The sequence below is a fragment of the Melospiza georgiana genome, chromosome 25 (assembly GCF_028018845.1).
Source record: "Melospiza georgiana isolate bMelGeo1 chromosome 25, bMelGeo1.pri, whole genome shotgun sequence".
NCBI lineage: Eukaryota > Metazoa > Chordata > Aves > Passeriformes > Passerellidae > Melospiza > Melospiza georgiana.
In genome coordinates, this window is record NC_080454.1 from 8,141,361 (window position 1) to 8,204,157 (window position 62,797).

Genomic DNA, 62,797 nt, shown 5'->3' on the forward strand with positions numbered 1-62,797 from the left:
ATAATGCCATCCTTGCACTTCCAGATGGGTAACGCACTAAATCTTTTACACAGATTCACCAAGGATGGAATGAGGACTTTGATAAATTTGTAGACAGATTGCATGAAGCTACTTATGCTCATCCTGATTTGGATTCAGACAGAAAGGTAAAATTGTTCCATCTGTTTGTTTTTGACAATGCTAATGATAAAACTCGGCAGATTTTGGGAACATTAAAGAAGGGACCTGATGTTACAGAAAAGCTGGAACTTATGGCTACAACTACAGAGAGACAAAAAGCAGCCCATGCAGCTGCTGCAGTACAGGATGTGGTAAAACCACTGCTTTCTACACTGCAAAACAGCTGAAGGAAAGAACATTAAGTGCTTTGAATGTGGTAAAATCAGACATGTTGGGAGTCAGTGTTGCTCTACAACTATGAAAAAATTTTGTTCTATCTGCAAAAACGATAACCACAATACTAAAGAATGTTGGTTCCAGGGAAACGGGTCTGGGAGTGCCTTCTCTCCAGGCATCACAAAACAAGTACGGAGAGCTGCCTGGGTAGCTCAGTCTCCCATGGAGGAGGAGGAGGGCTTTGCTCACTCACATCATCAACTCTGGAAGTGCCGGAGTGGACGTGGAAACTGCAGTAGACGTTACCAGCACGGTGATGCCGAATTTTGCCCCAAAAGGCGAGAATAACTGCTTAAGAGACTCAGCTTAAGTCAGATAAGCAGGAGATATTTTATTACGACGCGTCGGAGAAATCACAAAATGGATTTCTGAGTTTCCCGTAACAAAAGCAAGCTTTTATGCAGTTTTGGATATAAGATTGCATCAGATCATATACATCATCATATCTTTGCGTGAATATTCATAAGGGGCGTGGTGTAGGCGGAGCGTGGGCGGGGACACCTCTTTTGAGGATCATCTTGGTGGTCGTTCTGGTTGCCTTCATCATGGGCTGGGGTCTCCTGATGAGTCTTCCTCTTTACACTTTTGAACTTCTTTCCTAATTTGGTCAATTCCCGGTGTACTTGGCTTGGTCTCTATGGCTTGGCAAGGTTCTTAGGGTCAGTTTGACATTGTTGGCTCTGAACATGCTTAGCCCATCAGTTCCCCTATACCTATCTCTCTTTCCTGTCATTGTGTTTCATACTTTAGCTGATTTATTGCTTTATGTGTTTCCTAATGCTATGCTTTCTTCAAATGCCTCACATTCTATGTTTAAACTCATTATTTCTTGAAGGCTATCTGTTTTGGGGCTTCAATGGACTCTGCTGTGCACCTGATAGACACCAATGTAAAAGGACCCTTGGGGATGGGCTGGGTGCTTTTCTGTTAGGGAGATCATCTGCCAGTAAAGAGGGATTGGATGTAATTCCTGGGGTTATCAATGCAGACAATCAGGGGGTTGTTAAAATTATGATTAGAACGTTTTCCCCTCCTGTATCTATTTCCAAAAGGTTCATGAATTGCTCAGCTTGTTCCTTTTAAGTCTTGTAACCCCTGTCAGGCTACAAGGAACAGGGAACAGGAAGCTTTGGTTCCACAGGTAAACCAGAAGTATATTGGGCCATGGACATCACAAGAGGTAAACCAGGCAAACAGGTAACCCTGGCACATCCTGATGGTGATTCTGTTAATAAGAAACTCAAAACTGACACTGGAGCAGATGTAACCATCATTTCAAACACAATATGGCCAAAAAATTGGGCATTGGTTGATCCGGCTTTAGGCATTGCAGGTATTGGAGGGACTCAGGCAACTCAGATGAGCAGGGAAATAATTACTTTTACTTTCCCAGATGGAGTGAATGTATCTACAAGGCCTTATGTCATGCAGACTCCTGGTACTTCACTAGGTTTGTTTAGTAAAGATCTGCTAAGCCAGTTAAAAGCTCCCATTGTTCCACAGCCTTTTTAGCAGCGGCCAAAGGAGGGCAGCCAATCCTCAAAATCAGCTGGGCCACGGATAAACCTGGGTGGATTGATCAGGGGCCGCTGTCAGAGGAAAAGCTGCCCATAATCCAACAATTAGTGCAGGAACAGCTTGAGGAAGGGCACACAAAGCCATCCATTAGCCCTTGGAACACCCCAATTTTTTCCATCTCGATAAAGAGTGGGAAATGGAGGTTGCTACGTGACTTAGGTGCTGTTAATGCAGTGATGCTAAGTGTGGGTGCCTTGCAACCTGGATTTCCATCTCCCACTATGATACCTGAGTCATGGAATCTATTGATCACTGATCTCAAAGATTGTTTTTGCACCGTTCCCTTGCATCCACATGACACGAGTCATTTTGCCTTTTCTGTTCCATCTGTCAATAAGGCAGAACCCTACAAAAAGTATGAATGAGTTTGTTTGCCCCAAAACATTGAAAATTCCCCTATCATGAGCCAAATTTATGTCATTGGGTGTAGAACCTGTTTGGCAGCAATTCCCTGAGCATATCGTCTATCACTACATGGATGATACGTTATGCAATAACTGCTTTCACATACTAAACATTATTACCCCGAGAGTACCATTAGCTAAATTTTTAGGGCGTACCTCAGGAGGATATCAGAGTTTGCTCCAGGATGTATCTTTGATAGAGGTATATGAGCAAACATTGTTACTGTGGGTGCAGTATAGCCTTGCTTTAATTGCTCTAGTAAACCAAATTGTACTAGAGAGCAAGATAACAGCTACTGAATGTGGTGTGGTGATTTCTTTGAGCACCTTGTCACTACTAAGGTGTTGCATGACCCACCTGAATGGCTGATGGGGGTTGTGATCTGGGCTGGCTTGCCCTCTGGCAACAAGCCCCAGCAGCAAAATCACACAGAAACACCCTTGGTGCTTGGGTCTCACCCGTGCGGGTCTCTCGGGTGCTGCCTGACGGCTTGGTGGTCTGTTGTCTATCTCTGGAAGGGGGATGTACGCGTCACGAGGACGCCCTACGAGCATGTCCTGTAAACAGAAACTCACAACTCTCATCAGTCTCATTCTGCTCACTATGGAGGTCCGGCTTAATTGACTTAAGTGGACACCACCTGATTTGCCGTCCTTTTTGACAGCCGCATACCCTCGCCCCGTGAGCATCAACCTCCAGCCCCGTTCCCACTCTCCTAGCTCGTTTCTAATCACAGCCTGCGGGCCCTCTGTTGCCTTCTATATCAAGGCAGGCGACCTGGTTCTGAGGTACAGCTCGACAGCCCACCCTCCAGGGCCGTTCGGGCCAATGACATACACAGACACCAATGTGGTGGACGGTCTAAAGGCATTTATTACTTCTTCTCCTGGGGTCTTATAGTCTTAGGGGTCTCTACGTCAAAAGGGGTTTGTCCTTCTTACCTATGGTTAGTAGGGAATGGAAAAGTACTGGGTAAGGAGTGGAAAGTTACTGGCTTCAGTGGGGCAACATTCCTATTGTTAGTGGGGCCACATTCCTATGTTAGTTTCTTATCTATGAGTAACTGAGGGTCTTATCTACGGGGAACCGAGGGTCCTGGCTTTCCGTGACATCGCGAAATCTTCTGCAGCGCCTCTTCCCTAGCTACCACATCTCCCCCCCCCCTTTTCACAAATGAATGAGGTAGTCATATACATAGGTACTGAAATGAGGTATAAAGTTGTAGCTTGACAAGGGAAAGGGGTTTTGGGAAACCTGAGTAAGCTTTTGCCAGACAAGTTTGGAAAATCTTGTGACTGGCAGTGTTCTTTGGTTGAATTCCCTGGTTGAATTCACAGCAATTGTCGTTGCCCTATGAACAGGATGTTGGTCCGTTCCAGGCGGCTCTGAATGAATGAGACCAGCTTGTTCAGCAGGCATGGTCCGAAGGTGACTGTTAGAAACAGCATTGCCAATGGACCTATCAGGGCAGAAATCAGAGTGGTTAGCCAAGGTGATTGATTGAACCAGGACTCGTACCAGCCCTGTTGAGCTTCCCTGTCTTTCTGCCTCTGAGCCAGTCTGTTCCGGAGTTCTGTCATGGAGTCTCTCACGACTCCCATGTGGTCTGCATAGAAGCAGCACTCCTCTTTCAAGGCGGCACACAGGCCCCCTTGCTGCATGAACAGGAGGTCCAGGCCTCGCCGGTTCTGCAAGACCACTTCTGAGAGTGAGGAGACTGACTTCTCTAGATAGGAGATGGATTTCTCAATCCTCTGCAGGTCCTCGTCAATCGTTGCCTGCAGTTGGGACAGTCCTTGGTGTTGGGTCGCTAAGGCTGAGACACCCGTGGCCGTTCCTGCTGCTCCCAGGCTGAGCAGCATTGCAATAGTTATACCTGTCATTATTTCTCTTTTGTGGATCTGGCTGGGTCCCTCAAGAAGATGGTACATCTCTTCGTCTGAGTGGTACAAGACCCTAGGAACAATCAGAACTTGGACACAGAAGTCGTTAGAGTCATCGAATTTGGGAAGGAACACACACGGACTCACTCCGAATCGTTGGCAAACCCACATCCCAGACACGGATGGGACTGCCCACTTATTGTTTTTCCTGTTAGGCCTGACAATTTTGGTGCAGATGTTGCCTTTCTGCCTAGCTAGGGCTGCATTGCCAAAGCATCTGCCTCGGCCTGTGACTTGACTCAGGGTGATTCCTTTGCGAGGGGTATCCCATCTGCACTGGTGAGGGGCGTCGGCTGAGGAATAACTGAAGGGAGTGTTTAAAGCGACTCCTTCGTAAAAGGGGGGTTTGACATCGTAGCAAAGTCAGCAGGATTCAGTTAGGTTAGGGTTAGTTTCGTTCAGGGATACAAAGATAGCCTCTAACATACGAAGGATTGGGTCTGAGTCTGACTCGGTTAAGCGACTCATCTGAAAGGTTTCCGCTTGACCGGTCGGGACATTGCTGACCCCTGTGGGTAAGGTTTTGGGGTAGGTTATTTTTCTCCCTTTTGACACGCTTTTAATCACTTTGTTGGGTCCGACTGCTCGGGGTGCCGACGGTTGGAGCCTGATAATTTGCACGTTCACCCTCTCTTTTGACCCTTGAAGGACCACTGTCCACATCTTGCCTGTGGCCCAGCTAGGGTGATCTGGCTGCAAGACCGTCATGTTGTAATCAGTGCATGTCTGAAAGCTAGGGATTTTAAGTTGGTTTCGATGGGAGTTTTTGTGAAAGAAGAAGGGTATTTTGCAGCCGATGGGTGCCCAGGTGAACTGTAAGAATTTGTCAGGCTCTTGAGGATCCCACCCAGGCCCCGACGGTCTGGCATCTGTAACTATGGTTTCGCAGCCCCAGTGCCCACAATGTCCCCACCCTGGGCGATTGCAGTAGCTTTTCCCAGGGTTTGAAACTGGGCACCAGTAGGATAGGTACGAGTGTGTGACGTGTGGGGAATAGGGGTTTACCCTTGGCTGTCCTGGAAACAGGTCGGTGATGCGGAGCACGAGGGATGGGGTGTTCGGTGTGGTGATTTCTTTGAGCACCTTGTCACTACTAAGGTGTCGCATGACCCACCTGAATGGCTGATGGGGGTTGTGATCTGGGCTGGCTTGCCCTCTGGCGACAAGCCCCAACAGCAAAATCACACAGAAACACCCTTGGTGCTTGGGTCTCACCCGTGCGGGTCTCTCAGGTGCCGCCTGGCGGCTTGGTTGTCTGTCACTTTAGTCTGGAACCCGGATGTACGCATCATGAGGACGTCCCACGAGCAGGTCCTGTAAACAAAGACTCGCAATTCTCGTCAGTCTCATTCTGCTCGCTATGAAGGTCCGGTTTAATCGACTTAAGTGGACACCACCTGATTTTGCCGTCCTTTTTGACAGCTGCGTACCCTCTCCCCGTGAGCATCAGCCTCCAGCCACATTCCCATTCGCCTAGCTTGTTTCTAGCTACCACCTGTGGGCCCTCTTCTAGCGTTCGAGTGGCCCAGTGTTTTTGAACGGAACTATTTGTTTCATCTCCCCTAGGGAATTGATTCAGTGCCAGCAAAGCGGTTGCCAGCATACGTGCCTGATCTCCTGGGGGAATGGCATTGGCAAAGCCCTCTGCTTTTGCCAACACTTCTATCTTGGTTTTCAGGGTCTGGTTTGCTCTCTCAACTATGGCCTGCCCAGTACTGTTATATGGGATGCCTTGCACTAACGTGATGCCCCATTTCGCAGCGAATTCCTGTACTTGTTTGGAGGTGAAATTGGAGCCGTTGTCCGTTTTGATCTGCTTGGGGATACCAAGCCAAGCCATGGCTGTTAGCCAGTGCTGAATTGTGTTTTTGGAGTTGGTTTTGGGGTGCTGTGTGGCTATGATCGTTCCGCTATAAGTGTCCACTGTCACTGCAAGCCATGCTCGGGGCTTCATCAGTTGACATAAGGTGAAGTCTGACTGCCAGATTTCTGAGGGCTTGAGACCTCTTGGGTTGACCCCGTAGGTCCAAAGGGGTGACTTCTGGCAGTAAGGGCAGGTGGCTACCACGTGTTTCGCGTCCGCTGTCGAGATTTCGCATCTCTTCGCCAGTGCTTTGGCTCTGATGTGGAGCGACTCATGCAGTTGACGAGCTTCCTGCAACGTCCATACGCCTTTTGCTGGGGCGTCCGCTTTGTCGTTGCCAATCTGGAAGTAACCCTTGACTGGGTCATGGCTGTTGATGTGGATGACTGACACGGTGCCCAGTCGCGAGGAGAGTGCTTCCTCCAGCATTAGAGCTGCTGCTGATGTTGACACTCCTGGTCCTGCCATGGCTAGGCAGAGCCTTGCCACGAATATTGAGTCTGTTACGATGTTGAGGTGTTCGTCTTGGAAGAGTCCGCACGCCAAAACCACTGCTGCTGCCTCCAGCTGTTGCACTGACAGTGTGGGGTCACACGCTTTGACGCAGAGCCATTGCTCTCCTGCCTGCCACACTGCTGCTGCAGTTGAAGTTGTGGAGGAAGCGTCTGTGAAGACCGTTGGTCCTGGCTGCGGTCTGTCCTTGACCTTCGGTGGCACGTCCATGTTGACTACGGTCAGCAGCTTAGTCCAGGGTGGCTTGGAGGAGTAGGAGATTTCTCCTCCAAAGCCGGAGAGAGCAAGGGCCAGGTACTCCGATATTGTGGCTGACTCCGAGGTCGGCTGCTTGCGAAACGGAAGGTGGATGCTTGTCGGCTCGGTTCCTAGGTATTTCAAGGCGAGTCTCCTGCCTTTCATGGTGAGGCTGGCGATGCATTCAATTCCTGGGGAAAATGCACGAGTGGGTCTTCCGAGGACCACCCATTGGATCGGCCGGGTCTTTTCAGCGAGTCCTTGGGCCAGTGCTCCCACTCCCCCCTTCGGTGTAAAGTGGACGGACAGGTCCAGTGGCATGGCTGGGTTCCACTTGGCAAGCGTGCCAGTGGACATCTGGTTTTCGATGAAGTCGAGGGAGCTCGTTGCCTGCGACGTCAGCTCCCTGGGATCCCAGGGGTTCTTCCCTTTCAGGAGGTCATACAGATGGTCTATGACCTCGGGAGGAATCAGAACGATGTTGTGAAGCCACTGCAGCGATCCCACCAGGCGTTGCACGTCGTGGAGCGTCTCAAATTCTCGGTTAATCTTCATCTTGGGGGGTGTCACGTAGGAGCTTGTGATTCCTACTCCCAGGAAGGTCACGCAGGGTCCTCTCTTGATCTTTGCGCTCGCGATCTCGAAGCCGTTGGCCTGAAGAGTTTCCGTGATTGTGGTCACCAGGTCATCCACTTGGCTTGTCGATGGTGCTGCGACCTGGATGTTGTCCATGTACTGGATGATGGTTGCGGTGGGATTGGAGTGTCGGACTGACATCAGTGCTTTGTCCACAGTGATTTGGCATACGGTCGGGCTGTCGACCAGGCCTTGGGGAAGCACTCTCCATTGGAAGCGAAGGTTGGGCCGCTCGCCGTTTTGAAACGCCACGGAAAAGGCGAATTGTTCTCTGTCCTCAGGGTACAGGGGTATTGAAAAGAAACAGTCCTTGATATCCAGTACTGTGCACGGCTGCCCTGCGGGGATGGCTGAGTTCGCGGGTAGCAGTGTCTGGACTGGACCCATGGGTCGGATCATCTTGTTCACTTCTCTCAGGTCGTGGACGAGGCGATAATCTTCTCCAGACCTTTTGGGGATCACAAATACAGGGGTGTTCCATTGGCTGGTGGAGGGTTCTATGTGACCCTTTTGCAGTTCGCGGTCGACCAGTTTCAGCAATGTTGCCATTCGAGGCTCTGTCAGGGGCCACTGCTCGACCCATACAGGGTCTGATGACTTCCAAATCAATTTGATTGGCAGCGGGGGGTGCACGGCAGTGGCCCTCAGGATAAATTTGTAATCCGGAATCCTAGCAGGGAAAGAACATCCCTTCCCAACAGCGGCGGAGAATTTTGCAGAATGTAGGGGTAGATTGCTACTGTCTGTTCTGGTCCCTCTTTCGTGTGAAGTGTTATAGCTACCAGCTGGGTGCTTTTCCACGCCCAGGACTGCCCTCCCACTCTGTTCACTGGAGGGACTTCTTTGAATTGCCAATGTCCGGGCCACTGTGATTGGGGAATGATCGTGCAGTCTGATCCCGTGTCTGCCCAGAACTGAAACCCTATGACGTGGGGATCCTAACTGCCGTAAAGATGGCATGTCCCCCACACCATCAGGGGCTCCTTCCCTATTCTTATGGCCAAGGCCACCCAGGGATCCCACGCTGGGGTGCCCCCTGCTGGTCCTGTGGCACCGGCGCAGCTTGTGGCGGTGGGGGGTGCGAAAGCATTACTGGTGGTGTTGTGCAGTTCTGGCACTGCGTTGTAGGTGGGGATGTAAAATTGACTGCTCCCTGTGGGGGCATGGGGTAGGAGGGTCCCCTGCCCCACTGGGGGTTGCTGTAGCTGGGCCACTGCACATTCCAGGTGGGAGGGGGCTGAACACGGCCTGGCCACCCCCCCCCTCTGCCGTTTCCCTGAAGCTTGGATCTGCATTCCTTAGCTAAATGCCCCTTCTTCCCACATGCCCAGCACGGTCCCCTAAATTCTCCTTGACGTGGTGGAGCAGCTGCTGATCGGCGCCTTGGTTGTGGGCAGTTTACTGCCAAGTGGCCTGCCTGGCCACACTTAAGGCATGCCATCACACTGGTTATTGCAGTGTGGACTGCTGCTTGGATGGGAGCAAGGTGTTCCTCCTTTGCCACGTGTCTGATCATGTCAGCTATGTTAGCTCCAGGTGGCAGTGATCTTAAGATGTCCTTGGTGGCTGAGTTGCATTGCTGGCGTAGGCAGTCTGCCAGCACGGGACCCTTCGCCTCTGAGGGTAATGCAGAGGAATCTAATGCGGCCTGAAGTTTGTTCACAAACTGAGTGAAGCTCTCACTCTCATCCTGTTTTATGAGAGACCACGGAGATGGTTTGGCTACCACTTTAGAAGCGTCACGGATGGCTTCTCGGGCAGCACGGGTTGTTGTCATGACCTCATGGGCACGCAAGCCCTCAGCCTGTTGCTGGGGGGTGATCATAGTGGGGTCTGTGCCCATTAGCCTCTGTATGCTGGAGCTGTGCAGTGGGGGGTCTGCCCCTGTTACCAAGGCTAGCTGTTTGATGCAATTATCCTCCCATTCTTGTTTAAAAACGATCATCCCTGCACCATCAAATATCATTCTACATGTCTGCTTAATATCAAAGGGAAGCATATCGTCCCCACCAAAAAGGCCGTCAATGAGTGTGCAAACCATGGCAGAATTAATTCCCTTATCCGCAATCGCTTTAACAATTGCCTGCACATCTTTCGGATTGACCGGTGAATAGGTCCTTTGGTTTCCGCCTGTCCCCCCCACGCGGACAGGGAACACTAGCTTAGCTGAAGGGTGTACTCGGCGCAGGCTATCTTTATTTTTCGCCAGTCTGTAAGTGGGGTTTGGTCTTTCTCTGATGACCCCTTCACCCGTGCGGGAGCGCTGCGACTAGAGACCTTATATGCTGCTGCTCTCCCTCTGTTAAGGCTAGTATCCGAACCGGAGCTCCACGACTCCCTCTCAGACTCGTCCCGGCTCGAGTCTGAGTCGGAGTCGGATGTGGAATGGCCGAGCACTTCCGGGCTGCTCTGCATTTTTCTCAGGCCCCGCCCCCTCCTGCGGGGTGCGGACCGTTCCCTCCCCCTGGGGTCCCCCCGCCTCCTGCTGAGGGAGGTCCTTGCCTTATACGGGCTTAATTTGAATAGAGCGCTCTGATTGGTCTCACCCTTCACCGCGGGGACCGCCCCCCCTCCCCGCTCTCCCGCGCATGCGATGTTAGGCGCGCTGACTCCATTTCCGCCCTTTTCCCCCTCTTCTCTTCCACCCTGACCATGCGGTCGGTCGCCATTTTCGAGCCCATACAGTGGCGGAGAGATCGTATCGATCCGGACGGTTTCTGACCGTCCCGCCGCTTCCCGCGCCTCCTCTGCCAGCCCCCCCCAAAAACACTGCGCCCGTTGCTCTGCCTCCTGCGTCGGGTCGGCGATCGGCGGGGGGGAGATGGGTAGAGGGGCCGCGGTTTTGTTGAGGGGCTCCAAGGGGGGGCTGGGATCTGGCGGGCCCCACGGGGAGGTTGGGGGGTCTCCCAGGGGTTCTGGGCTGGGATTCGGGGGGAGGTGGGACGCGCCTAGCCCCCGCACATCTCCGTCTGCAATCTGATCACTTTCCGGGGTGGTCTGTGTCGCTGCCCCCACCCCTAGCTGCGGAGTAGCTATTAAGCAGCTTCTGGCAGCTTTCCAGGTTTCTTGCTCTTCTCGAGCTTTTTGCAGAGCCCGGATGACTCTGCCCCACGATTTTAGGGCTTTCCCCGAGCCTGAACACATGGTATCCTCGGCCAGGGTTTTCGTACAATTATCCCACACCTCCATGTGTAAAATATCCACGGGCCTCTCTATAGCCCCCAGCTTAATCAATCTCGGCAATGCAAGAGTCGTATCTTTAAGCTTACCATCAATTCCCCATCGTGTGCACACTTCACTTACGACCTTTGTTATAACTTCCATGATTCGAGGGCGTCCCCTCCGCTGTAATCGGACCCGCTGCTACAGCCGCCATCCTCTGTCCAGGCGATCCCCGTTCCCCGGGCACTGGTTCGATCTCGGGTTTCCGGCACCACTTGTCGCCCTTTGATGCAAGGCGAGGTGACCTGGTTCCGAGGAAACGGCACGGCGACCCAAACTCTCCAGGGTCACTTGGGCCAAGAACACACACAGACACCAGTATGGTGGACGGTTCAAGACCTTTATTGTACCGTCTTGTCGGGTTTTATACCGGGAAAGCTTTTTCCCTACGTCAGGGGGTCTTACTTTACTGTAATTGGTTAGTAAGGAGTAGAAAGTTACTAATGTTAGGGGGGACTACATTCTTGGGTGATCCCTTATCACTAGGAGTTAGGGGGAGAGGAATTCTACTGCTTTCCGTGACATCGCGAGATTTTCCGAGCGCCTGACCCTATCTACTACAACAGTCAAGGCTGACCACAAAGAGAACCTTCTTCTGGAAAACCTTCAGGAAACATGGTAGACAAGAGCAGCATACCTGCAGAGCTGGCCAGAGCAAGCTGGACATTTGAAAAAGGTACTGTTCGCTTTTCTATCCCTGAGGGTTCAGCCGCGAGAAAATTATGGCTGTTTATATGGGGGAGATACCCCTTGAAGTACATGGTTCGTTTTACTCCTTCAGAGGAGAACCTTATTGCCCTCTGGCAACAGTGGTGTAGAGAAGACGGGTTTTTTTTGGAAAAAACAGATCTCTATGAGTTCTTTCGATGGGCAAAGCTTTTTGGGTTCTTTACTGATGTCCTGTACACTTTGGATGTTTTTGTTTGGGAGTGCATGGACTCGATTATCCAGTGCGTCTACAGTCAGGGAGGTCTTTTGCCTTCATCTACCCAGCATTTATAAAGCTCTTCCCAGTTCTGAAACACAGAGCAGCCGCCTTTCAATGGATTTCTAACTGCTATGGGCAGGGTCCGTTTCCACCGTCCCCGGGAGAAGGCCCCGTGGGGGATGAGATTGGGCTTCCCAGTCCCCCCTACTTCGTGGCGGGGGGGCTGAAACTTTGTCGCGGGAAGAAGTTTTTTTTACTCTTTCTCCCGAGGAGCCTGCGCAGATGGGATTTTCTCCTCCCCCCCCTTCTCTCTCTCCGGGGGGATGGGATGAGGCGGTGCTGCCACAGCCGGCCTCTCAGACTCCGCCTTCAGACATGACATGGGGGCGGCACCGGTCTCTGAGGTTTCTCCGCCTCTGCCAGCTCCGTCAATCCAAGCGATCCCGTCTCCGCCTCTCCAGGCAGTCCCGCCCACGGTTTCACAGGCCTCCCCGCCCCTGCCAGCGCCTGTGTCGGAGACTGCACAGACAGCACTTCCGGTCCCCGCTGAGTTGCTAGGCAATGACGATGATGCGTCTCCAGCTTCCGGCTCAGCGGAGGACAAGATTCCTTCGGCCCCTCCGCCGCTTCCATCGGCCTCCTCACCGCCTCGGGCCGAGACAGTCCCTGTTCAGGATGGTGTGGAAGACGGCCCCGAACCCGCGGGAACCTCGAGGCAGCCTGCAGCTGATGTTACACTCAGCGTGGTTCCCTCCCCGGTTCCGGCTTCCACCCTGCTGCTTCCACTGGCCGTTCCAGCGGCTCTGCCGTTGTCGGAGGCTCTGTCCTCCGTGTCGGTGTCAGAGACTGCCTTGGAACCGGCGGCTTGTTCGAGCCCGGACCATCCCAGACCGGCTGCCCCAGCAGCGGCCCCGGAGGCTGGTCTCTCCTTTCGTGGAGCGGGGGCTGCCAGCCAGCTGACTGCTGCGGCAGTCTGGCTGCCGGTTTTTAAGATCAACATTCTCGGCAGGCTGGGGGGTGGTTTTTCGGGGATGGTCCCATGGCAGCTCCCATCTCTGCCGCCTCTCTTGCGTCCTAGTGGCATGGGGGGGCAGGTGCATCCCGAGAGCCCTGCCTCTGATCCCCAGCCCGGAGGGGATGGGGATGATGAAGCCATGGGGCGGATGAGAGACAAACCCAATGCAGTGCAGAGAGAGAGGGCACAGCTGGAGGAGGCCATAGCTGGTTTGCTGTGGGGAACAAACATTTCCAGACCCCAGATTGCTGGGGAAGGCTTCTATTTGCTCACTGCTGGCATGCCTCAGTGGTTTTGGGGAAAGGAAGCGTCTCACTACCCGTGCTGCCATTGTGCTGGCAGCAGGGTTCAGCAGGCCTGTGGATATGCAGAGCCTGTGTCATGGGTTTGGCCTGGGCTGTTGGGCTCAGGAAGTTCCTGGGCCGGGTCCACTGCGTGGCCTCCTTATGTTTTTGGGAATTCTGGTTTGTCCTACCGGTCCTGGTCCACCTTTGTGAGCCAGTTTTGGGGTTCAGGGCCTTTTCCTTCTCTGGCACTGCTCTGCTCGGCTGCTGCTCTTTTGTTTTTTGATCAAAAAAAAAAAATTAAATTAAATAAAAAAGATTGAAAATAGCGGGCAGCAGCTCTGAAACACTGAAGCATTGAAGGGTCAGAAAAGGACATTCCAAGGTTGTTCAAATTGTTTGAAATTGTTTAAAATTGTGTTATGACTGTCAATGGTTTTTTGATAACTATTGATGGAACTCTTTTGCAGAAGTTTGTTTTCAGGACCAAAAAGGACTCTCAGATATTCCAAGGGAAACAACTTCGGCTCTTGGACTGTTCCTGAAACTCAGCTGCATGGACTTAAATTTTCTTTGCATTGGTTTTTTTGCGTTTTCTTATATTGTAGGATTGTTTTAGTGATCTGTTAGTATTCTATATTTTACAGGTAAAGAAATTTCCTGTTCATTCCACATCAGCATTTTTCTTTTATTTTATACAATTTATTTTATACAATTTAGAATGTAAACAATTATTATCAGATGCTGTGGAATGCAACAGGGACACCTTGATTGGCTCATGCTTCTTGTTTATAATTAAGGGCCAATCACAGGAGCAAGCCGGGGACTGAGTCCTTGGACACAACTTTGTTATAGATTTCTTTCTATCTATTCTTAGCTTAGCCCAGGCTGATTTATATGGAGAATATTATTTATTTATTTATTTATTTATTCATTTATAGGCTGTATGGTGCACTCACGAACTGATAGCTTATATTGCACCAACCAGCAGCTACAAGGAATCACCGATAATCAAATCAGTATCAAATACCGTATCAAATTGCCGCAGATCAATAACAATGTAAAAGGCAATAAAAAACTGCAAAAGACAACACAAAAGTGCAGAAGCCAGTAGAGAATTGCAGAGGCCAATTATTAAATTATCATTTATGACCTGGCTCTGCTGCAGAGTGGAAAGCTGGAAGCTCTTGAGGGGACTCATTCACCCGTATCTCCTGTCCCTGAGTGTCCCTGAGTGTCCCCAGTGACATCACTCCAGGAATTCCTATCAAGATTTGGGGCAATTTCAATGAAAATTCCCAGAGAAGTCCCCAGATCTATCTCAAATACTGCACAGGCAGGGCACAGGTGACAGCAGCCATGTCCCAAATGATGTCACTGCCGCTATGACATCACAGCAGTGACATCACTGTCCCGAAGCAGCCTCGGGATGTCCTCGATGGCTTTTTGGCACCGCTTGGCCACCGCACGGCTGGCAGGGCCATCGCGGCCACCACGACCATCATAGGGACTCAAGAGGAGGTCGTGGATGTCCCCAAGTGTCCCCAGCAGGTGATGCTTGAACAGGCAGGTGCTGGCCTCCCACAGCTGCTCAAACTTGGCCACCGCAGCCACAAAGTCCTTGGGCACATCAGAGGATGTGTCATTTGTCCCCTCCAGGGCAGCCTCGATGGCCCCGAGCTGGCACTCCATGTAACTGATAAACTCAGTGGCTCTGTCACACGCATCCACCAAGCGCTGCAGTGGCTCCAGGGCCACCTCTGCCCAATGTCTCTTCCTGGTGGTTGCCCTTGCCCGCCTGGTGGCCACCACAGCCTCTCCCATGGCCTCACTGGTGGCCACCACCACCTGGGCACCATGCGCAGCCCCCGCCGAGGCCTCCTCATCCCTGTCCAGGGCCACCATCAGCTGCTGTGCTGTGGCCGCAGGATTGTATCCAGCTGTCCCCCTGCGGGTGGCCTTGTCCTGCTGGTCCCTGGCCCAGGCGAGGGCTGCATCCTCGCAGGCGTCACGGAGCTTGGTGATCTCCTTGATCAGCTGTTTCCATCTCTCCTCACGTGCAGCCACCAACTTCTGCCAGGCGCTGCCCACGGCTCTCACATTGGCCCAGGTGGCCCCCGGGGTGGCCCTGAGGGTGGCCAGGGCCTGGGCCAGGGAGGGGACACCAGGGTCGCCCATGGAGTTGTCACGGGGATCTTCCAGACCCTTACGGAGGCTCCAGGTGAAGATCCTCAGGGCCGCGTGCAGCAACTTTGGGGGCACACAGCGCCGCACGCCCCGGCGTGGCCCGGTCACGGTGGCTGTCACCTCACCCAGGGTGGCCACCACAGACACCAAAGCCTCCAGCAGCTGGGGAGGGGACACCTGGGGAGGGGACAGGGGAGGTGTCAGTGACCTGGTGGCCCCTGTGCCCTCCCGGTGCCCCCTCTGTCCCCTTCCTGGAGGGCTCTGCTGTCTCCTCTGTCTCTTTGTCACCCCCATGTCCCGTCTGCCACCTCCTGCCACCCTCCCTGTTTTCCACTCTGCCACCCAGTACCGCCACACTCGTAGCCCCTGTCACACTCTGCTGTCCATCCTGACACCGCCCGCCAGCTCCTGTGTCCCCTCCACCCCAGTCATTCCCATCCCCCTCACCTCCCTGCCCCCATTTCCCCTCCCCCTCTCTGTCACCTTCTGCCTTGCTGCCACTCCCTCCTGTCCCCTTTGTGACCTTCTGCCCCCTCCCACCACCCGCCATGTCCCCCACATCCCCCATTGCCCCCTCCCGTTCACTTCCCCCAGTGTCCCCTTTATCTCCACCCGTCGTACCTCTTGGAGCTCCATGCTCATTGGGGACACCTCAGGGACGCTCTGGGGACTCTCTGGTGTTTGAAGGAGCCTTGGGATGTCCTCGCTGGCTCTTTGGCACCGCTCGGCCACCTCACAGACACTGGGGCTGGTGGGACCACCACTGAACAACAACTTGATGGGGTCTGGAACTGCCCCCAGCAGGTGATCCTTGGCCAGGCGGGCGTTGGCCTCCCACAGCTGCTCGGCCTCGGCCACCTTGGCCACCAAGTCCTCAGGGATATCACAGGACCCCTTATTTATCCACTTCAGGACAGTCTTGATGTCCCCAACCCTGCGCTGCAGCTCCCGGGGGAACGCGGTGGCTTCGTCACACGCAGCCACCAAGCGCTCCAGCAGCCCCAGGGCCACCTCCAGCCGCTGTCTCACCATGGTGGCCCTTGTTGCCTCTCTGACAGCCACCCTGGCCTCTCTCCTCACTTGGGCTTCATGCCCGGCCACCACCTCAGCCCCCTCCTGCCTGCCCCGGGCCTGACCCAGCTCCGCCATGTTTTCCTGAGCTGTCCCATCACGGGCAGCCTCGTCCTGCAGCTCCCTGGCCCGGGCGGAGGCGTTGGTGGCCCTGTTGGCCACCTCAATTACCACCTCCCCGCAGGTTTTGTGGAGCTTGGTGGCCTCCCTAGCCAGCTTGGCCCAGCTGTTCACAAGCACAGACACCGACCGCTGCCACTTGCTGGCTGTCATTGTCACATCATCCCAGGTGGTCCATCTGGTGCTGACATAGGCAGCCAGGGCCTGGCTCAGGGAGGTGAGAGGGTCACCATCATCATAGGTGACATTGCGGCGCCACCAGGTGCCCTCAGTGTAGTACAGGGTGACCCAGAGGCTCTCAGTGAAGTCCACCACGTCCAAGTACAGGTTCGCTGTGGACACGGGCAGCATCTCCTCGTCCCACCTGGGCAGGGTGGCCAGCAGCTCACGCAGGATGGCCACCATGGTGACCTGTGGCTGCAGCAGGGCCGGGGACAGCTGGGGAGGGGACAGGGGAGGTGTCAGAGACCTGGTGGCAATTGTGGCCTCCTGGGGTGGCCCCCTGCCCCCGGGGGGTCCCCTTTGTCCCCTCCGTCCCTTTGTCAGCCTCTTGTTCCCTCTTGTTCCCTGCCCCTCCCCTCAGAGCCTCTCATGCCCCTCTGCTGTCGCCTCTGACATCCCCCAACACAGACCATGTCGGCCCCATCCCCCACTGCCTTATCTCCACATTTGCCCTCCACCTCTCTGTCACCTCCCCCTTCCTGCCACTTCCTCTTGTACCTCCCATCCCCCACTGCCCCTTTCACCGCCCTTTGTGCCCCCTGCCTTCCGAGTTTCCCCTCTGTCCCCTCTCATCCCCCCCTCCCCCCGCATCGCACCTCTTGGAACTCCATGGTCACTGAGGGCACCTTCGGGACACCTTGGGGATGCTCTGGGGGTCGAAGGAGCCTTGGGATGTCCTCGATGGCTCTTTGGCACTGCTCGGCCACCCCACACGCACTGGGGCTGACGGATTCACCATTGATATAGAACCTGTATATATAGTCATACGTCCCCTCCAGGTGATCCTTGGCCAGGCGGGCATTGGCCTCCCACAGCCTCTCAGCCACGGCCACCTTGGCCATCAAGTCCTCGGGGACATCGGGGAATGCTTCATTTGTCCCCTTCAGGGTGGCCTTGATGTCCCCAACCCTGCGCTGCAGCTCCCGGGGCAATGCAGTGGCTTCGTCACACGCGGCCACCAAGCGCTCCAGCAGCTCCAGGGACACCTCCAGCCGCTCTCTCAGCACGGTGGCCCTTCTTGCCTCGCTGGCAGCCACCCTGGCCTCTCTCCTCACCTGGGCTTCATGCCTGGCCACCACCTCGGCCCTCTCCTCCCCACCCAGGGCCTGACCCAGCTCCACCCATTGTTCCAGAGCTATCCCATCGTGGGCAGCCCAGTCCTGCAGCTCCCTGGCCCGGACAGTGGCGGTGGCCGCCCTGTCAGCCACCTTGGTGGCCAAATCCCTGCAAGTGTCACGGAGCTCGGTGGCTTTCGTGGCCAGCTTGGCCCAGTTGTTCACAAGCACAGACACTGACAACTTCCACTCCATGGCCGCCCGTGTCACACGCCTCCACGTGGTCCCTGGGTTGCTCCTGTAGGCAGTCAGGGCCCGGCTCAGGCAGGTGGGAGGGCCTTCACCATCCACGGTGACATTGTGGCGCCGCCAGGTGTCATCATTTTGGTACAGGGTGGCCCGGAGCTCCCTGGTGAATTTCATCATGTCCCGGTACAGGCACCCTGGGGACTCGGGCAGTGTTTCGTTCTCCCTGGGCAGGGTGTCCAGCAGCTCGCCCAGGGTGGCCACCACGGTGACCTGTGGCTGCAGCAGGGCCGGGGACAGCTGGGGAGGGGACAGGGGAGGTGTCAGGGACCTGATGGCACTTATGGCCACCAGCAGTGGCCCCTGCCCCCTCCCAGGGTCCCCTTTGTCCCCTCCCTGGAGGGCTCTGCTGTCCCCTCTCTCCCTTTGTCAGCCCCCCAACCCCTCTTCCACACCCTGCCACCCCCTGTTCTTTCCCCCCTTCTCCTCTCTCTCACCCTCCCTCCTTTCTACTGTGCCCTCCTGTCCCTTTCACAACCCCCTGTCCCTCCCGCCACCCCCGTGTCCCCTCTGTCCCCCACTGCCTCCTTTCACACTGCTCCCCCCCCCCGTGTCCCCTCTGTCACCCCCGTGTCCCCTCTGTCCCCTCCCACCCCACCACTCCAGGATTGTCGCACCTCGAGGGGCTCCATGGCAGCTGGAGACACTCCAGGGACACTCTGGGGATGCCGTGGGGACACTCCAGGGACACTCCAGGGCCACTATGGGTGACAAACACGCCCGTGTGAATGTTGGGGACACGCAGGAACGCAGCGCGGCCGCATAGGGGAAACAGGAAGAGGTGACGACACCGCCACCCCTCCCCCACTGTGGAACCAGGGCAGGGCCCCAGTGTCCCTCCCGATGTCCCCAATGGGACCCCAATGTCCCCTCAGGGTCCCCAACAAGGCCCAAGTGTCCTCTGATGTCCTGTTGGGGACACTGGGGACACACCAGGGTCCTGTTGGGAACACTGTGTGGACATCGGGGACATCGTGGTGACCCAAAACGGGACAGGGGACGTCAGGGTGGCCCTGGTGTCCCCAAGGGAAGGACACAGTGGAGTCCCCAAGGGAAGGGCATGGGGGTGTCCCCAGGATCCCCAACAGCACCCCGGTGAGTCCCTGGTGTCCCCAGCTGGACATCAGGGGCACTTGTGGGGGAAATCAGGCCAGCACCAGGGCCATGTGGGGACCCTCAGGGGACATCGGGGTCCCATTGGGGACATTGGGGAGATATTTGGGACCCTGCCCTGTCCCCACATGTCGGGGGGGTCAGGGAAGACAGTGAGGTCACCTCTTCCTGCTTCCTCCATCAGGCCGTGCCACGTTCCCGTGTGTCCCCAAATGGCACCTGGGCATGTTTGTCACCCAGAGTGTCCTCAGAGTGTCTCAAGAGTATCTCCAGAGTGTCGCCAGTGGCCATGGAGCCCCTCAGGATGTGACAATCCCGGTGTGGGGGGACACGGGAGTGACAGACGGGACAGGGTGGTATGGTAGGAAGGGGGGAGGTGACAGAGGGGTGGAGGGGGCCAAGGGTGGCAGAGGAGACAGTGAGAGGGTTGCAGGGGGTGGCAGAGGGGATGACAGAGTGGCAAAGAGACAGAGGGGACAGCAGAGCCCCCCAGGGAGGTGACAAAGGGGACCCCAGGAGGCCACAAGAGCCACCTCGTTACTGACACCTCCCTGTTCCCTACCCAGCTGTCCCTTCTCAGGTGCTCTGGGCTCTGGTGTCCATGGTGGCCACCCTGGACAAGGTGGCAGCCACCGTGACCGGGCGGCAGAGGGACGAGCAGCAGCGTGTGTCCCCAGAGTCCCTGAGGAGCTTTGCCTGGAGCCTCCATAATGCCCTGAACCACCGTGGTGTCACCTCCCTGGGCCACTGCGATGTCCCCTACCTCGGCCAGGCCCTGGCCACCCTTGGGTCCACCCTGGGGTCACCTGGGCCAAGGTGAGAGCCTCAGTCTGGGCCTGGCAGGAGTCGGTGGCCGGGCTTGGAGAGAGTTGGTACCTGCTGGCCTGGGGGGCCTCTGAGATCTGCGAGGCCACTGAGGATGAGGCCACCACTGAGGCACCCACCGAGGCCACCACTGGAGCCGCCACTGCGGCCATAGCCCAGGCCAGGGACCTGCAGGATGAGGCCACCTGCAGGGAGACAGCTGGGGCCAACTCTGTGGCCACGGCCCAGCAGCCACCAGTGGCCCTGGACAGGGAGGAGGTGGCCTCAGTATACCAGGCTTGGGTGGCAGCGGCCACTGAGGAGGAGGAGAAGGAGGCAGCCAGTGAGGATGGGACAGTGCTCAGAAGTGGCCCTGGGGCCGCTGGAGCACTTGGTGGTTGCATGTGAAAGAGCCAGGTATTTCATCTTTGAGATGAACCAACAGTTCGAGTCCATCGAGGCCATCCTGAAGGGGACAATTGAGGCGTCCTACAAAGTCCCCAGGGCCTTGGTGGCCACAGGGCCCACCTGGCCACGCATCACCTGCTGGGCACACTTGGGGACCTCTGCAGGCTCCTCACAAAGCCCCCTGGGAGCTCTTGTGGCTCTGATGGCCCTGGTGGCCCAGGTGGCTCTGGTGGCTCTGATGGATCCGATGAACACACGGTGGCCGAGCGGTGCCAAAAAGCCATCGAGGACATCCCGAGGCTGCAATGGGGAGAGTGATGTCACTGCTGTGACGTCATTGACTGCAATGACATCATTGGGTACATCGCTGCTGTCACCTGTGCCCTCTCCCCTCCCCACATGGGATTTGAGACAAATCTGGGGAATTTTCTGGGAATTTTCATTGATACATGTTTAGAGTTTTTTGCAGGTTGAGGAGTTCTTGCAGGACAATGGCCACATTCAGCCCATGCACAATCCAGCCTGCTGGCACTGATGGACAATGTACACGATCACAAACAATGAATAATGGACATGTTCAGAAATGGGGTTGGTATATCCTTGAAAGAGATACAAGAAGAAGAGTCATCAGGACTCAGCAGGTTTGTCAGCGAGCTTGGGAAAGTCAGAAAAAAGTGAGCCATGGGTGGGCCAGACGGCAACAGCAAGACAGGTGAAAAATTAGGTGATCGCTGCTGTCACCTGTGCCCTCTCCCATCCCCACATGGGATTTGAGACAAATCTGGGGAATTTTCTGGGAATTTTCATTGATACACGTTCAGAGTTTTTTGCAGGTTGAGGAGTTCTTGCAGGACAATGGCCACATTCAGCCGATGCACAATCCAGCCTGCTTGTACTGATGGACAATGGACACGATCACAAACAATGAATAATGGACATATTCAGAAATGGGGTCGGTATATCCTTGAAAGAGATACAAGAAGAAGAGTCACCAGGACTCAGCAGGTTTGTCAGCGAGCTTGGGAAAGTAAGAAAAAAGGGAGCCATGGGTGGGCCAGACGGCAACAGCAAGACGTGTGAAAAATTAGGAGATCCAATCAGCATTCTAATTTAGACATGTGAACAGCTAGGATTAACCAATCATGTATTAGCTAGAGACACATGGACAGTAGAGATTGATTATAAATATAGTGGTTTTAGGGATAATAAATTTGGCTTCACTGGATCATATTGGTCATGGTGTGATGTCCCTGAACCTCCGCACCCTGCATTTCTGGTGGAGAACGCGGGCAGGCCCAATGTCGCAGCACTAAAGGGACTCGAGGTCGGCAATTTGGCTGATGTGCAGAGGATGGGAGCCAGCCCTCGAGGAGCGGAGCAGCCGGTGGAAAGAATCCTCACTGCCCCGGGGAGAAGGAAAGGCTACTGGAGCTCCAATCGTAGACAACTTAAATCTCACCCTGATCAACGTGAGCGGCCGGGGAGGAGATGGGGTCTGAACATGAAAGGGAAGGTGTTCAGAAACTCCTCCAACATATCCTCTCTAAGAGAAAACAAAAATATGATGCTTCCATGTGGAGAGCATTATTAATAATTGGTTAGCTGAGAAAGGCCATACTGACATAATGCCGCTGGTTAAGCTGAAGGAGGAAAGTCAGCAGTCAGCAAGCTGAAAGGAAAGGTCAGCAGTGACCTTGCTGCAACATGAAGATAGGGAGGAGAGATTATTCCTGAGTATATCCTGAGAATATGTAGAAAGTATCAAAAGTAGAACCATAGGAATGCAGAAGTAGGCGTAGGTGCTGATATGTAACTGACCAATCCTGAGCTCAACTTTTGCAATATGTATGAAGCTCATTATTAACTGTATTTAACCCGCCGTACTGATCAAAGAAATTGGGCCTGTGATGATCAAATTGATGTCCTGGTCTCCTTCCGTCGACACTTCCAATTTGAAGGGACAATTGCCCTGGGCTTGGGACCATAATCTCATAGCAGGAGCACAGGTTGCTTTTGAGATTTCAGCATGAGAAGCTGTGGGGTGGATGTTGTGGGACTGCATTGCATCTGGCGGGAGTGAGGCAAAAGAGGCGTCTAAATATTCTACTTTGTGGAAAATCATCACTGAGGGGTTGCAAGCCTCAAAGGCAGAGAGGAAAGCTGCTGCAGCCCTTGCCTCTGAGTCAGAACAGCCTCAGGCATTTCCAGCAACTTCAGTCCAGCAACTGTTTTCTACCAGCTTAGAAATTCCCTCACACAGCCCACAGCCCCTCAGCTCAGAATCGAGCATTGCCCCGACTGCTCCTCCAGCTCAGAGCGAGAAAGAGGAAGCTGCTGCCTCTTCGGGGGGGTTGGGCTGTCAGACAAAGGTCAGTTGTACTCAGAGTGAAATAATTGTAGATAACAGCAACTTAGAAACTGGAAGTGAAAAGGAGATGTTATTATAAATAATGCTTCTATCGAAGAGGATTTAAAATCTTCAGTGGACAACTTGCAAAAATTGGTAATTCAACAAGAGGATTTGGTTGTCCCCAAAAGAGACTATTCTTTCGAGAAAATGGACTTGCCAATGATAGTGGGTTCAGACAGACAACCAGGAGAGCGGTTACCACCCTCCCAGTTTGTCTCTGAGCCAGCATTTGAGCCGGTTAAATGAACTCCTCCCTCTCATGCTGTAAAGAATGTGAAATTAGAGTTGGAATGTGACCCTGGCAGAGAAGCAGCTCAGAAACGAAAATGGAAGGGATTTATTACAGAAGCTGTTGTAGAAGGGACTTTGCTCTCAAATGATGTAGAGGCTTTTCCTGTAGTGACTAATGCTGCTGGTAAAATTTGGGAACTTTTTGACTGAAAGATTTTAGAAAGGTTAAGAGCTGCAATTTCACAATTTGGTTTAAAATCCCAACTTGCGCAGTCACTTCTGCAGTATATTTTTTCATCTAACACATTAATTCCGGCTGATGTGCATACCATGATATGACTTATACTGCCACCCCATCAGCGGGTGATGTTCCATAAAAGCCGGGAGGAAAAGTGTGCTCAGGAAGCAGCAAGACCTGGAGTGCAGGGTGATCCTCTGCATGGTTTAACAGCACAACAGTTCCTTGGCAAAGGGCCCTGGGCTGCTGCCACTGCCCAGGCCAGGAGCATTGATCACGTCTTACAGATGAGCCAACAACCAGCACATGATGCCATCCTTGCAATTCCAGATGGGTTATGCACTAAATCTTTTACACAGATTCACCAAGGAGGGAATGAGGACTTTGATAAATTTGTAGACAGATTGCATGAAGCTACCCATGCTCATCCTGATTTGGATTCAGACAGAAAGGTAAAATTGTTCAATCTGTTTGTTTTTGACAATGCTAATGATAAAACTCGGCGGATTTTGGGAACATTAAGGAAGGGAGTTGATGTTATAGAAAAGCTGGAACTTATGGCTACAACTACAGAGAGACAAAAAGCAGCCCATGCAGCTGCTGCAGTACAGGATGTGGTAAAACCACTGCTTTCTACACTGCAAAACAGCTGAAGGAAAAAACATTAAGCGCTTTGGATGTGATAAAATCGGACATGTTGGGTGTCAGTGTTGCTCTGCAACTATGAAAAAATTTTGTTCTATCTGCAAAAACGATAACCACAATACTAAAGAATGTTGGTTCCAGGGAAACGGGTCTGGGAGTGCCTTCGCTCCAGGCATCACAAAACAAGTACGGAGAGCTGCCTGGATAGCTCAGCCTCCCACGGAGGAGGAGGAGGGCTTTGCTCACTCCGATCATCAACTCTGGAACCGCCAGAGTGGACGTGGGAACCGCAGTAGACGTTACCATCACGGTGATGCCGAATTTTGCCCCAAAAGGCGAGAATAACTGCTTAAGAGACTCAGCTTAAGTCAGATAAGCAGGAGATATTTTATTACGACGCGTCGGAGAAATCACAAAATGGATTTCTGAGTTTCCCGTAACAAAAGCAAGCTTTTATACAGTTTTGGATATAAGATTGCATCAGATCATATACATCATCATATCTTTGCGTGAATATTCATATGGGGCGTGGTGTAGGCGGAGCGTGGGCGGGGACACCTCTTTTGAGGATCATCTTGGTGGTCGTTCTGGTTGCCTTCATCATGGGCTGGGGTCTCCTGATGAGTCTTCCTCTTTACACTTTTGAACTTCTTTCCTAATTTGGTCAATTCCCGGTGTACTTGGCTTGGTCTCTATGGCTTGGCAAGGTTCTTAGGGTCAGTTTGACATTGTTGGCTCTGAACATGCTTAGCCCATCAGTTCCCCTATACCTATCTCTCTTTCCTGTCATTGTGTTTCATACTTTAGCTGATTTATTGCTTTATGTGTTTCCTAATGCTATGCTTTCTTCAAATGCCTCACATTCTATGTTTAAACTCATTATTTCTTGAAGGCTATCTGTTTTGGGGCTTCAATGGACTCTGCTGTGCACCTGATAGATACCAATGTAAAAGGACCCTTGGGGATGGGCTGGGTGCTTGTCTGTGAGGGAGATCATCTGCCAGTAAAGAGGGATTGGATGTAATTCCTGGGGTTATTGATGCAGACTATCAAGGGGTTGTTAAAATTACAATTAGAACGTTTTTCCCTCCTGTATCTATTCCAAAAGGTTCATGAATTGCTCAGCTTGTTCCTTTTAAGTCTTGTAACCCCTGTCAGGCTACAAGGAACAGGGAACAGGAAGCTTTGGTTCCACAGGTAAACCAGAACTATATTGGGCCATGGACATCACAAGAGGTAAACCAGGCAAACAGGTAACCCTGGCACATCCTAATGGTGATTCTATTAATAAGAAAGTCAAAACTGACACTGGAGCAGATGTAACCATCATTTCAAACACAATATGGCCAAAAAATTGGGCATTGGTTGATCCGGCTTTAGGCATTGCAGGTATTGGAGGGACTCAGGCAACTCAGACGAGCAGGGAAATAATTACTTTTACTTTCCCAGATGGAGTGAGTGTATCTACAAGGCCTTATGTCATGCAGACTCCTGGTACTTTACTAGGTTTGTTTAGTAAAGATCTGCTAAGCCAGTTAAAAGCTCCCATTGTTCCACAGCCTTTTTAGCAGCGGCCAAAGGAGGGCAGCCAATCCTCAAAATCAGCTGGGCCACGGATAAACCTGGGTGGATTGATCAGGGGCTGCTGTCAGAGGAAAAGCTGCCCATAATCCAACAATTAGTGCAGGAACAGCTTGAGGAAGGGCACACAGAGCCATCCATTAGCCCTTGGAACAACCCAGTTTTTGCCATCTCGATAAAGAGTGGGAAATGGAGGTTGCTACGTGACTTAGGTGCTGTTAATGCAGTGATGCTAAGTGTGGGTGCCTTGCAACCTGGATTTCCATCTCCCACTATGATACCTGAGTCATGGAATCTATTGATCACTGATCTCAAAGATTGTTTTTGCACCGTTCCCTTGCATCCACATGACACGAGTCATTTTGCCTTTTCTGTTCCATCTGTCAATAAGGCAGAACCCTACAAAAAGTAAGAATGAGTTGGTTTCCCCCAAAACATTGAAAACTCCCCTATAATGAGCCAAATTTATGTTGCTTGAGTGTAGAACCTGTTTGGCAGCAATTCCCTGAGCATATCGTCTATCACTACATGGATGATACTTTATGGAATAACTGCTTTCACATACTAAACACTATTACCCCGAGAGTAGCATTAGCTAAATTTTTAGGGCGTACCTCAGGAGGATATCAGAGTTTTCTCCAGGATGTATCTTTGATAGAGGTATATGAGCAAAGAATGGTACTGTGGGTGCAGTTTAACCTTGCTTTTATTGCTCTAGTAAACCAAATTGTACTAGAGAGCAAGATAACAGCTACTGAATGTGGAGTGGGAATAGCAATGCCACAAATCCATCACTTTAGAGATTCTGAGTGGGAACGGGTTAAAGCAATTTGGGCAAAGCGCAGGTGTGATGGACAACAAGGGCAGCAATGGCAGCAGTCTGGCAAATATTGACAACGTTGCTCAGTGCAGGGATTAGGGAAACGCAGGGAGTATACAATATAGAGCAGCGAGCTAACACGTGGGTTACATGGGATAACAGAACAGGGCAAGAACCTTTCTGCTTATCACCAGCTACAGCTTCGGATCCATTTTGCACCTGTTTGATTGGAATTCCCTTAGACTCATTGGAAGAATTTGGAAATTGGACCAGAGCTGAAATTTATGGCAACTTAAGTAAGGCCTGATCAAATTGGTGTACTAATCAAGATGGGGTGATCACAGAAAATTGGTGTGAAAAATAAAAAAACCCTAGAAATCCTTTAGGAGCTCAGGCATTTACAATTGTTCAAGGCTGAAATACTACAAGTCAGGAAGCGCAGGAACTGGATATTTTTGGATCAGTGCCAGGAAATTATTGTTTGTTCTTTGGGTACTACAAGGATAAAGAACTGATTAGGGAGAAGTCAGGAAATCCAGGACATGACAGCACTTGGATATTTCCTGTTTATTTGTGGTATTCAAATACCACACCATAAAACTACAGAGACAAAAAGCAGCCCATGTAGCTGCGGCAGTACAGGATGCGGTAAAACCACTGCTTTCTAAACTGCAAAGAGCCAAAGGAAAGAACATTAAGTGCTTTGGATTTAGTAAACTCAGGAATGTGTTTGTAGCCCAGCAGTGGAACCAGATCTGGAGAACAAGGGGTTAAGTTAAGGGCGAATTCTTTGGACAATTGCCAAAATCCTTTTATAGCCCGATTAAACTTTTACAATTTTCAAAGAGTGAGCTTTGTTTCTCACACCCGGCTGTGGTTTGGGCCCCCCCCCCCCCCCCGCTGCTGAGCACTGACCCCACCCCGGGTGTCGCTGGAACCCCCAAAATTCGCCGCCGCCACCACCAGCCCTTGTTGGGGGTTGGGTTTTTCTGTTCTTTCCTTGTTTCTTGTGCATTTTTTCCCACTGAGTTGCTGAGAGGCGCTGATGGCTGAGTGCTTGAGAAGGCCGGGAGGGGGAACTCCTCTGGTTTTTGGGAGTTTCTCTGGGAGGGGGCACAGAGATAGCGGGAGAATGGGGGCAGGGGTTGGGGGCAGCCTCTCTCTGTCGCTCGTTGGCATCGGAGGAGGGCGGCCAGGCTGTCCCTGCAGAGAGAATTCACTGGCACGGCTGGAGCTCAGCCCTGAGGGACCGATCACCGTCTGCCCGTGTGCCCTGGGAATCCTCAAATTTGTGTGCCCTGGGAATCCTGAACTTTGTGTGCCCCAGGAAACCTGAGGTTCATGTGTTCTAGGAATCCATAATTCCATGTGCTCTGGGAATCGTGAATTTTGTGTGCCCCGGGAATCATGAACTTAGTGTGGCCTGGGAATCCTGAATTTCGTGTACTCTGGGAATCCTGAATTCCGTGTGCCCCTGGAATCATGAACTTTGTGTGCCCTGGGGATCCTGAACTTCTTGTGTCACGGGAATCCTGAATTTGTGTGCCCCAGGAATCCTGAACTTTGCATGCCCTGGGGATCCTGAATTTTGTGTTGTTAAAAACAAGAGCAGGCTCTCAGTACTAAAGTGATTTCAGCATTTATTATCAGAAAAAGAAAGGCCCAAAGCAAGGGGGCCCCGGGCCGAGCAGGAGCGTTCCCATCGAGGACGCTGCAGCGCCGGCGCTGGGGCTGCTCCAGCAGCGATGGCCCCGATGTCCCCGATGGAGCAGCACAAATTCAGTGGGTCAGAACCCGTCTGCCATCCTCGGTCCCCTGCACCCCTCTGCCACCTCCCCCCTTCCTGCCACCCTCCTGTCCCCTCTGTCCCCCCCATGCTGGGATTGTCACACCTCGTGGGGCTGCATGGCCGTTGGGGACACTGGGGACAATCTGGGGACACTGCAGGGACACCCTGGGGTCATTCTGGGGATACTCTGGGGACACTTTTGGGACACTCTGGGCATAGTCTGGGGACACCTTGGGGACACGCTAGGGACAGTCCAGGGACACTCTAGGGACAGTCCAGGTGACAAACACATCCCGGTGACAGTTGAGGAAACACAGGAAAATTGCACAGACAAATGGAGGAAGCAGGAAGAGGTGACATCACTGTCCCCCATGCTCCCCCCCACCTGTGGGGCGAGGCGGGGTCCCCAATGTCCCCCCAATGTCCCCAATGGGACCCCGATATCCCCTGAGTGTCCCCACATGGCCCCGGTGTTGCCCCGATGTCCCCCACAATGCCCGAGTGTCTCCCTGATGTCCAGCTGGGGACACAGGGACTCACTGGGGTCCATTTGGGGACCTTGGGGACACCCCCATGTCCTTCCCTTGGGGACAACCCTATGTCCTTCCCCTGGGGACACCAGGGCTACCCTGACATCCCCTGTCGCATTTTGCGTCACCACGATGTCCCCGATGTCCACACAGCGTCCCCAACAGGACCCTGGACATCGCGGGGGGGACACTGGGGCCCTGCCCTGGTTCCAGAGTCGGGGGAGGGAGGGCATTGTCGTCACCTCTTCCCGTTTCCTCCATCTGGCTGCATCCCGTTCCTGCGTGTCCCCAGCTGCCACCCGGGCAGGTTTGTCACCAGAAGTGTCCTTGGAGTGTCTGCACGGCATCCCCAAAGTGTCCCCGGAGTGTCCCCAGCAGCCATGGAGCCCCTCAAGGTGCGACAATCCTGGAGTGGTGGGGGGGGCAGGGACAGAGGGGACACAGGGGTGACAGAGGGGACACGGGGGGGGTGACGGGAGACAATGGGGGACAGAGGGGACATGGGGGTGGGTGAAGGGAGACAATGGGGGACAGAGGGGACACGGGGGTGGCGGGAGGGACACGGGGTCGCAAAGGGGACAGGAGGGCATAGGAGGAAGGGGGAGGGTGACAGAGAGGAGAAGGGGGGGGACAACAGGAGGTGGCAGGAGGTGGCAGAGGGGTCGAGGAGGGTGACAAAGGGACAGAGGGGACAGCAAAGGGACAGGGAGGGGAATAAGGGGAGCCCAGGAGGGCACAGGCGCCGCTGCAGGAGGCCACAAGTGCCACCAGGTCCCTGACACCTCCTCTGTCCCCTCCCCAGCTGTCCCCGGCCCTGCTGCAGCCACAGGACAGCGCTGTGGCCATCCTGGGTGAGCTGCTGGACACCCTGCCCAGAGAGAATGAGATGCTGTGTGAGTCTGCAGTGAGACTGTACTGGCACCTGGAAGAATTCACCAGGGAACTCCGGGCCACCCTGTACGAAACTGATGACACCTGGCGGTACTGGAATGTCACTGCGGATGAAATTAACCCTCTCACCTCCCTGAGCCAGGCCTTGGTCGCCTATGAGAGCACCCAAGGGACCCCCCAGAATCGTGTGATATGGCCGTTGCTCAGATGGGGCAGGTCACAGGGACAAATTGAGAAAAGCTGGGTCGAGCTGGCCAAGAAAGCCACCAAGCTCCGTGACACCTGCAGAGAGGTGGCCACTGACGCAGCCAGCATGGTGGCTGCCACGACTGCCCAGGCCAGGGAGCTGCAGGCCAAGGCTGCCCGTTATGGGTCAGCTCAGGAAAACATGGAGGAGCTGGGTCAGGCCCTGGGCAGGGAGGAGGGGGCCGAGGTGGTGGCCGAGTGTGAAACTCAGAAGAGGAGAGAGGACATGGTGGCTGCCAGCGAGGCAACAAGGGCCACCATGGTGAGACAGCGGGTGGAGGCGGCCCTGGGGCTGCTGGAGCGCTTGGTGGCCGCGTGTGACAAAGCCACTGTGTTCCCTCGGGAGCTGCAGCGCCTGCCCGGTGACATGGAGGACATCCTGGAGGGGATAAAGGAGAAGTCCTCCCATGTCCCCAAGGCCTTGGTGGCCGAGGCAGCCCTGGCCAAGTGGCTGTGGGAGGTCAGCGCCCGCCGGGCTATGGCTCACTTGGTGAGGACGCTTCCAGCCACCATCAAGTTCTTGTTCACCGGTGGTCCCACCAGCCCCAGCGCCTGTGGGGTGGCCGAGCGGTGCCAAAGAGCCATCGAGGACATCCCAAGGCTCCTTCAACCTCCGGAGTGTTCCCAAGGTGTCCCCAAGGAGTCCCCAGTGAGCATGGAGCTCCAAGAGGTGTGACGGGGGGGAAAGGGGGTCAGTGGGTGGCAAAGGGGACAGGAGGGAGTGGCAGGAAGGGAGGAGGTGACACGGGGGGAGGAGGGGGAAGTGGGGGATGAGATGTACACAATGGAGAGCAGACACGGGGGCGGGGTGGGGTGGTGGGAGGGGAAGCGGGGGCAGGGGGTGGGAGGGGCTACGAGCGGAGGGGCAGGGGCTGGCAGAGGGAACAAGAGGCTGACGAAGGGATGGAGGGAACAAAAGGGAACTCTCGGTGGCAGGGGTCCAGCCCAGGAAGGCGTAAGTGCCACCAGGTCCCTGACACCCATCATGTCCCCTCCCCAGCTGTCCCCGGCCCTGCTGCAGCCACAGGTAACCGTGGTGGCCACCCTGGGTGAGCTGCTGGAGACCCTGCCCAAGAAGGACGAGGAGATGCTACCGCCTGTGTCCGCAGGACGCCTGTACCGGGACCTGGCGGATTTCACCTGGGACCTTCGTGTCACCCTGTACTGCACTGAGGGCACCTGGTTGTGCTGCAATTTCACCTACGATGGTGATGGCCCTGTCACCTCTCTGAGCCAGGCCCTGGCTGCCTACAAGAGCACCCCAGGGACCACCTGGACCCAGGTGACAATGGCAGCCAGCAAGTGGCGCCAGTCAGTGTATGCGCTTGTGGACAGGTGGACCGAGCTAGCCATGAAAGCCACCAAGCTCCCTGACACCTGCAGGGAGGTGGCCTCTGAAATGGATGAAAAGGTGGCCACTGCCCGGGCCAGGGAGCTGCAGGATTGGGCTGCCCGTTATGGGACAGCTCAGGGAAACATGGTGGAGCTGGGTCAGGCCCTGGGCAGGGAGGAGGGGGCCGAGGTGGCGGCCGGGCATGGAGCCCAGGTGAGGAGAGAGGCCAGGGTGGCTGCCAGTGAGGCAACAAGGGCCACCATGGTGAGACAGCGGCTGGAGGCGGCCCTGGGGCTGCTGGAGCACTTGGTGGCCGCGTGTTACGAAGCCACTGCGTTCCCCCGGGAGCTTCAGTGGACGCTCAGGGACACCGACACCACCCTGGATGGGACAAATGAGGCATCCCCCGATGTCCCCGATGATTTGGTGGCCAAGGTGGCCGAGGCCGAGCGGCTGTGGGAGGCCAACACCCGCCTGGTCAAAGAACACCTGCGGGGGATGGTTCAGGACATCATCAAGTTCTATTTCACTGATGGTCCCACCAGCCCCAGTGCCTGTGGTGTGGCCAAGTGGTGCCAAAGAGCCATCGAGGACATCCCAAGGCTCCTTCAACCCCCAGGGCACCCCCAAGGTGTCCCCGAGGTGTCCCGAGTGAACATGGAGCTCCAAGAGGTGCGATGGAGGGGATGGGGGATGAGAGAGGGACAGAGGGAACACTTGGGGGCCAGGGGGCATAGGCAGTGGTGAAGGGGGCAGTGGGGGATGGGAGGAGCAGGTGGGAGTGGCAGGAAGGGAGGAGGTGACAGAGAGGTGGAGGGAAAATGGGGGGAAGGGGGCAGTGGGGGATGGGGCGGACATGGTGAGTGTAGGGGCTGGCAGTGGGGACAGCAGAGGGACAGGGGGCAGGAGAGGCTCCAACGGAAGGGGCAGGGGGTGGCTGAGGGAACAAGAGGCTGACAAAGGGACAACGAGGACAGAGGGTTGTCTCGGGGGCAGGGGCCTCCCCAGGAGGCCTTAAGTGCCACCAGGTCCGTGACACCTCCCTTGTCCCCTCCCCAGATGTCCCCGGCCCTGCTGCAGCCACAGGTCACCGTGGTGGCCATCCTGGATGAGCTGCTGGCCATCCTGTGCAGGCGGGACGAGATGAAGTTTGTGTCTGCAGCGGACCTGTACTGGGACCTTGTGAACTTCACCAAGGACCTCTGGGTCACCCTGTACCGCACTGATGACAGCTGGTGGCGCCACAATGTCACCTACGATGATGATGACGCTGTCCCCTCCCTGAGCCAGGCCCTGGCTGCCTACAAGAGCACCCCAAGGACCCCCCAGAACAGTGTGACAATGGCGGCCAGCAAGTGGCAGCGGTCGGTGTCTGTGCTTGTGAACAGCTGGGCCCAGCTGGCCAGGGCAGCCACCAAGCTCCGCAACATCTGCATAGAGGCGGCTGATGAGGCGTTTGATAAGAGTCACCCAGGCCAGGGAGCTGCAGGATGAGGCTGCTCATAATGGGACAGCTCAGGAAAACATGGAGGAGCTGGGTCAGGCTCTGGGCCTGGAGGAGGGGGCCGAGGAGGAGCACAGCTATAAAGCCCAGAAGAGGAGAGAGGCCAGGGTGGCTGCCAGCGAGGCACTAAGGGCCGAAGTGGACAAAGAGAGGGTGGAGGCGGCCCTGGGGCTGCTGGAGCGCTTGGTGGCCGCGAGTGACAAAGCCACCGCGTTCCCCCGGGAGCTGCAGCGCAGGGCTGGGGACATCAAGGCCGCCCTGAAGGGGACAAATGAGGCACCCCGCGATGTTCCTCAGGACTTGGTGGCCAAGGTGGCTGAGGCTGAGCAGCTGTGGGAGGCCAACGCCCGCCTGGCCAAGGCTCACCTGCAGAGGAAAATTGACGACATCATCAGGTTCTTGTTCGCTGGTGGTCGCGCCAGCCCCAGTGCCTGTGGGGTGGCCGAGCGGTGCCAAAGAGCCATCGAGGACATCCCAAGGCTCCTTCGACCTCCAGAGTGTTCCCAAGGTGTCCCCAAGGTGTCCCCAGTGAGCACGGAGCTCCAAGAGGTGACGCAGGGCGGGGGAGGGCGGGTGCGTTGGGAGAGAGATGGGGACAGAGGGGACAGGAGAGGGGAGACAACAATGGGGGATGGAGGGAACCCAGGAGGTGGTGGGAGGGGTCAGGAGGTTTCACAGGGGACATGAGGAAGTGGCCATAAAGGGGGGAGGAGTTAGAGGGGTGGAGGGGAAATCGCCAGGAGCGACAGTAAGGAATGTGGGGACATGGTGGGCAGGGGACACAGGAGCTGGAGGTGGTGGCAGAGGGGACAGCAGTGGGAGCAGCGTGGGTGGCAGAGGGGACAGCAGAGGGCCAGGGGGTGGGAAGGGCTATGAGGGGAGGGGCAGGGGGTGGCAGAGGAAACAAGAGGCTGACAAAGGGACAGAGGGGACAGAGGGGTTGTCTTGGGAGCAGGGGGCCACCCCAGGAGGCCGTAAGTGCCACCAGGTCCCTGAGACCTCCCCTGTTCCCTCCCCAGCTGTCCCCGGCCCTGCTGCAGCCACAGGTCACTGTGGTGGCCATCCTGGGTGAGCTGCTGGCCACCCTGCCCAGGCGGGACGAGGAGATGCTGCCCGTGTCTGCAGTGAGCCTGTACTGGGACCTGGTCGACTTCACTGAGAGCCTCTGGGTCACCCTGTCCTGCATTGAGGGCACCTGGTGGCGCCGCAATGTCACCCACGATGATGGTGACCCTCTCACCTCCCTGAGCCAGGCCCTGGCTGCCTATGACAGCACCACATGTACCAGCTGGGACGATGTGACAATGGCAGCTGGGAAGTGGCAGCGGTTCATGGATGTGCTTGTGGACAGCTGGGATGAGCTGGCCAGGGCAGCGACCAAGCTCCACAACACCTGCAAGGAGGTGGCCACTGAGGCGGCCGACAGGGCAGACACTGCCACCGCCCGGGCCAGGGACCTGCAGGACGAGGCTGCCCGTTATGGGACAGCTCAGGAAACCATGGTGGAGCTGGGTCAGGCCCTGGGCAGGGAGGAGGGGGCCGAGGTGGTGGCCGGGCGTGGAGCCCAGGTGAGGAGAGAGGCCATGGTGGCTGCCAGCGAGGCAACAAGGGCCACCATGGAGAGACAGCGACTGGAGAAGGCCCTGGGGCTGCTGGAGCGCTTGGTGGCCGCGTGTGACGAAGCCACCGCGATGCCCCGGGAGCTGCAGCGCAGGGTTGGGGACATCAAGGCCGCCCTGAAGTGGACAAATGAGGGAGATTTTGATATCCCCGAGGACTTGGTGCCCAAGGTGGCCGAGGCTGAGCGGCTGTGGGAGGCCAACGCCCACCTGGCCAAGGGTCACCTGCTGGGGGCAGTTCCAGACATCATCAACTTGTTGTTCAGTGGTGATCCTACCATCCCCGGTGCCTGTGGGGTGGCCGAGCAGTGCCAAAGACCCATCGAGGACATCCCAAGGCTCCTTCAAACCCCAGAGAGTCCCCAGAGCATCCCCGAGGTGTCCCCAGTGAGCGTGGAGCTCCAAGAGGTGCGGTGGGGGGAGACAAAGGGGACCCTGGGGGGAAGGAGGGGGCAATGGGGGACGTGGATCACACAGTGGGGTGGTGGGAGGGGGCAGAAGGTCACAAAGGGGACAGGAGGGAGTGGCAGCAAGGCAGAAGGTGACAGAGAGGGGGAGGGGAAATGGGGACAGAGGGGTGAGGGGGGATGGGAAGGACTGGGGTGGAGGGGACACAGGAGCTGGCGGGTGGTGTCAGGATGGACAGCAGAGGGTGACAGGGGCTACGAGTGTGGCGGTAGTGGGTGGCAGAGGGGACAGCAGGGAGGGTGGCAGGAGGCAGCAGACGGGACATGGGGGTGAGAAAGAGACAGAGGGGACAGCAGAGCCTTCCAGGAAGGGGACAGAGGGGGCACCGGGAGGGCACAGGGACCACTCCAGGAGGTCACAAATGTCTCCAGGACCCTGACACCTCCCCTGTCCCCTCCCCAGGTCTCCCCTCCCCAGCTGCTGGAGGCTCTGGTGTCTGTGGTGGCCACCCTGGGTGAGGTGGCGGCCACTGTGACCGGGCCACGCCGGGGCGTGCGGCGCTGTGTGCCCCCAAAGTTGCTGCACGCGGCCCTGAGGATCTTCACCTGGAGCCTCCGTAAGGGTCTGGAAGATCCCCGTGACACCTCCATGGGCAACCCTGGTGTCTCCTCCCTAGGCCAGGCCCTGGCCACCCTCAGGGCCACCCCTGGGGCCACCTGGGCCGATGTGAGAGCCACGAGCAGCGCCTGGCAGAAGTTGGTGGCTGTGCGCGAGGAGAGATGGAAACAGCTGATCAAGGAGATCACCAAGCTCCGTGATGCCTGCAAGGACGCGGCCCTCGCCTGGGCCAGGGACCAGCAGGACAAGGCCACCCGCATGGGCACAGCTGGGGACAAGCAGGCGGCCACAGCACAGCAGCTGATGGTGGCCATGGACAGGAATGAAGTGGCCTCAGCAAGGGCTGCGCATGGTGCCCAGGTGGTGGCGGCCACCAAGAAGGCCATAGGAGAGGCCGTGGTGGCCTCCAGGCGGTTGAGGGCAACCACCAGGAAGAGACATTGGGCAGAGGTGGCCCTGGAGCCACTGCAGCGTTTGGTGACCACGTGTGACAAAGCCACTGAGTTTATCAGTTACATGGAGTGCCAGCTCGGGGCCATCGAGGCTGCCCTGGAGGGGACAAATGACACATCCCCTGATGTGCCCGAGGCCTTGGTGGCTACGGTGGCCAAGTTTGAGCAGCTGTGGGAGGCCAGTGCCCGCCTGTTCAAGCATCACCTGCTGGGGACACTTGGGGACATCCACGACCTCCTCTTGAGTCCCTATGATGGCCGCGGAGGCCGCGATGGCCCCGGCAGCCGTGCGGTGGCTGAGCGGTGCCAAAAAGCCATCGAGGACATCACAAGGCTGCTTCAGGACAGTGACGTCACTGCCACGACATCATCGCAGCAGTGACATCATTGGGGACATCGTTGCTGTCACCTGTCCCCTCCCCATGCAGTATCTGAGATAAATTCGGGGAATTTTCTGGGAATTTTCATTGAAATTGCCCCAAATCCTGATGGGATATCCTATGGTGACATCTCTGGGGACTCAGGGACACTCGGGGGACACTCTGGGGACATTCAGGGACACTCAAGGACACTCAGGGACAGGGGACAGGGCTCAATGAGTCCCCTCAAGATCTTCCAGCTTTCTGCTGTGCCTGCAGCAGAGTTGGGATATAAATGACAATTTAATAATTGGCTTCTGCAATTCTGCATTGGTTATTGCAATCCTATAGTGGCTTCTGCACTTTTGTATTGCCTTTTGCACATTATTATTGATCACCTGCAGTTTGATACAGTATTTGATATTGATATTGATTATCGGTGATTCCTTGCAGCTGCAGGTTGGTTCAGTATAATCTTTCAGTTCATGTGTGCACAGTACAGCCAATCAATTAATTAATTAGTTAATATTCTCTATATAAATCAGCCTGGGCTGATCTGAACTCTGTGTCAGACACATCACTTGACCCCATTGAGAGACGAGTGGTCAATAAATCCATCCCAACGTTCCTTGAGTGGAGCACAGCCAGGGAGCTGCTTCAAGGCGCTGTCACTGAGATATTTCCCCTTGGAAACCCTGGGTGGGATGCAAATACACCTGAGCAGATGGCAAAATTAAAATGATGCCCAAACCCTTGAGGAAAGGATCCAACAGCTGAGAGAAGTGGCAGAATTGGAGGTAATCTTTGGGAGGGGTGGACAGCATGAAAATGACCTCGACAAGGTCAGGTGGACAGGGAAAATGTTGTGGGGTCTGGCAAATCTGGGGCCGTCTCAATACACCACCTTCATTGCAATGATTGATGCTGATACCAACTGGGAGACAGTGGGCTCTGTCACCAACCAGCTTAGAAATTGTGAAAATGGGTATTTTATGATTGGTTTTTGGCAAATATTAAAATGGATATTATATGTGTTATGTTAGAACGTGATGCTGTATTAATTTTCTTAAATAGTGTGCTAAATATAGTTTTAGGTTATAACATAATGTTAAAATAGAAACTATGCTATGTAAGATACTTTTTTCAAAAGGGACGAATAAGGTACTCCCACTGAGATAACAGCCTCAGGACACCGAAATCTTGCAGAGAAAAAGAATTTATTGCTCCATTATCAGAAGAAACCAACTTCTTCCTGCCTCACTCAGCCCTGAAGTCAGGATTTAGAGGAAGAAGTTGACACTGACCAGACAGAATGCTTTGTTTGAATGGAATTTATGCATCATGTATGAGGTGAATGAATATGCAACAGGCTATTGCTTTTAAGGGTTAATCCTCTGTCAACATGTGCCCTTTTTGGGCTTATTTTTCCCAGCAAAAGGTACCCAGACTGTCTATAACCCTTTGTATTTATTTTCTTGTGTTCTACTAATACCAGTTGTCCAAATTTTATTACTCAAATTATATTACTATTTTTATAACCATTTTTATTGCTATTAAACTTTTAAAATTTTAAAACCATGTTATTGGCTTTTTTCATACAAATTATGAGAGTATGATCAATGGCCCCATGCAGGCTCGTGTCTCTGCCACGGTCAAGGAACTCAAAGAGGAGATGAGGGAGATGAAGGAGGAGGTGAGGAAGATCAATGCAGCACCCGTGCGAGTCACAGGCCCCAAAGTCAGAGCCCAACGTCCCCCAGCTCGACAGAGAGGGTGCACCCCATGGGCTGACCTGTGGCTCTGTCTGTGTGACCATGGGGGAGACATGGGAAGGAGGGATGGGAAACCCACTTCTGTTGGGAAGGATGAAAGTTTGACAAGAAAGTCTCACAGGTGTGTGTGCTGGGCAGAAAGATTTTTGAATGTGGAATCTGAAGAAGGAATAGAGATGGAAGCAAGTTTTGATATAGAAGAGAAGAATTGCTGAGCCAGTGTTACTGGATAACCAAGGAGGCAAAGGGTGAGTTAGTTAGAAAGGGTTTTATGGCTCAGAGCAAAGGATAAACCCACTCCAAAACAGATGTTTTTACCAAGCAGAAAGATTGCACAGGCAAACAAGCCTGCCGATGCTGCAAGCAGAAAAAAGGTCTCAGAATTTTCCATTGCAAGAAAACTGAAAAATACCTTCTATCTTGAACTGTAATGTACTAACTTTTAGTGACTGGAGAACAGTAACATGAATATGGTAATTATAGTAGTTATGATAGGCTATAGGTAAAAGTTAAGGTATAGATTGGTTCTGCTGTATTCAGATGCTCAGGAAAGAAAAGTATCTAATGCATTGTAACCAAAATTAAAGGATGTGCAGGCCTGCCTGCAGCTGGAGCTGACAGCTGTAGGCCCAGCGCTATCACCCACGACTCTGGGCTGCTGTAATGTCTTGGATGTAATAAACTGCATTTTGAAGAGCTGCCTGGAGTCCCACATCCCTCATTTAGGCTCTTGCAGTGGTGCCCAACGTGAGGCGCCATTAGTACGAGCATGAATGAAGGATGTGGGTCTCCAGGCCTGCCTGCAGATTGGGCTGACAGTTGTAGGCACAGGCTCTGTCACCCACAGACCCTGGACTGCTGTAACACCTTGGATGTAATCAATTGCATATTGAAGAGCTCCTTGGGGTCTTGCATCTTTCAGTCTGGCTCTTAAGGTGGCGCCCAACGTGGGGCACCATTAGTAAAAGGGATTAGTAAGAGCCAGAATGAGGGATGTGGGTCTCCAGGCCTGCCTGCAGCTGGAGCTCACAATTGCAGGCACAGGCTCTGTCACCCATGACCCTGGGCTGCTGTAATGTCTTGGATGCAATAAACTGCATTTTGAAGAGCTGCCTGGAGTCCCACATCCCTCATTTAGTCTCTTACGGTGGCGCCCAACGTGGGGCACCATTAGTACGAGCGTGAATGAGGGATGTATGTCTCCAGGCCTGCCTGCAGCTGGAGCTGACAGCTGTATGCACAGGCTCCATCGTCGATGCCCTGGACTGCTGTAACACCTTGGATGTAATAAACTGCATTTTGAAGAGCTGCTTGGAGTCCTGCATCTTTCAATTTGACTCTTACAGTGGCGCCCAACGTGGGGCACAATTAGTAAGAGGGAGTAGTAAGAGCCTGAACGAGGCATGCGGGTCTGCAGGCCTGCCTGCAGCTGGAGCTCACACCTACAGGCACAGGCTTCGTTGTCCATGACCCTGGAATGCTGTAATATCTTGGATGTAATAAACTGCATTTTGAAGAGCTGCTTGGAGTCCTGCATCTTTCAATTTGACTCTTACAGTGGCGCCCAACGTGGGGCACCATTAGTAAGAGGGATTAGTAAGAGCCTGAATGACAGGTGTGGGTCTCCAGGCCTGCCTGCAGCTGGAGCTGACCGTTGTAGGCACGGGCTCGGTCGCCCATGACCCTGGACTGCTGTAATTCTTGGATGTAATAAACTGCATTTTGAGGAGACGCCTGGAATTCCACATCCCTCATTTCAGCTCTTAAGGTGGCGCCCAACGTGGGGCGCCATTAGTCAGAGCCTGAATGAGTGATTTGCGTCTCCAGGCCTGCCTGCAGCTGGAGCTGACAGCTGTAGGCACAGGCTCTGTCACCCATGACCCTGGACTGCTCTAATCTCTTGGATGTAATAAAGTGCATTTTGAAGAGCTTCCTGGAGTCCCACATCCCTCATTTAGGCTCTTACACCCCCTCATCCACATCTGAGACAGAATGGTCCCCTTGGCAACTCCAAGAGATACAAAACCCAGAACTCTGCCAAACTGCATCAAAATTTTTCCACTGCACCAGCAGTGATCCCACATCTATTGTGCAATCATCAAATAGTGCTTGGCCTTCCATGAGAGACCACGCCTCCCTAGAGAATGCCTCTGCAGGGTTGAAGAAAAACTCCTTGCTCTCTGGAACACAGAAATTATCTTTCAAAATCACTCCAGGAAACGGAAATCCATTTCTGCTGCATGAGACACTTCCAGGGGTCCAAACCCAGAGAATCCTCCACGAAACCCACAGGATTTGCCGTTATCACCAGAGCTGCAGGCAAAGTGCCAAAGGGCTCACAGTCACCACGCCAAAACAGGGACGGGGAGTAAAACGATATGACCTCACCCATAGCTGTTGCACAAACAGTGGCCACCAGATGTCGCTACAGGACAGGAAATAATACGATGCGGACACGCAGCTCTCCCAAGGTAAAAAAGAGCACTTTTAATTTCTGACTCCAGAAAGGAAATCCGTGGCTTATTCATCATCATTTTGCCTCACTCGATGAAGTTTTGACCAATTTACAGCTTTAGAGACCCCATGTTTTAACCCACATTCCACGAGGCTTTGGTATCATTTTAATTTTGCCATCTGCTCGGGTGTATTTGCATCCCACCCAGGGTTTTCAAAGGGAAATATCTCAGTGACAGCGCCTTGAAGCAGCTCCCTGGCTGTGCTCGCCTCAAGGAACGTTGGGATGGATTTATTGAGCACTCGTCTTTCAATGGGGTCAGTGATGTGTCTGACACAGAGTTCAGATCAGACCAGGCTGATTTATAGAGACGATATTAATTATTAATTTAATAATTTATAAGCTGTACAGTGCACACAGGAACTGACAGATTATATTGCACCAACCAGCAGCTACAAGGAATCACCGATAATCAATATCAGTATCAAAGACCATATCAAATTGCTGATGATCAATACAATGTGCAAAAGGCAATTATTAAATTGTCATTAACGACCCGGCTCTGTTGCAGGCACAGTGCAAACCTGGAAGTTCTTGAGGCGACTCATTCACCCCTGTCCTGTGTCCCTGAATGTCCCTGAGTGTCCCCGAGTGTCCCTGAGTGTCCTCAGAGTGTCTCTGAGGATCTCTGAGTGTCCCCAGAGTTTCCCTGAGTGTTCCCTGAGTATCCCTGAGCGTCCCTGACTGTCCCAGAGTGTCCCCAGGGACGTCATTCCCAGCAGGATTTGGGACAGTATCATTGAAAATTCCCCAGATTTATCTCAAACACTGCACGGGGAGGGCACAGGTGACGGCAGCGATGTCTCCGATGATGTCACTGCCCCTATGTGAAACTTTCCTGCAGCAGCCTCGGGATGTCCTCGATGGCTTTTTGGCACCGCTCGGTCACCACACTGCTGCCAGGGCCACCACCGGGACTCAAGAGGATGTTGTCAATGTCCCCAAGTGCCCCCAGCAGGTGATCCTTGGCAAGGCGGTTGCTGGCCTCCCACAGCCACTCAAACGTGGCCACTTTGGCCATCAAGGCCTGGAGGACATCAGGGGACGCCTTGTTTGTCCCCTTCAGAGTGGCCTTGATGTCCCTGAGCCGCCATTCCATGTTCCAGTAGAACAAGGTGGCTCTGTCACACATGGCCACCAAGCGCCGGAGCAGCCCCAGGGCCATCAGTGCCCAATGTCCCCTCCTGGTGGCCACCACAGCCTCTCCCATGGCCTCATTGGTGGCTGTCACCACCTGGGCATCATATGTGGCCATTTCCCAGGCCATCTCCTTGTCCAGGGCCATCAGCAGCCGCTGCTCCGTGACCACCTTCTCACGGAGCTTGGTGGCTTCCCTGGCCAGCCAGTCCCAGCTGTCCACGAGCCTGGCCACCAACTCCCGCCACGCTCTGGCTGCAGCTCTCCCATTGGCCCAGGTGGTCCCAGAGGTGGCCCCGAGGGTGGCCAGGGCCCGTCTCAGGGAGGGGACATCAGGCTGGCCCAGGGAGGTGACACCGCCGTGGTTCAGGACTGCATGAAGGCCCCGGGTGAATCTCCTCATGTCCTCATGCAGGGAATCTGAGGACTTGTCCCTGTGTGGCCCAGCCAGGGTGGCCACCAGCTTGCCCAGGATGTCCACCACGGCCACCAGCACCTGCAGCTGCGGAGGAGACACCTGCGGAGGGGACAGGGGAGGTGTCAGGGACCTGGTGGCATTTGTGGCCTCTTGTGGTGGCCTCGGTCCCCTCAAGGGGTCCCCTTTGCCCCTCCATCCCTTTGTCAGCCTCTTGTCCCCACTGCCACCTCCCGCCAGCTCACATGTTCCCCTCAATGTCCCCTCTGTGCCCCACTCCCCCCCGTCGCACCTCTTGGGGCTCCACGCTCACTGGAGACACATTTGGGACACTCTGGGGATGCTCTGGGGGTCGAAGGAGCCTTGGGATGTCCTCGATGGCTCTTTGGCACCGCTCGGCCACCTCACAGGCACTGAGGCTGGGGAGACCACCAGTGAAATAGAACTTGATGATGTTGTCAACTGCCCCCACCAGGTGATCCTTGGCCAGGCGGGCGTTGGCCTCCCACAGCCGCTCGGCCTCAGTCACCTTGGCCACCAAGCCCTTGAGGACATTGCGGGATGCCTCATTTATCTCCTCCAGGACAGCCTCAATGTCCCTGAGCAGGCGCCGCAGCTCCCGGGGGAACGCAGTGGCTTCGTCACACGCGGCCACCAAGTGCTCCAGCAGCCCCAGGGCCACCTCCAGCCGCTGTCTCTCCATGGTGGCTCTTCTTGCCTCACGGGCAGCCACCCTGGCCTCTCTCCTCACCTGGGCTTCATGCCCGGCCACCACCTTGGCCCCCTCCTCCCTGCCCAGGGCCTGACCCAGCTCCACCATGTTTTCCTGAGCTGTCCCATCACAGGCAGCCTCGTCCTGCAGCTCCCTTGCCTGGGCAGTGCCGGTGGCCGCCCTGTCAGCCGCCTTGCTGACCATCACCCTGCAGGCGTTGCGGAGCTTGGTGGCTTTCCTGGCCAGCTCGGCCCACCTGTCCAGAAGCACAGACACCGACCCCTGCCACTTGCTGGCCGCCATTGCCAAACGGTTCCGGGTGGTCCCTGGGGTGCTCTTGTAGGCGGCCAGGGTCTGGCTCAGGGAGGTGAGATGGTCATCATAATCGGAGGTGACATCATGGCACCTCCAGCTGTCATCAATGCGGTACAGGGTGTACTGGAGCTCCTTGGTGAAATCCTCCAGGTCCAAATACAGGCACCCTGGGGACTCAAACAGGTGCATCCCATCTGAACCAGGCAGGATGTCCAGCAGCTCACCCAGGGTGGCCACCACAGTGACCGGCAGCTGCAGCAGGGCTGGAGACAGCTGGGGAGGGGACAGGGGAGGTATCAGGGACCTGGTGGCACTTGTGAACTCATGTGATGGACCCCTGCCCCTGAAGGGTCCCCTTTGTCCCCTCCATCACTTTGTCAGCCTCTTGTCCCTGCCGCCATCCCTTGTCAGTCCCTGTGTCCCCTCCCCCTCCGTGTCCCCCCAGTCACCCCGTGGCCCCTCCCCCCCACAGCATCCTCTCTATCTTCCTCTCTCCCCCACCCCCGTCCCCCCCATCGCACCTCTTGGGGCTCCATGCTCACTGGGGACACCTTGGGGAAGCTCTGGGGACGCTCCACGTTGAACGAGGGCGGTTGAACGAGCCTTGGGATGTCCTCCATGGCTCTTTGACACCGCTCGGCCACCTCACAGGCACGGGGGTCAATGTGACCAGGAATGAAATAGGACTCTATGATGTCTTCAACTGCCCCCAGCAGATGATCCTTGGCCAGGCGGGTGTTGGCCTCCCACAGCTGCCAAGCCATGTCCACCTTGGCCTCCAAGACCTCGGGAACATCAGGGGATGCCTCACTTGTCCCCTTTGGGCCATTCAGGGTGACCCAGAGCAGGCGCTGCAGCTCCCGGGGGAACGTGGTGGCTTCGTCACACGCGGCCACCAAGCGCTCCAGCAGCCCCAGGGCCGCCTCCACCTCCTGTCTCACCATGGTGGCCCATGCTGCCTCGCTGGCGGCCTCCCTGGCCTCTCTCCTCACCTGGGCTTCATGCCCGGCCACCACCTCGGCCCCCTCCTCCTTGCCCATGTCCTGACCCAGCTCCCCCATGTTTTCCTGAGCTGTCCCATAACGGGCAGCCTCGTTCTGCAGCTCCCTGGCCCAGGCAGTGGCGGTGACCGCCCTGTCAGCCGCCTTGGTGGCCATCACCCTGCAGGTCTTGCGGAGCTCGGTGGCCTTCCTGGCCAGCTCGGCCCAGCCGTTCGCAAGTGCAGGCACCGACCACAGGCACTTACTGAGCTCAAAGAGCTTATGGAAAAAGGAGACCAATGGCGGTTTCTTGTGGGTGGCTGAGTCCTGCCTCAGGGGCTTGGAAGGGCTATCATCATCGCAGGTGACATCTTGGGGCCACCAGGGGTTATCAAAGCGGTGCAGGGTGACCTGGAGCTCCCTGGTGAAGAACTCCAGGTCCCAGTACAGGGACCATGGGGAAATGGGTAGCAGCATTATCTTATCCTGCTTGCTCAGGGTGTCCAGTAGCTCTCCCAGGATGGCCACCACGGTGACCTGTGGCTGCAGCAGGGCCGGGGACAGCTGGGGAGGGGACAGAGGAGGTGTCAAGGACATGGTGGCACTTACGGCCTCCTGCGGTGTCCCTCTGCCCCCGAGGGGTCCTTTTTGCCCCTTCCTGGAGCGCTCTGTTGCCCGTCTGTCCCTTTGTCAGCCCCTCGTCCCCTCCGCCACTCCCCACTGTCCCCTCCGTGTCCCCCCCATCCCCCACTGTCCCCTCTGTCCCCCCTGTGTCCCCTCTGCCCCCTCCCGTCGCACCTCTGGGGGCTCCATGGGGTCACCGGGGACACCCTGGGGACACCTTGGGGACGCTCCGCTGGCGAAGGAGCCCCGGGAACGGCGCGCCGGAAAGGCCCCGAGCGGGATCGGGAGGCGCCGCAAAGGGGGCGGGGGGAGGTGACGTCACCGCCCGCCCTTTCCAGGACCGCCCCAGTCCATGGCAAGCTCCAGGATTTGGGCGCTTTGGCTCAATCGCCAAAGGGGATTTTGATTCAGCCCCAGGCGATTTAGGCTCCATCCCGCCATTTCCAGGCCGATTCCGCCGTTCCCGGCTCGATTTATGAGGGAACGCGGAGCGCTCTGAGGGGCCGGCGGAACTGCCTTAGCAAAGATGGCGGCACAGCTGTCCCGTCATGCAGCGCGGACCAATCAGAAGCCGCGCTTGGCGGAGGTACTGGCGGAAGTTTCCGCCCAGCGGCGTCGGTGGCCGCTTCCGGCGGAAAGGCGGAATTCTGAGTCTGTTCGTGATTTCGTTTTGGACTATTGCATGTATTTTGGTTTTTTTCCTTTTTCCTAATTAATTGTATTTCTGACTTGGAGTCTCTCACTGGTTTTGTTTTCAAACCAGAACAATAACTATTATAACTATTTAGTATTATAGCTGCAATATAACTAGAATGTAACTATTATAACTAGAACTATTTAGTATTATAACTGTAATATAACTATTAAAACTATATTTAGTATTATAGCTATAATATAACTATAATGTAACTAATATAAGTGTAACTATTTAGTATTATAACTGCAATAGAACCATAACTAACTCTATTTACTATTATAGCTAGAACTATAATAACTATTTCAGTACTATAGCTGTAATATAACTAAAATATACCTATTATAACTATTTTAGTATTATAGCTGTAATATAACTTATAACTAGAACTATTTAGTATTATAGAACTAATTACTATTATATCTATAATATATCTAGAATAGAACTCTTATAACTATTTAGTATTTTATAACTATTTACTACTATATCTATATATATCTAGAATAGAACTCTTATAACTATTTAGTATTTGTCATGGTTTGACACTGGCGTAATAGCAGTGCCCCCATGAAAATATATTTTCCCTATGAAAATTTCTGACTTGCAGTCTCTCACTGGATTTGCTTTCAAACCAGAACAATTGGCCACTGGCGATGGTTGTTTGGCTTGATTGACCAATTGGATCCACGTGTGTGTTGGGACTGTCTGGCAAGGGCCATGGGTTTTTCTTAGTAGTAAAGGATGGTATAACAAAGCAATTGATCAGCCTGCTGCAATCATGGAGTCAATGCTCATTATTCCCCGCTGGGCACCGCTGCTATGACAGGGACTGATGATTTTTCTTTCAGCACTGGACAGTCCTTTTTCCAATGCCCCCATTTCTTACAGGATGCACTCTGAGCCTTCTCCACAGGGGAAGCTTTCTTGGGTCACTTTTCCCAAGTTGCCTTCTTGTTAGGTCGGGATTAACTCTTTCAGTTGGGCCCTGTCTCAAAACACCTTCCAGGCAACCTCCAGTAGTTTATCCATGTCTTCAACTCCCTTTGTCTTTTCTTCTTATATCATTTGAATTTTGACCCACAAAAAACAAAACCAGATGTGCTTTGCCATCAACTGACTCAGGATCCAGATCTGTATATTTGATGGCAGTTTCTCTTCACCTGTTGAAAAAATCAGTGTGTGATTCATCATCATTTTGCCTCACTTGGTGAAGGTTTGTCAAATTTACAGCTTTAGAGACCCCACGTTTTAACCCACATTCCTTGAGGCTTTGATATCATTTTAATTTTGCCATCTGCTCGGGTGTGTTTCCCTCCCACCCAGGGTTTTCAAAGGGAAATATCTCAGTGACAGCGCCTTGAAGCAGCTCCCTGGCTGTGCTCCCCTCAAGGAACATTGGGATGGATTTATTGACCACTCGTCTCTCAGTGGGGTCAGTGATGTGTCTGACACAGAGCACAGATCAGCCCAGTCTAGTCTTTATAGATGGTATTAATTAATAATTAATAGGCTGTACGGTGCACACAGGAACTGACAGATTATATTGCACCAACCAGCAGCTACAAGGAATCATCGATAATCAGTATCAGTATCAAATGTCACCATTAGGTTGGATGTGTATGTCACACACATGTAATCGGGGTCCAAGAAGATAAAGCTTTTTATTCTGCATGTTCTCCAGTTTATATACTCTTAACAAAGCTTGATATTAATTGGTGCAAAGCAATTAGCATCAATATAATTGGCAAAAGTTTTACAGAAATTTAATAAGGCACGTATACATGTACTTAGGCACATAGTGTAGCTAACAAAAATTTCCATCTATCTTTTCCAATCCGTTTCCATGCTGACGGCCTTGTCATCTCCCTTGCTATGGATACATTTAGTAACCATCAATTGTTATTTCTTCTCTTAACTCAGCTTTGCTTGCAGGCCAGCTGTCAAAGCCCCTCCATAATCAAATTGCTGGTGATTCATAACAATGCGGAAAAGCCAATACAGAAATGCAGAAGCCAGTTAGTGTCATTTATAACCCATCTCTGCTGCAGGCACAGTGAAAAGCTGGAAGCTCTTGAGGGGACTCATTCACCCCTGTCCCTGAGTGTCCCCAGAATGTCCCTGAGTGTCCCCAGTGTCATTACCCTGGGAATTCCCATCAGGCTTTGGGTCAATTTCAGTCAAAATTCCCAGAAAATTCCCTATATTTGTTTCAAACCCTACATGGCGAGCTGGGGGAAGAGAACAGGTGATGCCAGCCATGTCCCCGATGATGTCACTGCCCTGATGACCTCACATTGGTGACATCACTGTCCCTGCAGCAGATTTGGGTTGTCCTGGGCAGCTTTTTGGCACCGCGCGGGCGATGGAGCCATCGGGGTCACCACACCTGAAGATGGTGTGGATGTCCCCCAGTGCCCCCACCAAGTGGTCCCTGGCCAGGAGGCTGCTGGCCACCCACAGCCACTCAGCCCTGGTCACCTTGGCTGCCAAAGCAGCGCGGAAATGGCGGCATGGCTCCCCTGTCCCACTCATGGTGTCTGTGATCCCCCCAACCATGTGCTGCAGCTGCCAGTAGAACACTGTGATTTTTCTATATGCAATCACCAGGTGCTTCAGCAGCCCCAGGGGCTCCTCCGCCTGCTGTCTCATCGTTTTGACTCCCCTTGCCTGGCTCTTGGCCACCACAGCCCCTCCCACATCCTCTCCCACATCTGTGACACCTTCTCTTATGGCCTCCCCCAAGGCCTTTTCTATGCCCTTTCTTGAGACTTCTTCCATGGCCATGGTGATGCCCCTGCCGTTGGCCATGTCCCTGCAGGCGTCCCGGAGCTTGATGGCCTCTCTGGTCAGCTGGGTCCAGCTGTCCTCCAACGTGGACACCGACCTGTGCCACTCGCTGGCCACCACTGTCACCTGGTCCCTTCTCACCCCCGGTGCTCCATGGGATGTTCTCGTAGGCGGCCAGGGCCGGGCACAGGGAGGTGGGAGCGTCAGCAAGATCGGAGTCGCAACAGCAGTGCTGGAAGGGCTTAGCAATGTTGTGCTTCAGCAGGGCCAAGGACAGCTGGTAAAGAGACAGGGGAGGTGTCAGGGACGTGGTGGCACTTGTGGCCCCTGTGTCCTCCCGGGTTCCCTTTTGTCCTCTCTGTCCCTTTGTCGGCGTCTTGTCCCCTCTGGCACCCCCTGCACCCACTGCTGTCCCCTCTGCCACTCCCCTGCTGTCCCCTCTGCCACCTCAGTGATCCCGCTGCTCTCCACTGTGCCACCCCCTGCCACCACAGTTGAAGCCCCTGCCATGCCCTGCTGTTCCCTCTGCCACACCCGCCAGCTCCTGTGTCCCTCCCTCCCCCACTGCCCCTCCCCCTCCGTGTTCCCTCCCCCCATCCCCTTTGTGACTCCGTCCTCTCCCGCCACCCCCTGCCCCATCCCCCATTGCCCCCTTTTCCCCGTCCCAGTGGCACCTTTTGGGGCTCCATGCTCACTGGGGAGAGCTTGGGGAAGATTCGGGGACACTCCGGAGGTCGAAGGAGCCTTGGGATGTCCTCAATGGCTCTGTGGCACCGCTCGGCCACCCCGCAGGCACAGGGGCTGGTGGGACCACCAGTGGACAAGCACTTGGTGATGTCATCAACTGGCCCCACCAGGTGATCGTGGACCAGGCGGGCATTGGCCTCCCACAGCTGCTCGGCCACGGCCACCTTGGCCACCAAGTCCTTGGGGACATCGGGGGACACCTCATTTGTGCCCTCCAGGGTAGCCACGATGTCCCCAACCCTGCGCTGCAGCTCCCGGGGGAAGGCGGTGGCTTCGTCACAGGCGGCCACCAAGCGCTCCACCAGCTCCAGGGACACCTCCACCTGCTGTCTCTCCATGGTGGCCCTTGTTGCCTCACTGGCAGCCACCACAGCCTCTCTCCTCACCTGGGCTTCATATCCGGCCACCACCTCGGCCCCCTCCTCCCTGCCCAGGGCCTGACCCAGCTCCACCATGTTTTCCTGAGCTGTCCAATAACGGGCAGCCAGGCCCAGCTGCTCCCTGGCCCAGGCAGTGGCGGTGGCTTCCTCAGTGGCTTCCTCAGTGGCCAAATCCCTGCAGGTGTTGAGGAGCTCGGTGGCCTTCCTGCCCAGCTCGGTGCTGTTCTCCAGGCACTTATCCGCCGACCCCAGCCAGTGCCTGGCCACCATTTTCACGCAGTCCCAGGAGGTCCATGGGGTGTTCTCATAGACGGCCAGAGCTCCACTCAGGGAGGCGGGACGGGCTTTATTGTTGGAGGTGACATCACGGTGCCACCAGGTGTCATAAATGGACTCCGTGGTGTCCCTGAGCTTCCTGCTGAAGTCCACCAGCTTGGAGTACAGGTACTCTAGGGACTTGAGCCGCACCTCGTCCCACCTGGGCATGGTGTCCAGCAGCTCGCCCAGGGTGGCCACCACGGTGACCTGTGGCTGCAGCAGGGCTGCGGACAGCTGGGGAGGGGACAGGGGAGGTGTCAGGGACCTGGTGGCACTTACAGCCTCTTGGGCTGGCCCCCTGTCCCCGAAGGCTCCCCTTTGTCTCGTAAATCTCTTTGTCAGCCTCTTGATCTCCCTGACACCCCTGCCCCTCCCCTCGTAGCCCCTCCCAGCCCCTCCCAGCCCCTGCCCTCTTGCTGTCCACTTTGCCACCCCCCCGCTCCCACTGCTGTCCCCTTTGCCACCATCGCCACCCCCCGCGTCCCCCCATACCCCCCACTATGTCCCTTCTCCCCCATTGTCCCCGCTACTGGCCGGGTACCCCCCGTGTCACCTCTCCCCTTTCCTGTCGCACCTCTTTGGCCTCCATCGTCACCGGGGACACCCTGGGGACGCTCGGGTGGCGAACGAGTCCCGGGACAGAACTCGCGCGGCTGGCGGCGCGCGCAGCGGCGGCGGAACCGTGGCGCGAGGAGCGGGCGGGGCGGCGCGGTGACGTCACCGCCCGCCATTTCCGGTACCGCTCCAATGCATGGGTGGCTGATCGGCTCGATCCCAGGGGGTTTAGGCTCAATCCCCAGGGGATTTAGGCTCCATCTCGCCATTTCCAGGCGGACTCCGCCGTTCCCGGCCGCATTTAGGAGCCCACAGAGTTGCCGTCACTCAAATTGGCGTCCTGCTTCTCTCGCGAGACCTGTGGCGAGAAGCGCCCAAAGCCGCGCGGACCAATCAGATGCTGTGCCTGGCAGAAGTACTGGCAGAAGTCCCTCCCGTGGCGGCGTCAAGTGGCCGCTTCCGGCAGAACCGCGGTGCATTGTGGGCATTGTGGTCCCGGTGGGGCCCAGCGGAGGCGGAGCGGGGCCGAGGCTCGGGGGGAGGGGGCTGGGCGGGAATTTGGGGGCGCCGAGGGAGCCCCGGGACCGCCCCCGGCAGCGCGGGATGGGCGACAGCGACCGCGGTCAGCACCGGGAGCGGGAAGTGGGGGGCGTGAGGAGGGGGTTGGAGGGGTTATGAAAGGATTGCGGGGAGTGTTGGTGAGTCCTGAGGGAGAATTGGGCGTCCTGAGGAGATTTGAGAGGATCTGATGTGATTTGGGCGGTCCTAAGGGGGTCTGGGGTTGTCGTGAGGGAGAATTGGGGTCCTGAAGGAGAACTGGGGGTCCTGAGGGGCTCTGGGAAGTACTGTGGGGGCTTGGAGGGGGTTTGTGAGGGGGCTGAGGGGATGTGAGGGGCTTTGGGGGTACTGAGGGGAAACTGAGGGGGTTTGGAGCGTCCTGAGGGGATGTGAGGGGTCATGAGAGGTTTTGGGGAATCCTGAGGGGATTTGGGGGGTCCTGAGTGAGAAATGGGGGTTCTGAGGGGACCTTGGGTGGTTGTGAGGGACAGGGGGTCCTGAGGGGGCACGTGGAGTCATCAGGGGATTGGAAGGGTTGTGAGGGGATTTTGGGGGGTGAGAGGGAGAATTGAAGATCCTGAGGGGATTGGGGGGTCCTGACGGGGTTTGGGGGGTCGTGAGGGAGAATTGAAGATCCTGAGGGGATTGGGGGGTCCTGAGGGACTTTGGGGGGTCGTGAGGGAGAATTGAGGGTCCTGAAGGGATTGGGGCGATCCTGAGAGGATCTGGAGGGTCCTGAGGGACTTTGGGGGACCCTGAGGGAGAATTGGGTGCGTCGTGAAGGGTTTTTGGGTGGATTTTGGCAGGTTCTGAGGGAGAATTGAGGGTCCTGATGGGGTTTGGGGGGATCTGGGGGGATCTTGAGGGGGTTAGGGGGGAATTTTGGGGGGTTGTGAGGGGATTGGCGGGTCCTGAGGGGATCTGGTGGCGTCATGAGGGAATCTGCATGGATTCTGAGGAGATTTTTGAGTGCCTGAGTAGTTTTGGGGGGGACACTGAGGGAGACCTGGGGGTCCTGAGGGGCTTTGGGGGTGGTGAGGGGACTTGGCAGCGTTCTGAGGAAGTTTCTGGTGGGGATTTTGGGGCGTCCTGAGGGATTTTGGTGGTCCTGAGGGGGTTCAGAGGTATCTTGGGGGTTCCCGACTGGGTTTGGGGCATCCCGAGGGGATGTTGGGGGGCCCCTGAGTGGATTTTGGGGATCCCTGACAGGATTTTGGGGTATTTTAGTGTAATTTTGTGGTGTTTTGGTGCAATTTCAGGGTCCCTGATGGGATTTTGGGGTACTTTGAGGGTCCAATGGGATTTCAGCGTATTTTGGTGCTATTTTTGGGGTGATTTGGTGTAATTTTGTGGTGTGTTATGGTATTTTGGTGGAATCTTGGGGTCTTTTGGTGTGTTTTGGTTTGAACAGAGAGGTGTGTGCTGAGGAAGGCAGGAGACCCCTGAAATGGGAAATGTGAACCCTCTTTCTCTCAATTGTTATAAATTTGAAATTAAAAGGCTCTCAGGCAAATAATAACAATAATAAGATAAAAATAAAATGAAGAATAAAAGTAAATAAAATATAAAATATTAAAAACAAAATAATAAAAATTAAAGAGAAAACTAAAATTAAGATTAAAATAAAATCCAAAATTAAAATAATAAATAATCTAAATATAGAAATAAAATATAAATAAGATAAAATGAAAATTAAAAATAAAAAATTATAAAACTTAAAAAGAAACAGAAAATAAAAACAAAATAAAAATAAGATGCAAAGAAGAATAAAAATAATAAAAATCAAGTCAATAATCAAAATAACAATAATAAAAAAAAGAACAAAAATTTTAAATAAGTTAATAAAAAAGTAAGAAGAAAGCTGCTCCTCTGCTCCTCTGGGAATTGCAGTGGCAAAGGCTGCTGTGGTGTTCCAACCTCAGATTCCATCCAGGTAGGAATGCTTGGCTCCTCCCCCTGGGCGGAGCATCTCCCAATGGGATGATGTCATCCCATCAGCCATGCAGTGATACTGTATGGCCCATTAACAGCAGAGAATTTAGAATAATGGCCCATGAACAGCAGGTAATCAATAATTAATTACCCATCAGCAGCAGAGAATTATTAATTAATGGCCCTGTCCTAGGTTCCAATATAGAATGTATTCTATTCCCATCCCCAAGAGCTTGCTGGCACCAGGAGGGACATTGGTTTATGGTTTTTCCTGATCTCCTGTTAATGAATCTGTTGTCATTATAGTGCAAGAGTTCTATTGTCATTACATTGCAAAGGTTCCATATCGCCAGAGTTTCGTACCTCCTTGATGTCTCTTGTAGGCAGCTCCTCCAGGCACTGACTCTTCCTTGTCCTCGCAGGAGCCAACTGACTCCAGTTCCCTCAGCCAACCAATCCACCCTTCTATAACACTCTTCTTATTGCCCACAGCTGCGACCTGTTAACATCAGGCCTACTTCTAATCCCTAAGGATTGGCTCAGCTGCAACTCTTTAGGGGATAAGATTACTTTCTGTATTACCTTTATTTACTTATATTCTATCCCCCTACAATTCCCCCTTTTTCTTTTAATTATGGAGTTGCAGCATTTCTAGAAGGACGTGCAAATAAATTAACATTATGACACATTCATATATTTCATTCAGAACTAATAGTTATACAAATGTTGAGACAACATACATGTAGTAGATAGGGTCAGGCGCTCGGAAAATCTCGCGATGTCACGGAAAGCAGTAGAATTCCTCTCCCCCTAACGCCTAGTGATAAAGGATCACCCAAGAATGTAGTCCCCCATAACATTAGTAACTTTCTACTCCTTACTAACCAATTACAGTAAAGTAAGACCCCCTGACGTAGAGAAAAAACTTTCCCAGTATAAAACCCGACGAGACGGTACAATAAAGGTCTTGAACCGCCCACCATACTGGTGTCTGTGTGTGTTCTTGGCCCGAGTGACCCTGGAGAGTTTGGGTCGCCTCGCCTTGCATCAGAAGGCGACAAATACAAATATATATGTTTCCAAGTGTTGGTTCAGTTTTGCAGCTTTTCTCAATTTACAAAGTACTTATCCTCAAAATCTTTTATACTCTTATTTAACAAACATTAATAGCTGCAATTGATATATTTTACCGATCAATAAACACGTTGTACTGAATAATGAAACTATTTTTTTTTCCAGTTCTGACAGTTGCTTTCTCTACCCAGATCACCATGGGATCACGTTGCTTAATGTTTAAGTCTTTTTTCCTGAATCACCACAGGATCACATTGGTTGATACTTAAGTCCTTTTTCCATTTCCGAATCCATGAGGTCATATAGTGGAGTCCTTTTTCCTGAATCCGCAGGCTCATACAGTTGAGTCCCGTTTCCCCAGCCTATGGGGTCATATAGTTTAGTCCCGAATCCACGGGGTAATATAATTCAGTATTGAAGTCCTTTTTCTCCCGAATCCGCGGGGTCATATTTTCATCCCGAATCCTTCTCCAGGATCACGTTGGGGTCACCAGTTGTTGTCATTATAGCGCAAAGGTTCTATTGTCATTACACTGCAAGGGTTCCATATTGCCTGGGTTTTGTACCTGCTTGATGTTTCCTGTAGGCAGCTCCTCCAGGCACTGACTCTTCCTTGTCCTCGCAGCAGCCAACTGACTGCAGTTCCCTCAGCCAACCAATCCACCCTTTTATAACACTCTCCTTATTGGCTACAGGTGTGGCCTCTTAAAGTCAGGCCTGCTCCTAATCTCTAATAATTGGCTCAGCTGCAACTCATTAGGGGGTAAGATTACTTTCTATATTACCTTTATTTACTGATATTCTATCCCTACATGAACCCATCAATTCAATGCACAGAGCAGCAGCTCCCATTTAAAATCTCACTGATTGCTCCCAGCTTCCCCAACCTTCCAATCCAAAACCAATAAAGACGTTACCGTGAAATCCTTCCAGGTCACGCACAAATTGTAGTTTCCTGTTTGACAGCTGAGGACAACTTATTTGCCACTGTTACTACGTAATCACAATATTGCTTTTCAGAGAAAATCAGAGCAGGGGAGCAAGTGAAGTTGGGAGGAAAGGAAAACAGTAATTATCAAAACAGCGGCAATGTTTCCCAAAATGAATCTAAAATCGTCCACCTCTTCTATTCAATAATTTTTTAGAGACAGTTGCAAAGTCTCCCTATCTTAGTGAGGTTGACTAACTGAAATCATGATGCAGAGATAACTCCCTCCGGGAGCCATTTCTGTTGGATGGGCAATCCAGGACCGATCATGACTCAGAACGATATCAGCCCATTGGGAGATGCTCCGCCCAAGGGGGAGGAGCTCAGCATCCCCACCTGGATATCATCTGGGCTTTGGGACAGAGCAGGCAGCCCTTACCCACTGGTTTCCAGAGGACAAAAGCTGCCAGATCTTTTCTATGGGATCACCACTTCAACGAGACCATTTCATCTGGACTGCTGCCACCACCCTAACTAGCAGGGTGTCAGGTTGTGTTCTGACTCTGTCAGTGCTTTGATTTTGCATTATTGGATGTGTTTTGGGTTTTTTCCCCTTTTCCTAATAAATTGCATTTCTGACTTGGAGTCTTACACTGGTTTTGCTTTCAAACCAGAACATAATTTTGGCGCCAAATGTGGGCAGCAAGGTTTTTGCTCAAGGACCTGATTCTGCTTGGTGGGTAATGCAGAAGGACAGGGAAACCCCTTATGCACCACAAGGAGACCTAAATTTAAGTTAGGATTGTGTGTAAAGTCTCATTCTCTATTTTATATATATCTATATATATTTTCACCTATATATCTTTTCTATACATTATTATGTATATTATACATTTCTATATCTTTTTCTTTTGTATTTCACGTATTTTGGGAATTTTTTCCCTTTTCCAAATCAATAGTATTTTTGACTTGGAGTCTCTCAGTGGTTTTGCATTCAAACTAGTACATAATTTTGGCACCCAAATTGGAGCAGGAAGGTTTTTGCTCAAGGACCTGGTTACACTGGGCGGATAATGCAGAAGGATGGGAAAACCCCTTGTGTACCACAAGAAGAACTAATTTTAAGTGAGAACTGAGTGTAAAGTTTCATTACGTATTTTAGATTTATCTATATCTCTGTACATATATATATCTTTCAGATATGTATGTACATTATGTATTAATATGTACATTATACATTTATACACCTTTTTCTTTTGTATTTCATGTATTTTGGGTTTGTTCCCTTTTTCTAGTAAATAGTATTTTTGACTTGGAGTCTCTCACAGCTTTTGCTTTCAAACCAGAACAATTGGCCACTGGCGATGGTTGTTTGGCTTGATTGGCCAATTGGATCCACGTGTGTGTTGTGACTGTCTGGCAAGGGCCATGGGTTTTTCTTAGTAGTAAAGGATGGTACAACAAAGGGATTGATCAGCCTGCTGCAATCATGGAGTCAATGCTCATTATTCCCCGCTGGGCACCGCTGCTACAAGAGGGACTGATGATTTTTCTTTCAGCACTGGACAGTCCTTTTTCCAATGCTCCCATTTCTTACAGGATGCACTCTGAGCCTTCTCCACAGGGCAAGCTTTCTTGGGACACTTTTCCTGAGTTGCCTTCTTGCTAGGCTGGGATTAACTCTTTCAGTTGGGCCTCTGTCTCAAAACACCTTCCAGGCAACCTCCAGCAGTTTATCCATGTCTTCAACTCCCTTTATCTTTTCTTCTTATATCATTTGAATTTTGACCCACACAAAACAAAACCAGATGTGCTTTGCCATCAACTGACTCAGGATCCAGATCAGTATATTTGATGGCAGTTTCTCTTCACCTGTTTAAAAAATCAGTGTGTGATTCATCATCATTTTGCCTCACTTGGTGAAGCTTTGACCAATTTACAGCTCTAGAGACCCCATGTTTTAACCCACATTCCACAAGGCTTTGATATAATTTTAATTTTGCCATCTGCTCGGGTGTGTTTCCCTCCCACCCAGGGTTTTCAAAGGGAAATATCTCAGTGACAGCGCCTTGAAGCAGCTCCCTGGCTGTGCTCCCCTCAAGGAACGTTGGGATGGATTTATTGAGCACTCGTCTCTCAATGGGGTCAGTGATGTGTCTGACACAGAGCACAGATCAGCCCAGTCTAGTCTTTATAGATGGTATTAATTAATAATTAATAGGCTGTACGGTGCACACAGGAACTGACAGATTATATTGCACCAACCAGCAGCTACAAGTAATCATCAATAATCAATATCAGTATCAAATGTCACCATTAGGTTGGATGTGTATGTCACACACATGTAATCGGGGTCCAAGAAGATAAAGTTTTTTATTCTGCATGTTCTCCAGTTTATATACTCTTAACAAAGCTTGATATTAATTGGTGCAAAGCAATTAGCATCAATATAATTGGCAAAAGTTTTACAGAAATTTAATAAGGCACGTATACACATGTACTTAGGCACATAGTGTAGCTAACAAAAATTTTCATCTATCTTTTCCAATCCGTTTCCATGCTGACGGCCTTGTCATCTCCCTTGCTATGGATACATTTAGTAACCATCAATTGTTATTTCTTCTCTTAACTCAGCTTTGCTTGCAGGCCAGCTGTCAAAGTCCCTCCATAATCAAATTGCTGGTGATTCATAACAATGCGGAAAAGCCAATACAGAAATGCAGAAGCCAGTTAGTGTCATTTATAACCCATCTCTGCTGCAGGCACAGTGAAAAGCTGGAAGCTCTTGAGGGGACTCATTCACCCCTGTCCCTGAGTGTCCCCAGAATGTCCCTGAGTGTCCCCAGTGACATTACCCTGGGAATTCCCATCAGGCTTTGGGTCAATTTCAGTCAAAATTCCCAGAAAATTCCCTATATTTGTTTCAAACCCTACATGGCGAGCTAGGGGAAGAGAACAGGTGATGCCAGCCTTGTCCCCGATGATGTCACTGCCCTGATGACCTCACATTGGTGACATCACTGTCCCTGCAGCAGATTCGGGATGTCCTGGGCAGCTTTTTGGCACCGCTCGGGCGATGGAGCCATTGGTGTCACCACACCTGAAGATGGTGTGGACGTCCCCAAGTGCCCCCACCAAGTGGTCCCTGGCCAGGAGGCTGCTGCCCACCCACAGCCACTCAGCCCTGGTCACCTTGGCTGCCACAGAAGCGCGGAAATTGCGGCATGGCTCCCCTGTTCCCCTTATGGTGTCTGTGATCCCCCCAGCCATGTGCTGCAGCTGCCGGGAGAACACTGTGAGTTTTCTACATGCAATCACCAGGTGCTTCAGCAGCCTCAGGGGCTCCTCCGCCTGCTGTCTCATCGTTTTGACTCCCCTCGCCTGGCTCTTGGCCACCACAGCCCCTCCCACATCCTCTCCCACATCTATGACACCTTCTCTTATGGCCTCCCCCAAGGCCTTTTCTATGCCCTTTCTTGAGACTTCTTCCATGGCCGTTGTGATGCCCCTGCCGTTGGCCATGTCCCTGCAGGCGTCCCGGAGCTTGATGGCCTCTCTGGTCAGCTGGGTCCAGCTGTCCTCCAACGTGGACACCGACCTGTGCCACTCGCTGGCCACCATTGTCACCTGGTCCCTTCTCACCCCCGGTGCTCCATGGGATGTTCTCGTAGGCAGCCAGGGCCGGGCACAGGGAGGTGGGAGCGTCAGCAAGATCGGAGTCGCAACAGCAGTGCTGGAAGGGCTTAGCAATGTTGTGCTTCAGCAGGGCCAAGGACAGCTGGTAAAGAGACAGGGGAGGTGTCAGGGACGTGGTGGCACTTGTGGCCTCCTGTGGCGGCCCCTGTGTCCTCCCGGGTTCCCCTTTGTCCCCTCTGTCCCTTTGTCAGTGTCTTGTCCCCTCTGGCACCCCCTGCACCCACTGCTGTCCCCTCTGCCACTCCCCTGCTGTCCCCTCTGTCCCTTTGTCGGCGTCTTGTCCCCTCTGGCACCCCCTGCACCTGCTGCTGTCCCCTCTGCCACTCCCCTGCTGTCCCCTCTGCCACCTCAGTGATCCCGCTGCTCTCCACTGTGCCACTCCGTGCCGCCACAGTTGAAGGCCCTGCCACGCCCTGCTGTTCCCTCTGCCACCCCCCCCACCTCCTGTGTCCCTCCCCTCCCGTGTCCCTCCCTCCCCCACTGCCCCTCCCCCTCCGTGTTCCCTCCCCCCATCCCCTTTGTGACTCCGTCCTCTCCCGCCACCCCCTCCCCCATCCCCCATTGCCCCCTTTTCCCCGTCCCAGTGGCACCTTTTGGGGCTCCATGCTCACTGGGGAGAGCTTGGGGAAGATTCGGGGACACTCCGGAGGTCGAAGGAGCCTTGGGATGTCCTCGATGGCTCTTTGGCACCGCTCGGCCACCCCGCAGGCACAGGGGCTGGTGGGACCACCAGTGGACAAGCACTCGGTCATGTCATCAACTGCCCCCACCAGGTGATCGTGGACCAGGCGGGCGTTGGCCTCCCACAGCTGCTCGGCCACGGCCACCTTGGCCACCAAGTCCTTGGGGACATCGGGGGACACCTCATTTGTGCCCTCCAGGGTAGCCACGATGTCCCCAACCCTGCGCTTCAGCTCCCGGGGGAAGGCGGTGGCTTTGTCACACGCGGCCACCAAGCGCTCCACCAGCTCCAGGGACACCTCCAGCCGCTGTCTCACCATGGTGGCCCTTGTTGCCTCGCTGGCAGCCACCCTGGCCTCTCTCCTCACCTCGGCTTCACGCTCAGCCACCACCTCGGCCCCCTCCTCCCTGCCCAGGGCCTGACCCAGCTCCTCCATGTTTTCCTGAGCTGTCCCATAACGGGCAGCCAGGCCCAGCTGCTCCCTGGCCCGGGCAGTGGCGGTGGCTTCCTCAGTGGCTTCCTCAGTGGCCAAATCCCTGCAGGTGTTGAGGAGCTCGGTGGCCTTCCTGCCCAGCTCGGTGCTGTTCTCCAGGCACTTATCCGCCGACCCCAGCCAGTGCCTGGCCACCATTTTCACGCAGTCCCAGGAGGTCCATGGGGTGTTCTCATAGACGGCCAGAGCTCCACTCAGGGAGGCGGGACGGGCTTTATTGTTGGAGGTGACATCACGGTGCCACCAGGTGTCATAAATGGACTCCGTGGTGTCCCTGAGCTTCCTGCTGAAGTCCACCAGGTTGGAGTGCAGGTACTCTAGGGACTTGAGCCGCATCTCGTCCCACCTGGGCAGGGTGTCCAGCAGCTCGCCCAGGGTGGCCACCACGGTGACCTGTGGCTGCAGCAGGGCTGCGGACAGCTGGGGAGGGGACAGGGGAGGTGTCAGGGACCTGGTGGCACTTACAGCCTCTTGGGCTGGCCCCCTGTCCCCGAAGGCTCCCCTTTGTCTCGTAAATCTCTTTGTCAGCCTCTTGATCTCCCTGACACCCCTGCCCCTCCCCTCGTAGCCCCTCCCAGCCCCTCCCAGCCCCTGTCCTCTTGCTGTCCACTTTGCCACCCCCCCGCTCCCACTGCTGTCCCCTTTGCCACCATCGCCACCCCCCGTGTCCCCATACCCCCCACTATGTCCCTTCTCCCCCATTGTCCCCGCTACCGGCCGGGTACCCCCCGTGTCACCTCTCCCCTTTCCTGTCGCACCTCTTTGGCCTCCATCGTCACCGGGGACACCCTGGGGACGCTCGGGTGGCGAACGAGTCCCGGGACAGAACCGGCGCGGCTGGCGGCGCGCGCAGCGGCGGCGGAACCGTGGCGCGAGGAGCGCCAAAAGGGCGGGGCGGCGCGGTGACGTCACCGCCCGCCATTTCCGGTACCGCTCCAATGCATGGGTGGCTGATCGGCTCGATCGCAGGGGGTTTAGGCTCCATCCCCAGGGGATTTAGGCTCCATCTCGCCATTTCCAGGCGGATTCCGCCGTTACCGGCCGCATTTAGGAGCCCACAGAGATGCCGTCACTCAAATTGGCGTCCTGCTTCTCTCGCGAGACCTCTGGCGAGAAGCGCCCGAAGCCGCGCGGACCAATCAGATGCTGTGCCTGGCAGAAGTACTGGCAGAAGTCCCTCCCGTGGCGGCGTCAAGTGGCCGCTTCCGGCAGAACCGCGGTGCATTGTGGGCATTGTGGTCCCGGTGAGGCCTAGCGGAGGCGGAGCGGGGCCGAGGCTCGGGGGGAGGGGGCTGGGCGGGAATTTGGGGGCGCCGAGGGAGCCCCGGGACCGCCCCCGGCAGCGCGGGATGGGCGACAGCGGTCAGCACCGGGAGCGGGAAGTGGGGGGCGTGAGGAGGGGGTTGGAGGGGTTATGAAAGGATTGCGGGGAGTGTTGGGGAGTCCTGAGGGAGAATTGGGCTTCCTGAGGAGATTTGAGAGGATCTGATGTGATTTGGGCGGTCCTAAGGGGGTCTGGGGATGTCGTGAGGGAGAATTGGGGTCCTGAAGGAGAACGGGTGGTCCTGAGGGGATCTGGGGAGTACTGTGGGGGCTTGGAGGGGGTTTGTGAGGGGGCTGAGGGGATGTGAGGGGCTTTGGGGGTACTGAGGGGAAACTGAGGGGGTTTGGAGCGTCCTGAGGGGATGTGAGGGGTCATGAGAGGTTTTGGGGAATCCTGAGGGGATTTGGGGGGTCCTGAGTGAGAAATGGGGGTTCTGAGGGGACCTTGGGTTGTTGTGAGGGACAGGGGGTCCTGAGGGGGCATGTGGAGTCATCAGGGGATTGGAAGGGTTGTGAGGGGATTTTGGGGAGTGAGAGGGAGAATTGAAGATCCTGAGGGGACTGGGGGGTCCTGAGGGACTTTGGGGGGTCGTGAGGGAGAATTGAGGGTCCTGAAGGGATTGGGGCGATCCTGAGAGGATCTAGAGGGTCCTGAGGGACTTTGGGGGATCCTGAGGGAGAACTGGGTGCGTGGTGAAGGGTTTTTGGGTGCATTTTGGCAGGTTCTGAGGGAGAATTGAGGGTCCTGATGGGGTTTGGGGGGATCTGGGGGGATCTTGAGGGGGTTAGGGGGGAATTTTGGGGGGTTGGGAGGGGATTGGCGGGTCCTGAGGGGATCTGGGGGCGTCATGAGGGAATCTGCATGGATTCTGAGGAGATTTTTGAGTGCCTGAGTAGTTTTGGGGGGGACACTGAGGGAGACCTGGGGGTCCTGAGGGGGTTTGGGGGTGGTGAGGGGACTTGGCAGCGTTCTGAGGAAGTTTCTGCTGGGGATTTTGGGGCGTCCTGAGGGATTTTGGTGGTCCTGAGGGGGTTCAGAGGTATCTTGGGGGTTCCCGACTGGGTTTGGGGCATCCCGAGGGGATGTTGGGGGGCCCCTGAGTGGATTTTGTGGGTCCCTGACTGGATTTGGGGCAATTTTGTGGGAATCTGGGATCCACGAACAGATATGGGGGGTTTTGGGGATCCCTGACAGGATTTTGGGGTATTTTAGTGTAATTTTGTGGTGTTTTGGTGCAATTTCAGGGTCCCTGATGGGATTTGGGGGTACTTTGAGGGTCCAATGGGATTTCAGCGTATTTTGGTGCTATTTTTGGGGTGATTTGGTGTAATTTTGTGGTGTGTTATGGTATTTTGGTGGAATCTTGGGGTCTTTTGGTGTGTTTTGGTTTGAACAGAGAGGTGTGTGCTGAGGAAGGCAGGAGACCCCTGAAATGGGAAATGTGAACCCTCTCTCTCTCAATTGTTATAAATTTGAAATTAAAAGGATCTCAGGCAAATAATAACAATAAGATAAAAATAAAATGAAGAATAAAAGTAAATAAAATATAAAATATTAAAAACAAAATAATAAAATTAAAGAGAAAACTAAAATTAAGATTAAAATAAAACCCAAAATTAAAATAATAAATAATCTAAATATAGAAATAAAATATAAATAAGATAAAATGAAAATTAAAAATAAAAAAATTATAAAAGTTAAAAAGAAACAGAAAATAAAAACAAAAATAAGATGCAAAGAAGAATAAAAATAATAAAAATCAAGTCAATAATCAAAATAACAATAATGAAAAAAAAGGACAAAAATTTTAAATAAGTTAATAAAAAAGTAAGAAGAAAGCTGCTCCTCTGGGAATTGCAGTGGCAAAGGCTGCTGTGGTGTTCCAACCTCAGATTCCATCCAGGTAGGAATGCTTGGCTCCTCCCCCTGGGCGGAGCATGTCCCAATGGCATGATGTCATCCCATCAGCCATGCAGTGATACTGTATGGCCCATTAACAGCAGAGAATTTAGAATAATGGCCCATGAACAGCATGTAATCAATAATTAATTACCCATCAGCAGCAGAGAATTATTAATTAATGGCCCTGTCCTACGTTCCAATATAGAATGTATTCTATTCCCATCCCCAAGAGCTTGCTGGCACCAGGAGGGACATTGGTTTATGGTTTTTCCTGAT

The 62,797-nt window shown here is 53.9% G+C and overlaps 2 protein-coding genes across 4 annotated transcripts; both read right to left on the minus strand.

Moving 5' to 3' along the window:
* Positions 1-40,094: 40,094 nt before the first annotated feature.
* On the minus strand, positions 40,095-50,066 carry LOC131093382 (uncharacterized). Of its 3 annotated transcripts, XM_058040534.1 has the most exons (5): positions 49,952-50,066; positions 49,090-49,611; positions 43,369-43,863; positions 42,113-43,120; positions 40,095-41,922 (listed from the first exon to the last, which is right to left on the minus strand). In XM_058040534.1, the coding sequence occupies exons 1-5, from the start codon at positions 49,964-49,966 to the stop codon at positions 41,092-41,094; spliced, it is 2,871 nt and encodes a 956-aa protein (XP_057896517.1). In that variant the 5' UTR covers positions 49,967-50,066; the 3' UTR covers positions 40,095-41,091. The 3 variants fall into 3 exon arrangements, with proteins under 3 accessions (XP_057896517.1, XP_057896516.1, XP_057896515.1); XM_058040533.1 differs by lacking the exons at positions 49,090-49,611; positions 49,952-50,066 and adding an exon at positions 44,626-44,908 and having other exon boundaries at positions 43,369-44,391; XM_058040532.1 differs by lacking the exons at positions 49,090-49,611; positions 49,952-50,066 and having other exon boundaries at positions 43,369-44,441.
* Positions 50,067-56,778: 6,712 nt separating this feature from the next.
* Positions 56,779-60,068, minus strand: LOC131093373 (uncharacterized). The gene is made up of 3 exons (XM_058040522.1): positions 60,054-60,068; positions 58,711-59,694; positions 56,779-58,202 (listed from the first exon to the last, which is right to left on the minus strand). Exons 1-3 carry the CDS (start codon positions 60,066-60,068, stop codon positions 57,729-57,731), a joined length of 1,473 nt encoding a protein of 490 aa, XP_057896505.1. The 3' UTR covers positions 56,779-57,728.
* Positions 60,069-62,797: the final 2,729 nt, after the last annotated feature.

What these genes read in the sequence shown, in the direction of transcription:
- LOC131093373 (XM_058040522.1), bottom strand. An exon ending in TGAGCATGGAGCCCCAAAAG is followed by an intron (nt 58,203 to 58,710) that starts GTGCCACTGGGA and finishes TCTCTTTACCAG; the next exon opens with CTGTCCTTGGCCCTGCTGAA.
- LOC131093382 (XM_058040532.1), bottom strand. Translation starts at nt 44,424, where the DNA reads ATGTCCTTGACACCTCCTCTGTCCCCTCCCCAGCTGTCCCCGGCCCTG. An exon ending in TGAGCATGGAGCCCCAAGAG is followed by an intron (nt 43,121 to 43,368) that starts GTGCGATGGGGG and finishes TCCCCTCCCCAG; the next exon opens with CTGTCTCCAGCCCTGCTGCA. An exon ending in TGAGCGTGGAGCCCCAAGAG is followed by an intron (nt 41,923 to 42,112) that starts GTGCGACGGGGG and finishes TCCCCTCCGCAG; the next exon opens with GTGTCTCCTCCGCAGCTGCA.